The sequence below is a fragment of the Mercenaria mercenaria genome, unplaced genomic scaffold (assembly GCF_021730395.1).
Source record: "Mercenaria mercenaria strain notata unplaced genomic scaffold, MADL_Memer_1 contig_1196, whole genome shotgun sequence".
NCBI lineage: Eukaryota > Metazoa > Mollusca > Bivalvia > Venerida > Veneridae > Mercenaria > Mercenaria mercenaria.
This window is the reverse complement of record NW_026459177.1, coordinates 1-69,610: the sequence shown is the minus strand read 5'-3', so window position 1 is coordinate 69,610 and position 69,610 is coordinate 1. Positions and strand designations below refer to the sequence as shown.

At 33.6% G+C, this 69,610-nt stretch overlaps 1 protein-coding gene across 1 annotated transcript; it reads left to right on the top strand.

Annotated features, from left to right (window-relative positions):
• Positions 1-37,365: 37,365 nt before the first annotated feature.
• LOC128551512 (uncharacterized) lies at positions 37,366-57,789 on the top strand (the record flags this gene model as incomplete). The annotated part of the gene is made up of 2 exons (XM_053532401.1): positions 37,366-37,501; positions 57,132-57,789. Coding segments are annotated over exons 1-2 (766 nt in total), but the record flags the coding sequence as incomplete, so codon positions are not given.
• Between the last annotated feature and the right edge of the window lie 11,821 nt (positions 57,790-69,610).

The following is a 69,610-nucleotide window of genomic DNA, read 5'->3' as shown; positions in this document are numbered from 1 at the left end:
TTCTTTATACAAATCGAAAGAATGACGTATTTTCTGTGACAAGTTCTGCTTTTTACGGCGATAATGATACCAACATATCAGATATCGATTTGTTAAATGATTTCAACCAAAACAATGCATCAAAAGAAAGGAATGTATTTCTACAGAGCCAAAACTGCGAACTATTTGAATCCGTTATTTTGTACCATTTTTTTTCGCCCCATTTTCCTGTTTGATATTGTCTGTATACCTACTGAGTTGCAATTCTGCACGTTTGAAACAAATTGTTTTACAATGCAGAATTTCATTTAACCCTGTTTTTTTTTTTAACCGAAGAAATTCAGTTATTAAAAAGATAAGATCGTGTGCTTGATTCATTGTACGACCGATTTGGCCTTAATTTCTTTTTAAAGTGCCACTTAGAAAGATTCGAAAATTTCCAATGGTATGGTAATCAGTAGATTGATCAACTTCTCAAGAAAAATGGTGTAATGTCTTTGACATTGATAATGCTGAATGGAAACATATTTATAGCTGGGTTTACATGACGTGTAATGATACATATTTACAATGGTTACAAACTAGAATTTCTCATAGAATATTAGGTACCAATGTTTTGTTATTCAAAATGAACAAGACTAGAGAGCTCCAGACAGTGATTTATTCAGCGACAAATCACCGATGAGATATATTATTTCTTAAACAATGTTTAGTTCCGGTTTTGTTTTATCAGTTGCAGCGTAACGTTATGGATTTTGGATAAAACAACGTGATTTGAATCGAGAAATATACTATCAGGAACTAATAGGAACTGTCAAGGTATTGAATTTTTATTCCGTTTTATAAATAAAATATAAATTACTACATAAATCTTCTACATTTATGTAGTTCGTAATACGTCATTTACAGCACGAGAGTCATCTTAAGAAGCTGTTCTGGTTTTATTTTACTTGTTACTGTGTTCTGTACCGATATAATATATTTGACCCGCGCCATGAGAACATCAACATAGTGGGTTTGCGACCAGCATGGATCCAGACCAGCCTGCGCATCCGCGCAGTCTGTTCAGGATCCATGCTGTTCGCTTTCAAAGCCTATAGCAATTAGAGAAACTGTTAGCGAATAGCATGGACCCTGACCAGACTGCGCGTATGCGCAGGCTGGTCTGGATCCATGCTGGTCGCAAACCCACTATGTTGGTTTTCCCATGGCACGGCTCATTTTATGATACCAATAAAGTTGAATATTTCATGTTGAGATATCGCGTTGTCTGTCTGTCTATTTAACCTTCTGCCACATTTTTGATGCCTAAGTAAAAATCCTAATGGTACAGCCGACATTTCATTGAAACTTAAAATGCATATAGATATCGCTGAGATGAAGTGCATCGTACAAGAACCTGACTTATATGTTGCAGTATTCAAATTATTTTCATTTAAACCAATATTTTTGTTCAAAAGTACTAAGAACATCTCTGACAATGTAACTTATATGAGACAGAGAGCAGTATAGGACAGTAACTACGTTGGATGCATTTAAAATATCTCCCGTCTGTACTTAATTCTTCCCGGTCCAATGCGTATTTAAAAAAAAAATGCCAGGAAGTTGAAAATCATAATGTACATTGTATAGCAAGGAGAGAAGTAAATTTCATGAGAATCTTTACTCAGTTAAGGACATTTCACAATAGTTTCCTTTTATCCTCTGCCAAAAGCGGAAGCATATTGTTTTTGCGTTGCCCGTCCAGCTGTCCATCTGGGTGCTTATAATGCGGAGTGTATTTAAGCTTAAATCGTCACATTTAACAGTTAAAATTTGCACACATATCACGTATTATCCCCCTAACTCGGTAAATGGAGAGTTTTTGCCTTTGATTTGTTTAATAAACATGAAAACACTTAAATTGCAAATAGTCGCCAGACGTCATATAATGATAATTTAGCATAGTGCAACTACGCATTTGCGGATCCATGATGTGTGTACAGGGAGGGTTGTCGCTGACGTAGAATCAATTGCCCCTCCCCGACGTCGGTTCGAGCTTCACTCGGGGCGTTGAATAACTCATGCTAGGAAGTCATCGAGCTTGCTGCGGTTCTACCAGATACCCGCCCAAAATGAAATATTGCACAGAGGTAAAACTGGGGTCTTCCTCAACCGTCAAAGCTGAAAAGTCGCCATATGACCTAAAATTGTGTCGCGCGGCGTTAAACCCAACAAAAAATGATGTCTGTGCTAAGTTGGGAGTCACGATTTCTAGGTTCTTCCTGGGGTACGTCCCTTCGGAAAGAAATAATTATATCTCAAGTGGTGCAACCCGACGTACATGTTTATGATGTAGCTTTCTATTTTGTCACAGTATCATCTTTGAAGTCTGAAAATTTTAATCAAAGCTCAAAGGAAAATAAAAGATTATTAGGTTATTTAACATTGTACTGTACAATACGAGATATATTTGGACTCGTACCCAGCTGAGAAAACCATATTGAACTCGCCCAGCGGCTCGTCCAATATGGTTTTCTCAGCTGGGTACGAGTCCAAATATATCTCGTATTGTACAGTACAATGTTAAATAACCTTTTTATTCTATATCTATTTTATCTTACTATAATAATAGTTTAAATTAAGAATATTTCACTGAATATGTTCTATTCCTGCCTTTTCTAGTTTTTCCCAGCTTGGTATGAGTGCAAATATATATTATACAGAACAATGTTAGACCTTAAATGATCTTTTTATTCTATATTTATTTCAAACATAATATACGTAATTCATTGAATGATTTTTTTGCGTATCGTCATTAAAAAAAACGGATATGGTGCAACCTCCCTACAACAGCCATTTGGCGATCTGGGTGGTAATAATACCTGGCTGAGATATTATGCCCACAAACATTGTGAGCAAGTTTGGTGAAGATCAGATGAAAACTGTTCGACTTAAAAAAGCGGACAAAGCTAAATTCCCCGTTTTTCGAGTAATTCAAGGACTAGAATCAAAGAGTGCCTGGTACAATTTGGCTGGTTATCGAAACTGGCCGAGATGTAATGCCCACAAACATTGTCAGCAAGTTTGGTGAAGATCCGACGAAACCTGAATTATAGAGCAGACATGTTTTGGATGCTGACCGCCCGTCCGCTGCCATTCATAATCTTCTCCATTTTGTTTCTTAACCGTTAAATAAAAACTGCTGAGTTAGCTATTCAGACAGTCATGGCTGATAACAATTTCTAGGTTTCGTTCGGAACGGCTTCTTTTAGCGACTTTTCAAATATTCCAACATCTGATGATCCTTTTTACTGTATTTTTAAGTTTTTGATTATTAAGGAACGTGTTAATATCTAAATCAGATTTCATTGTTATCCCTTGAATCGTTCTTGTGTGTTGTAAACAAAATAAACCTCAAATAAAATCCAGATTTCAAGACGCATAATCAAACTCTGTACATAGAGCGCCTACTTCATCCGATTTACATTCGGAACATTTTCACGCGTTCCGGGCTTTATGTATGTTTAACATGGGACTGTTGAACCGTCCTAATACAGAAAATACAGGATTTTTTGTACGCTCGTGCGTCCAAATACAGAAAATACAGGATTTTTGTACGCACGTGCATCCAAATACCGTAATATATTGTACGGTCACGTGTTGCAAATGAACGTTCGCGATTGGATAGATAAAATAGGTATAGAATAAATACTATTTAACTTCCTTCACTGGAGAAATTCCCCAGGTTCTGCAGCCAAAAAGTATAGAAAACTGAATAAATAGATCGAACGTACTAAAACAAACATTTTGATGTAAGGTTAACTTTATACACTTATTGAATGTCTTTTTCCGACCTCGGGTAATATTTTTTTCACAATTTACCGGCAAGCGATCTATTAAGTTTCTAATTGCATGCGGTCAGAAATAAATGTTCATTGATATGTTTCTTGAAGTTACTACTTCAGTACGGAAAAATATACGTTATATTTTAGACCAGTCAATAGCATAAACTATGGACCGACGACTTAAATATGTGTTATAAAATGAAAAGGACCCCCGTAATATAATGATACGAATAGGCAAAATATGTTTGGTCCGATTTTACAGTTTACGTCAAAAATCTGTCTGCCTATCTGTATGAGTTTGCGTAAAGTTCAGAATGATGTGACAGTGAATTACTATGTACGTAAAGCTAATCTCAAGCACGCACTAAAAGAAAAGAAAAACCTTACGCATAATTATAATAATAATATTAGTGATAATAATATTCATGAATAAATGCGATATTTTCTTTACACTACATAAAAAGATAAAAACTTTTTGAGCTGTTAAAGAGCAACAGGAAAACATTCGTATTTTCCTATGTTCCGAAAATGTTGGTGCAACAGACATCATGTTTTGTAGATTTTTTTTCTATGATGAGATAAACGCTTGTTTTAACATTTAACATATATTAAATCCGAACCTACTTAGTTCTTAATGACTGGCTGGCTCGAGGGCAAATAGGTCATACTTCCATCACTTAATAAAAGGCGCTGGTGTTGGCTATATACCAATAAAAGAAATTGTTCTTTGTTTCATATTAAATTCAGCTACTTAAAGTTTCTAGATTTTCACTCCTTCGTACAGCTATCCATAAATTTGCCCCAAGAAAAGAAAAAGAAAAAGGGGTATTGAATTCTAGTAGTATGCAGTACAATGCAAGTAAGCTGAAGTCAGGTACCTTCATAATGCCGCTTTTTAGAAAGCGGTCCGCAGAATAAACACCTTACTATCGTTTTAAAGTAAACAACTCAAAAACATGCGAATGTTTGCATGGAAAGTATCTTAATGTATGTAAGATACATTCCAGAGTGAAATAATGACCATTTGGCCCCCGTTTTACGTGCAAATGCGCGAAAAATGGAAAAAAGATGATCTATTTCTTAGGGACTTCTTTTTCTACACCACTACACCACGGAAGCACATTTTTGACCGAATTACTATATAACCTACAGAGATATCGTATACATTGACCCTATTAGGAAATTCTGTATGCGTCATTAAGTGGGAAAAAAATGATAGTAAAGAGCGTTTGTGGACCTCTGTGGTCATGGCATATCTGGTAACTAATTATGTTCGAATTCAATCTAAGCTATAGAAGATCCGAATTATTATTGCAAAAGAATAAACGTCAAAAGTTAATTCAAATTTACTATCTGGACTTTGATGTAAAACGAAAGATTTTCATTGCAGATGTATCGTATCCAAGCACCGACTTACAGATTCAAATTCAACAGGAACCTCAGTTACGTTGCTAAAACAGTGATACTGATTAAGCGCGACTGATAAAAAAATCATCTTAGATATAGTTTAAACATACATTGTATTTATTTTCACGAGGTCATAACATAACTTTGTATAATTACAACAACAAGTTAACATATTAAGGAAAGGGTAAGAATGATTTAGACACGACATATTCTATATAAAATTACTAGTATTACCATACGTAATATGTAGATAATGTTATATTACTGAAAAAAAGGAACATGTATAATTTTTCTGATTGCTACAAAAACTTGATTGAGCCTGTTCATGGACAGTAGTGAAAATGGATGCTACCGTTCACGCCCTCTAGTTAAACTCGCTCATACACTATTTCTTCATATGGCGTCAAAATGCTGACTTCCAGCTTTTCCCTCCTATGGAAACGTTAAGGCGATCTACTACCTGCATAATATTTTTACCCACTAAGTAGGAAATATTTAGTCACTTTGTGACTTGACTATTCCTTTCATTTCATTTCAGTCTGATAGTCCAGCTTGTGACATAATTATCACCTTCGTTTTATTTCAGTCTGGCGTTACGTCCAACTCTAGGCGGACCGGCGGTCTAGTGGTAAAACGCTTGACTGTCAATCCAGAGGTCTGAGGTTCGAGTCCAGGTCCAGGCACTGAAAAGTTTTGAGATGCTCTTGAGTTTCTCCCACCTAACTAAAAGGCCTGTATAGGTTCTTCCCAGGAAAGACGGCTTCGAGTGTATTGGTGCTATACACCGGGCACGTTAAAGAACCAGAATGTATATTCGCAAAGAGCTAGGTTAATTAAGTTAGCCGTACAGACCTTCATTAAATCTGTTCTCTCTGTTCTTGGGGCTTTATCTTATTGTGTCCTCTGGTCAGATCACTCTGAGTCTGTATTAGTAGAGGATGAAATTTGCGCCCTCTGTGGCTGCGTTTTTATATGTAAAGCGCCTTTGAACCTGTTTATCCTGATAATAATAATAATAATGATAATAACTCGGCCATGTCTAGAAACCGGCTTAATCATTATTCTAATATGGCTAACAATGCTTTAATCATCACAACGATGTTATGTTGACGTCACGTCAACGTGATATTTAGCGCCATGTACGCATCAAGAAATAGCGCTTTCAGATTTCATAAAATATTTTACTTAATAACATGTTTTAAACGAAATGACACATTGCACAAATGTTTTGATTAATTTATACACGTACTGAATTAGTTATTCGCTTTGCTGAATAATTCGCAATAATTTTCGCTCGAACTGAATTCTGCCGCAAGACGTATTACCGTTTCCGGTCCTGGCGCGTTTTAACAAATACTTACTATTGGCGCCATGCTTGCGCGAAGAAACAGTTCCATCATATTTGATATAACTGTTACAATAAAGAACATATTAGAATCGAAATAATTTATAGCAAAACAGTGATTTATCACTATTTATACACTCGGGCGGTTATACGTCGACCGAAATAATTTCACTCGGGCTGCGCCCTCGTGAAATTATTACGTCCGACATATATCCGCCCATCGTGTATAAATAGTGATAAAGCACTGTTTTACTATAAATTATTTCTTAAGTGATTCCCAGCCGAATGTGTAGGGTATTGCTCGATTTGTCAACTATAGGTTACGCAGCCGTTCGTAAAAACAAAAACGTAAGAGCTCTATCTCTCAGCAGAATAGTTTCTGTGTTTAATTTATATTGTCATTTAATAATAATAGTTTGCAACTGGGCTTTGACGTAAGATTTTCCTGAAAGAGTATTCACTTGCCCAAAAGACAACCGTTTGTAAAGAAATATTTGTTTGAAAAAAAAGTACCGACCTGGAAGCAATGTACATGTCAAACTGTTCATATCTACCTTTCCCGTGGCTCATTGTCACAGTGGCAATGAAATTCAAAATCACTTTTTGACCTTTTTTTCTTAGAAAACATAATAATTGTACTATATCTATTATCTAAGTTTATAGGCTGAACACCACTAAATCCAGCTGTTCTTTATTTCATATAAAATTCACTCACTTCATAACGGTTTTTCGACATTTTCTAGCATATCAGATTTTCAGAGACTTATATTGCCATAAAGAACTAGATCGCTACTTTAGAAAAACAAAGAGAAAAGCGGGTGTTAAGTTTTATATAAGAAAACTACAGTTCGTTAAATACAACCCGCTGAATTTACTACTTTTCGCTTCTTTCAATTTCTCTTTTCGTGACATTAAATTCTTACGCCGCCATTTTTATCTAGCATGCGATAGAAACATGCCGATTTCAATAGAATGCAAAGTGATACATACTGAAACGCGGTAGGGTAAAAGTAAGCACGTTGCTGCCGAGAAAATGCACTAGGAAAGGAAAAAAAAGATTAGTACTATTTATATTTGGACTACTTGTGACTAGACCAGCGGAGGCTTACATTCTATTTGGTAGTGATCAGCCTGTAATATATAGCTCATAGACCTATAGTGTATCCTAGGTACGCCTCTGCCACCTCTGCTTTACTAGACAAGGAAGTACACTTCGCACTTTCAAACACGAATAAAGCATTTAGTGATTACTAGGTGAAAGGTATTTCGATTTTTCATGGAAGAAAACAAATATCCTCCATTTGTTTACGGTTTCCAACAATTACAATATGTGGTTCATTTTTTGACTGACTTCTGCTATGTTGAATTACCGTGACACAACAACACGACATAAAGAGAACGACAAACACACCGAGTGTTTTGTTATGTTATCATGTCGATGGCGCTAACCCACAACAGTATCATAGGTGGAACAACAATGTTATTATACTCAACGACTCGAGATCTCGAAAAACAAATCTGTGAAAGTACCAAACTTTATCCTTTATGTGTCGTTTTTTATCGTGCAAAAGTGTGCTAAGCTGTCGTGTTATCGTGCATTCGACACGCCAACAGTACAACGCGACAAAAAATGTCGTACTGTCAAGGCAGCGGGACGATAACACAGTAATAAGACATTCCTTTTAAAAAGTAGTTTCAGGAAGGAGGTTACAACTTGAGTTGAAAGGTAAAATATGACATTTCATGTCAGAAGCATAAAGGTTAGCATAACTTTCAAAAATATTGAAGTTGTCGATTTAAAACTTGGTATATATGCAAATGGTGATGAATTAACGAGTACAGCGCAAAAACCGGTCGGTAGATTAATGTCACAAATTGAGTTTGTCAAAGTGAATCACTTGCATTGTGTTCGAAGAATACTTCAAACTATCAAGTGTTTTGACATAAGATAGTGGACCCGTAATGATAATCAGCAAACAACATATTCTCCGTATACGATTCTTACGGAAAGCATTTATGTCAATTCTTATTTCTATAAAGGTCATTAATATCCATAATAATAACTATTATTGTTCAAACCTATAAATCAACACAAAAGTGGCAGAATCTATGTAACAAGATGCTCTGTACACAGTAAATAAATTAGAAAGTGTGCTGTTTATTTCATCCAATAATAATTACTTTTCTAAAAGTTACTGTGTTGAAGACGTTTGATAATGTAAGCTATTTTAAATTGAATATTTATGGACTGTAATAAGCTATAAGCAATTACGTATAAATGAATACTCATTTCATTTATTAAAAAAGGAAGTACAAAACTACTCCTTGCCACTGAAAATCAATAAGCAATCTATGTAGCAAGATTTTGCGCTTGACAATTTAAAAGTGCCATCATCAGAAACTTTAAATCATTTCTGTTCCTGTTAGTATTGTATTTCTTAATCACTAAAATTAAAAAGCTTCCTTTAAAAAATTCGAAAAAGAAAATTGCCATGGCAAAATTGCGATAGCAGAATCTTGCCATGGCAAAATTGCCATGGCCGAATCTTGCCATGGCCAAACTAGGAAATTAATATGGAACATCATATTTCTATCTATACTTACGTTTGGAAAGAGTTAAAATCATTTTTTTAGAAAAATGAAAAAAAAAATTGTCATGGCAACGCATTTTGCCATGGCAAATGCAATTTTCTCCTACTTATTTACAAAAAATTAGTAATGATATTATATCAAAACATACTAACTTTAAAATAGATGGGTTAATGTAACAATTTAAGGCAATTTTCATTTTTGTAAAGCGCGTATAAATATGGGCTGAATTTGCTACTGTCTTGAGTTGTTCTTTTATAGTATTATTATCGTCCTGTGCCAAGCTATCTTCAGTAATATATTTTTTAAATTAATTTTTTTCCAATTCACTAAATGGTAGCCAGCTATTAAATTTTTCACTATAACTTTTTCACTTTACTAAAGCTTGTTTTTACTTATAGTCTCGTCTAATAACTTTTTCTATTCTAAAAACCTCTTGTTTAATAGGTAAAAGTTCTTGCTCATAAAATGAACCCTGAATTATTTCATTATTCAGATCTTTAATAGTGTATGTTCTGGGAGTTGTGTTATTAATTCCATCAATTATAAATATTTCCTCTGTCCAGTTTGGTGTATATCCTTTTTCAAAATGCCGTTTAAGTTTGCTTAAGCGAACTCGATCACCAATTTTAAACTTTGGTTTACTCGTTGATATCTTTAAATTACCATATAAATGAAAGTAAACAGTACCTTTATTTAAATTTTTACTGGCTTCAGTTGGTGTCATTTTTATACTAGAATGTTTTCTTTTGTTATATTTGTCAACCATATCCTGTAAATTACCTAAATAAGTATAAGTATGATTTGCTGTAAAATATTTCCACATTATTCTTTTTAAACTTCTATTAAATCTTTCAATTACTACAGCTTTTCCTTCATTAAATGTATGATACATGTTAATCTTATTTTTATTCAAAAATGATTCAAACTTTTTATTATAAAATTCTTTCCTTCGCCTACCCGTAAATTTGTAGGTGTTCTACCTTCAGAAATTATTTTTTCAAATGCTTCAGTAACAGATTCTCCAGTTTTATTTTTTAATGGAATAACCCAAGCATATTTGCTGGATATATCAATAACGGTAAACAAGTACTTTATACCTTTATTATATTTTGAAAAAGCATGCATATCAATTAAATCAGCAGACCAAGTATCATCAATATCATTAACTATCACTCTTCGTTTAATAAATTTTCGTTTAATTGGTTTATGTAATTCTTCTGCTAATTCATCACTCCATGTTATTTCGGGGGTCTTTTTGAGTAAGCTTTTAGCTCCCAAGGACTTACGTCCAAGTAAATACTCTACCCCCTTTTCCCGTTTTTTGACTTTTGTCCAAGTGAGCCTCCAGCTCCCGCGGACTTACGTCCGAGCCCAAGTTTGTATTTCGTTTTAATTTCTGGTTTTACAACTAAATGTTTTGCAATCTTTTCTCCAAATGTTTTTTAATTAGTGTTATTTAAGTTGGAAAGCATTTACTTGTCACATGCACCTTTTTTTACACCGCTGTCGTAGCAAAAGTCATGGGTCTTGCATACTGCGTCTAATTAATTAACAGGAGATCAATTATCTAAAGGATTTCCTGGCCCACAATAGTTATATCATGGGAGTGTTAAACCTTTCTTAGGTAATAAATGTAACATTGCTTTATGAATATCTAAATTACCCCCTGTACTTTTAACAAACTTTGATTTCATTCTTCCACAAGATGAACAGGTAGTCATTATCATTTTTCTCCCGTTTTTTGCTGTAACATAATGAGGATTTATATTATCAGTAAATCTTCTTTCTTTCAAACAATCTAATTATTATAGTCTGTAAACTCATCTATATCATATGTATTTAGATTTAATAAAACACTTATATTAAATCAACTGTAAAGCGTAAAGTGCAAACGTATCGGATTTAAATCAAACAGAACAAACAGGGAAGTTTAAACGGGAGTGGTATTTATTTTCATTCATACTGTTAACCGATAAATTTTCTTTGTAAACACACCATGTGTCACTTCAATTACAATAACTGATATGAAAAATATGAAGGTAGTAAAGGGTGTGCATTGAACCCGGATTCATCAAGGTGCGATTAAAAAACAATCCTACGTCAAAATTTTAATAGGGGCCTTTTTTTATCGATGTAAATGCAGGTATTGAAATATTTTTAAAAAATTTTTTGGTTATTGAGGTAAAGTCAGATTTACGCATAAAATACCCTCATTTTTTTTCTGTATTTCATAATTTAAAATTTCCATGTAAATTTCTTTAAATTCGTTCAGTAATAAAAATTTATTTTTTATAAACTTCATTTAATTCTTTTTTTTTACCCCCCAAAACTACTAAAATGGGCCTAAAATTTGTAAATTTTAAATCGCCCAATGTAGCTAGTTTTCCCCGGCTATTCGTAACCCCGGGAAAAATCAAATAGTCATACTCACGCAAAAACCGTGAACCCATAAATTTAGTATTTGGGGGGGACATTACCCTTTAAAAGACGGGGATAGATCCCTTCGCCACCCCCCTTTCCCCGACATTATAGACGAAGTATGTCTGTTAAATTTTTTCTTGAAGAAATTTATGTTCATCAGGTAAGAAATTTATTTTTAGTTTTTTGTATGTTTTTGCATTACGATTTTTATTTGGTAAGTTTTTTTTTATTTTGCAAATTCTGTAACATTTACTTTTCGGCATATGATTTTTAGCTATTTGGGTTTATATCGGAAATTTTTTAAAATTTTTCAAATTTTTTAAAATTATTCAAAAAGGGGAATCTAAAATTTTTCGTTTATATAAGAAGAAATTTAACTGAAATTTGTAAATGATAATTGTAAACCCCTGTTTCAAAAACATATGTAAAATTTTTCGTTGTTTGGAACCCCATTACTGCTTGTATTTTTATGATAAATCTATTGGCAAGTCTAGTACCAGTATGTAATATATTATTGTAATTTAAATTGGTCCCGTCTTTGCAATACATACAATGTCCGTTTTGTTGTGGGGCTTAGTATTTATGATGCCAACTATGATATAACGTTTGATTTACATTAAATTTTTGTTAATTTTTTGGTTGTAAATAACGGCTGCTTTTACATTTCCTTTACATATGTTTTCATCATATCTTTTCATTCTTTTTCATACTTTAACTTTGTTTTTTAAAGTAATAATTTTTTTGTAATAATGGAGTAATTAGTGACGTTTTTTAACACGTGACGTTAAAACTTAGTAGCACATTTTTTGTAAAGTGCACGTTTTATTTATGGGGCCTCGGAGGTAGGGTTACCCAAAGGGCATTTTTATGCCCGATTATTTTTTTTATTTGGTGTTTACCAATTTTTAATAATTTTAGCTTCTTCCGCCAGACGATTTTACCTGGTGTTCAAAAACCCCGGAAGTACAATCCCGAGTTCATTTGTTTTCACTCGCCTGGATTAATTCCCAGCGCAAGCTTTCGTCCATGGTTTCCCGAAAACCGCAAAGACGTGTTTTTGTTATCCCTGAACAGCTCAGGGATAAAATCCCTACCCCAAAGGGAGCCAAAACGGAATCAACGTATTCAGGGTTTTAAAAGGGGACTTGTTTTACAGATACTTTTTATATTTGTATGGTACTAAATTTTCGCAATTAAATTAAAGAACTGGTCACGCACTTTAAAAGGAAACTGAAAACGTTGTTCTATGTATTTAAATTTTGATTTTTTTTTTCTTTAATCATTTTTTTTTTCATTCTCTATTCATTGCAAAAATTCATCTTATGTTAAATTTTAAAAAATTGTAAAGGGTTTTGATTTGTTCTAGGTTACTTCGGGGTACGGCCTTTTCCTTCACAATGGTGTCAAAGTGGGTTGCTCGACCAACACAGAGCATTCGAACAATAACACCCATTTAACTGCAGAATCAAAAATTTTTGTAAAGATTCCTCTTTTTTTGTTCTATTGTTACACATATAATAGTTTTTTATTCTTTTTTTCAGAGTACTCTTCCCTCAAAAGAAAAGACAATCCATAGCTTCACTAACCAGTTTTGGTCACATCTAGACATTGCTACGACATTTGGTTTTGGGGTGTTTTCGCCCTTTTTATTTTTCTTTTGGGGTTTTATTTGTGTCACTATGTTAAGCCACCATATTCGGCTAGATGACCGCCCGTGACAAGGAAGTTATCCACTCACTCTTATTGTGCGTCGCCCTACTTCTCCCAATCCAAATATGTATTGTAAAATGTAAACTACAAAATACAGTATTTTTTTTAAAATTTGTGTGTGTTGCAAGCTTTTTACTTGCACTACTTTTACCATTTTTAATTTTTTAGTGTACACATTTGTGTTATACCATATTTTATCTTGGGAAAAAGTTTTGGGTTTACTTTTTTTTTTTATTTGTTAAAAAAAGGTTTAAACTAGTTACGTTGGTTGAATTTGATAAGGCGGGGAATTTTTACACCCGTACGTCACGTACTTTGTTGATTGTTGACATGAAACCTTGATTGACACATAGTACGTTCGCAACTTAGTGTATTATTATTTTTGAGAACGTTTTTGTAGTATATAGTAGAGGTTTTTTTTGACCTATTAAACTGAAATTAGTTTTAAAAGGGGGGGGGGGGGGTTTTTCACGATTTTTATTTATGTCTCGATTTTAAGTAGCTGTTGTACTTAGTGTTATATAGTGTTAACGAGTGACCCCATTTAATCATGACTAGTGTAGTAGAGTAACAAAGGTGGGAAAAGGAGTTGGGTTTATAAAGGAGGCATTAGAACTTTCTTAAGAAAGAGCAAGTAGGGAACGTGAGAAAGACTAGTAATTAGAAGCAGAAAAGATAGGTTAGAGTTAAAAAACAGTTTGCAGAAGGAAAAGTAGAAATGAACGACGTAGTGTTAGACGCTGAAAGGAAAGTTAGAGTTCGAACGTAAGTTAAAACTAGAAAAGTTGAAATGGAAAAGGAAAAAATTAATGTTAGCTAGGAGTTAAAAAGAGAAGGAAAGCAAAATGGGAAATTAGAAACGAGCATAATTTTAAGACAGACTTAGAAAAAGATAAGAAGAAAAAGGAAAGGTTAATGTTCCCTTTGATGAGAAAATTATTCCATGATGCGACTTAAATTGTACGAAACGACGCTGTTGGCGGGTTTGGGATAAAGAGGGGTCACTAAACTTACCGTTCCTTCAAAGGGTACGGCAAGAAATTTTTTGATGGGCTTCCTTTGGGAAGATAAAGGATTATGATAACTAAAAACCGTTTTTGTACGTAGTTCAAAACTCACTGATGAGGGCTAAAAGAAAAAATTTTAAACTAAAAGGCCTCGTGAAGGGGAACATTTGTATGTTTTACCAGAAAAGAGATATTTAGAGGGGTTGGCTTAGATTGATAAGGTAAGAAAACGTACAAGGTTGTTAATTTTATACTTGGGACCAATTTTTAATGTATAAAATAGAGAACTATACCAAATTTGGTAGTAAAGGTTAGTAAAAGCTAAGGATGTAGCAAAGAGGATTTGTTGCAAGACCGTGGAGTTCCCAAGTATCGTAAATCGAACCAAAAAGGACCGAACCTAAACCGTATGAAATACCCAGAGGCAGTATCCTAAGTCGTAATGTAGGCATAGTAATGAGGTAGTAGCAATGTTGCAAATAGAGGTAGGGGTTTTTAACCCTTTGGGCTGAAGTGTACTAATTGTGGCGTATAGGGCTAGCTCATTTTACTGTAGGAGGGGAAAAGTTCGGTAATATGCTAATGCAGCGCAGAGGTAGGGGAAAGCGGAAAAGGGAAAGGTATTAAAGGGGAAAAGATATAGAAGGGAAAAATAGAAATAGAGGAAAGGGGCCCGCGAGAGGGGAAATTTTATTATGAATCAGTGTTTTAAGAATTGGGTATGCTTGTGTAATAATGCCCCTAAAAAACCCGGGTACTTGTAAGGTAGGATTTAAACGCTATGGAGATAAGGTTGTACAGTGTGATAGTGAAAGGGGCTTAGTAAAGCAAGTAGTTTTTAGAGAAAAACCCTAGATGAAAGTACATAGGGGAAAGTAAACCAAGGCTAGATGTAGCTAGAAAAATTTTAAATTGCCCGTTTTCAAGGGACATAGAGGCGTTGGTTGTAGATAATCCTCCCAATGATGTTAAAATTTGGGTAATGTAGAGGGAGTTTTAAAAACCTCTTTTTATAGTTAGCGCAGCATTAAAAAAGGGGCGCAAGCCAAAGTTAAGAACAGAAAAGCTTAAAGTTCCGTCTAAATTTTAGATATACAGAGGGGAATTCTTAAAAAGCAACAGAAAGATAGCATTTTAGATTTGTGTGAAAGAAGGCTGGGGGAAGGGTACGTTTTAAGCTGTGGGGTAAAGGTTCGTTGGGTTTGAGATTAGGAATAGTTTGTTAATAGAATATACCCCCCCAGAATTTAACAAAAGTAACATTTTATTGTACCTAAATTTCTTAGAAAAAATGATGAAAGTTGCCATGATTCGTTACTGGGGGCCATTTGGTGTAAGGAAAACTATGATAGGGTATTGGGCGAATTTTACGGGCCGGGAGAAATGGCAAGGTTAGAAGGTACTGTCAGTCATGTAGTTTGTTTCGTAATAGCAAAGGGTAGAAAAGTAAATTTCCGTTAGAAAAAGCCTTTTGATGATACCCGTTTAAGAATTGCTGGACACGTTGGTCCGACGAACCTAGACTGATAGGAAAAACAGTACATTTTGACTATGGTAGATTATGTTACGATATCCGAAGCCATAGCACTTAATTAAAACTGAAAAGGTAGCAGGGGTTTAGTAGTATGTATAGTAATTGGTTCCCAAGGAAATGCTTCCGTTTTTTGATCGCATTTACGTCAGCCCTTTAGGCAAAGTTAGTGGGTTATTGTCTTAAGGAGTTAACTACAACCCCGTACACCCTAGTGTAAGGGTTTAGTAGAGAATTTAACGTTTTTTAAAGCAAATGTTGAAGGTATGGTAGGAAGCCTAGAATGGGATAGGTTTTTGAATGCTAGTTTTTGCATCCCGTGAAGTTCCGAAAGAAAGTTTGGGATTTTCCCCCTTTGATATTTTTAGGGAGAAAAATCCGGGGGACCGATAACTGTGCAAGGGAATTAGGGGCGGGTAAACAAATGAAGGTTAAAACCATTTTCCAGTAGTTAGGGATTTGCAAAAAAGTTGGAGGATACGTGTAAGATAGCCCGCAAAAGTAGCAAAAAAGTAGGCTAGATACAAGAAGTATTTCAAAGAAGGCTAAGATAGGGGGTTTAAGGGGGGGAGGAGTAAGGGATTGTTTTTTTACCTACAAAAATAATAAGTTGTTGTTACATTGAAGGGTCCTTACGTAGTATTAGAGTAGTAAATAGACCAGTTACGGATAGATGTAGCGGAAAGTTTAAAACTTTTTACGAAAAATGCTGAAACATATGTGAAAGGGGGATGATATAATCTATACCCAAAAAGGGTATATTTTAAATAAGGTTGGGCAGTATTGTAAGGGGGATCAGGAGATTTGACAGATTAATCCGAAGAAAGTATGATGATTTTTCGATGAGTAAAAAGGAAATTTTGTGCCTATAAAACGGGGACAGAAACGTACAAGTGTAGAGGTAAATCCAAAATTCCAGATTGTAAACGGAAGTATAATTTGTTAGAAATTTCTCAATGGGACGCGTTTTTCCTGGAAACTAACTTAGTTGAACGATATTCATTTTAAAATACGTCCGAAAGAGTAAGGGTTATCCATTTCCTTTTTATTCACAGCCAGTGTGAAAAGGGAATAGAAAAAAAGTTGGGGTTGGGGGTAAACGAACCACAAATGCTCCATTTTCCTCCCCTTTGCCCCTAGGAAAAAAGAAACAGTATTAGGTTCTGTATAGATTTTCGCCCGGCGACAAACTGACGGTTTTTCGATCTGAACCCATGCCAAACAGAGGAGAGTTTTTTAAAGTATCTAAGTTGTTTTTTTAAACTAATTAGCAAAGGGTTTCTGGCAGGTTTTTCCCTTTTCTGAAAAGGAAAACCCAAGATGCTTTTGAAACCCCCAAAGGTTTGTTTCAATTCCAAGTGCCCTTTTGATTATTAACCACCTGCAACGTTTTGTAACTGATGCGGGAAATTTTGAAAGGGCCTAGGGCACTCAGGCTTCATTAAAGAACCTGGTGTATACAACCATGGCCAGAACATGTAGTAGCCTTTCTGAGTTGTTAACCAGACAAGAGAGGCAAGTTAACCCCAAAACGACTAAGTGTTTTATATTTTCCAGAATTAGAATGTTTAGGGGACATGAAAGGGGATGTCCAGACCCTTGAACAGTTCCAAAAAAAGGACAGGCCATACAGAATGCGAGGACCGGGAAAACCCAAAAGGCAATACGTTCATTCTTAGGGTTTGTTATTTTACAGAAAGTTTATCCCAAATTTTGCCGCCATTGCAGTTTTATCACAGATTTTTCAAAAAGGGGCAGCCAAATCTTTTAAGGGGGTAAAGTCAAGAAAAAACTTTTTCCCGACTTTAAGGCTAGCTTAAGGGGCCGCCCATTTTGAAGTTCCGATTTAGATCAGACTTTTAATTGAATAATGCTTCAGATGTGGTTTGGGGGGGGGGGTTTACTTTGGAAATGATGGAGAGAAATTACATTGCGTAGCTATGGAAAATTGCTACCTAGGGGGCAGAAGTACCAGTGAAGCAAGGGGTGTTTAGGGAAGTAGGGGAGAGCTAATTTTAACGGTATTTTTCGGTAAAAACTTTTATTAGGACGATCCACGCTTCCCTTTTTTGAATAAACGAAAATTACACTCCCGGCTGATGAATGGATTTGGGAATTTAAACCAAAAGGATCATATAAACAATTCCGGGAGAAAATGTAGGGGAGATTTTTGAGAAAATTGACAGGGAGCTAAAAATTTTATGGGGGTGCAGTAAAGACAGTGTGTGTTTTTTTTTTTTGTGTTTTCATTTTCATATTCATTTCGTTTTCATTTAAAAAAATTATAAATTTTTTTTTTTAAGCGGGGGCGTGTGCACAAATTGACATACGGGCCTTATTTTATCTGTAGTGAAATGCAGATTGCACCTTTTTTTAAATTTTTGATTATTTAGGGAAATGTCAGATTTCAGCATAAAATACCCCCTTTTTTCTTATTTCATAACTTAATTTCCCTGTAAATTTTAAAATTGGTTCAGTAATAAAAAAAGTTGTATTTTATAAAATTCAGAATTATTTTTTATCCCCAAAACCACTAAGGCCTCAAATTGTCAATTTCAATCCGCGCCCAAGTGTTTTGATTTTCCCGGGTGTATCCGTGAATACCGTGGGAAAAACAAATACATAGCCCCCAAAGCCGTGAACCCATGAAAATTTTGTATTTTGGCGGGACATTACCCTTTAAATGACTGGACTAGATTGCCCTTTCCCCCACCTTCGACATTATAGACAAAAATATTCTGATTAATTTTTTCTTTCTAAAATTTATGTTCGATCGAAAAAATTTATTTGTTAATTTTTTTTGATTTTTTCTTATAAAAATTTTTTAAATTTTTTAATTATTTCGAAAAAGGAAACTAAAATGTTTGTTTTAAAAATATAAGATTTATACTGAAATTTTTAACAGATAATTTTTAAAACACTGTTTCAAAAATATTCAAAAATTTCGTTGTTATGGAACCCATTACTGCATTGATTTTTATGTATAAATTATGGGCAAATCTAGTACCATGTATGAAAAATTATTGTAAAATTTTAAATTGGGTTTCCATCTATTGCATATACATCAAAATCCGTTTTGTTGTATGGGATTAGATATATAGGATGCCAACTATGAATAACGTTTTTTACATTGAATTTTTTAATTTGTAGTTGTAAATAAAAGGGGTCATTTATCATTTTTCCCTACTATATGTTTTCATCAATACTTTTCATATCTTTTTCATACTTTAAAATTTAGTCTTTTAAGTAATAATTTTGTAATAATGGGAAATAATTAGTGAGTATTTTAATCCGGACGCTGAACTTATAGCCCCAAGTTTTGTATAAGCACACGTATTATTTATGGGGCCCACGGAGGATGGGTACCCAAAAAAGCAGTTTTAGCCCTGACTTATTTTTTTTACTATGGTGCTTCCAAATTTTTAATATTTTAGCTTTTGCCAGACGTTTTTCCTGGGATGTCATAACCCGGAATACAATGCCCGAGGGTTTACTTGTCTTCACTCGCCTGGATGTGAATTTCCCCGCGAGGCTTTCTCCCAGGTTGGCCGAAAAACCCCAAAAACGATGTTTTTTTTATCCTCTGAAGTCGCTCGGGGGTGCAATCACCTACCACCATGGGACCAAAAAAGGAAACAAAAGTATTCACTTTTTAAGGGGCTTGATTTACAGTACGTTTATAATTTATGTGCTACTTAAAGTTCCATTAAAATTAAAAAACTGTGTCACGTCACTTTAAAATGGAACTGTAAAACGTTGTATCTGGGGATACAAAATTTAATTTTTTTTTTCTTTCTTATAATCAGTTTTTTTTTTTTTATATATTATTCTTGTAATAATCATCTTATGTAAAAAATTTGTAAAAATTTTAAAAGGGTTTTTTATTTTTTGTGATGGTTACTGTCGCCGGTAGGCCTTTCCTGTCACACCTACGTTGAAATTTCTAACAACATGAAAGTATTTTATGGGGGGTTTATCATGCGTGTGATTGCAGAAAAACCTACGGTTTAGTAATTTTAACAAAATGAAAATAATATGTTCAGTCATGCGTGGATTGTAGAAAGTCCTACGGTAGAGTAATTTTAACAACATGAAAATATTATGATGTTCATCATGCGTTTTGATTGTAAACAACCTACGGTTGAGGTTTGGTTGTTTGTACAATTCTCAGTCCTCGTTTGTTAAACTCTCGTTAAACCAGAGGTTTTCACAGTAAGTTGTTAAAACCTGTGGGTTTTTTAATTGGTCGGCATTGGTTGGTTTGGACCAAGGGTAAGCGGTCAAATAAGGTCAAATCGGGCTGGCAGCGCTATAATCTAACCTACTCTTATCGGTTGGCGTGTGCGTGCGGGAGGGGGATGCAAAATAACCTGTGTGTTGCTAGATTTTCACCATATTTGACAAAAACTCAACCAAAATCCCGGATAAGCCAATGAAAATTTAACCCAAACCCAAAAAAAAAATTCACAGTATTTTTTTCTTCATCTATACATGTATAGCTGCCTATGTGTACCCTTTCAAACATTTATTAGTATTGAGTTACAAACAAAGTAAAAATTGTTTTTATCAATTTTTAAAAACAAATAAAAAAAATTTTTTTGTTTACACTTGGGAACACCCTGTAGTTACTACCCGTTAAGAAGATCTTTCCCGTTTGACGATTTGCCCTCGTTTCACTTTGAACAACTTCAAACAAACAAAAAACCGCCCAATTTTTTTTACGTCACAGTCCCAGCTTGTTTCCTCTTGCATGACAACGTAAAGGCCAATTAAAAATTAGTTTGTTTTTTAATTTATGTGTTGGGTTTTTAATTTAAATTACTGTTCAAACTTTCTATTTTTTTCGTAAATATTGACCGGCACCATGAATACCGTTGTTTTCGTAAATTTAATTTTTACTGTCCCAACTAAAAAAGGGTAACAATTGAAAACTAATTTTTATACAAAAATTTTTTTATATGCAAAATTAACCGAACTTAAAAAAACGTTTTTGGCACAATCTTAGGCTTTGGTTTGAGTCCTCTATCTGCCAAATTTTTGTTGTTTTTTTTTTCTGAAAATTAACAGACGGAAAAAATTTCCACATTTCGTGGTCTATCAAAAGAATACCTTCGTCCAACAACTTTTTTAACGTACATACAACGCAAATTGTTTTTTTAAATCTTCAGAACCGGGGAAGTATTCATTTATTCAACGAACATTCAAGAGCTGTTGTTAACGATACAAAAAAGAAATGTTTCAAAAACGATGAAAAAAAGATACAAATACATTCCACGAAATTATAAAAAAAAGAATGTTAAAAAATGAATTCGAAACCCATGGGAAAGTTCAATGGGGGAGTTTTCCCCCTACACCACTGTGCCGTCGGTTATCTAAGTTGATTATTTTGTTTAATATAGTTATTTTTAGGACACAAATGTCGCATAAAATAACTAAAACGCCCAAGTATTAGGTCAATACTTACGGACAATACACGTAACTAGATTCTATAACGCCAACATATAACAATATGTATGTATACGCAGTATACTGAGGGCACATCATGGAAAGCAGGTGCAACGTTTCCGCCAAAATACGTATAAACTAATTTCTGCTATACTCAGATATTCAGAAATCAAAAATGTGTCAATCTTAATAATAATAAACGGAATGGGGTCATTGTAGATAATGTATATCGCAAAGTTTCAAAAAAATAAAATTTTGAAAGTATTACTTACAGCCAAGGACGGCTTAACTTTAACAAAATGTAAATCATGACTGATGACTCCTCGAATTTAAGTTCCGATTTCGTTCATAAATGAAATTTAAGCGATTCAAGAACACTAAAGGATAAGGATATTGTGTCGTGTATGTCTTTGCAAAACATTTTTAAAACAATTACCACTTTACGGTAGATTTTGGATGCACAATTTTTATGAATAATAAGAATAAGACAAAAACTGTTTGTAAAAGAACCTGAGGTATTTCGCAAGTCTAAAAATAGTTTTACTTTTGTTTTAATTAAATTATGAATCGAATTAGCGTTAAATGAAAATATTCTTAATGATTAAAATAACAGTTCGATATGAGTCTGGCTTTGCCGACGGGGAGATTCAACTGTAAAATAAGTACACTTCACAGTGGACAACTTTTTTTTCTCTCTTTTTTTAAAGAAAACATGTGGCGCCAGTGTAGAAATTGTAGACAATGAATAAAATATATATTCAGTTTTGAGCCAACGCAGTCCTCATAAAACACGTTTCGCTGCGCATGTGACACTTGAAAGAATAAGACACTGATACCTTCCTGTCAATGTCTTAACAAATGACATAATTAATTTCGCTGCTGCATATCTTCAATAATAATGCATCTATTTATGTCCCTGATATCTTCGAAAATGACCAGTAACGTCGTCTTTTCAAAACAGCGCAAAATGATATACCTGATTTAAATCAATTCAAATTCAGTTTTGCTTCTATTGCTGGATATAATGATATGATTGAAAGAAGTTGTTATTGTTTTTGATAAAGTATCCTCCTATACATTATATACGCAATATAGTATGCAGCTCAAATACACGGGGCCTCCATGGCCGAGTTGTTAAGGTGACTGATTTTGAATCACTTGCCCCTCACCGATGTATGTTCGAGCCTCACTCAGAGAGATGAATTCTTCATGTTAGGAAGCCATTCAGCTGGCTTATGGAAGGTCGGTGGTTCTACGCAGGTGCCCGTCCGTGATGACATAGCTAGTGCACGTAGGAGCACCTGGGGGTCATCTTCCACCATCAAAGCTGGAACCAACAAACGCTATTATACGGACTGAGTCGACTAATCCATTAGTGCATAACACGGTAAAAAAACGATGACACGATTCTATTACATCTTTTTTTCAGAAACTGTACTGAGAAACAGAAGTCACGTAAAACTTTTGCCAATTAGGGAGACATTTTATGAGTTTTAAAGCGATAGCAAGACAACAAATTCGAGTCAAACATATTTTAATGAACATAAATAAAAACGAGTAAAGCGGTAAACAAACAAAATTTTTGTTTTGTCCAAACCGTGTGTTTTGCAACATGCTTATCGATAAATTCCTCCCATAGTGAAATGTACACGCACAACTCTCGATGACATGCCGGTAAGCTTCAAAGACCTGTACCGAGGTCATGGAGGGCAAACAAGTGTTTGAGTGATGCACAAGTAAATGACAGGAAACTGGCAAAAGGGAAACGTCTTCTTAATGGGAAGTATATTTTTGTTTAAAAGTACTGTTCCACCCCTTGCATCAACACAATAGTCACAGAAAATGTGTATAATTAATATCTACATATGCTGGCAAAATATGGTTTTGATGCAAGGGGGCGGGGAACAATGTTGTATAAAGCAAAATAGTTTTTATATGTATATAACAGGGAAACTAATTCCGTTTAGAGCAAAAATCACCGTTCTATGAAAAAATATTGAAAAGGACGGGATATGATGAAGACCAAAAATGGCCCCCACTAAATATGAATGTAAAACAACACCATTCCATTGGTAATTAACTATATTTTTCAAAATCCACCAAGATCCAAGATATAATGGTCAGACGTCGGTAATGAACCAAAAATAATTGATTATTACATCTATCTAAGACTTCCGCTGAAAAGATATTTGATCGTTTAGAATGGGGGTATAGAAAACTATTTTGCAATATATTTTAGTTTATATTGCTGAACCCTGTAATTTGTATGTCGTCACAATACACAATGATCCAACTTCTTGAAACGAATTTTTATTTTGTATTCTAAGACAGAATGATCGTGCAGAAACAAGGGAGATAACTCTTTCATGTAAGGACGACCGAAAACTCTTTTAAGAAATAAGATTTTTTTTTTTATTTTATACATCTACATTGGCTTATTCTCTAACTATTATGCCTGTTTCGTTTTATTTCGTATCAAGAAAATTTCTAGGGAATTTGACAATTACTGGCGGAGAACAGGTTATTACTGGTACGGAATCAACCTACAATAAATTATTAAAAACAATAACAAAAAGACGCGTGTTTTGATATTTTAGATATTCTTTAAACACAAATATAGCTTAGCTATTTTATTTTTTAAAATGGTTATAGAATAGAATCTATATTCATAAAATAAAATATTTCACACCGGAAATGACATGTCAGTGACATTAATTGACTCAACATACATTTATTTATGAAACTTCGTACGGCGATGGAACTGAGTTGATGAAACAATTCTGAGTTGTTGACTTACTATTTTTCATACGTCATAAAAACACATGTTTATAACTTTATCACAGACATACAGTAAAAGAATAATTGACTAATTATAGAAATAACGCGGTTAAATGGTTTAAAATGTTTTAACTAGTGGCTAAAAATATAAAATCTAAACATGGTTTGCAATTATCAAAGAATGGTACTTTCTGTCGTTTTTGCCAGGAAAAAAGTTTTACAGGATTTGTTGGGAATCGATCTCGCATACCACTGACACCAGGCATAAAATTTCATTTCAGCCGCCGTGCGTCACAGAGACTTATGTACAAACTACGCCATATTTTTTACATAAAAGAACTACATGTGTCTACTAGTTGCGCTGTGCATGAGTTATCTTTCTTGTCTCTATAACATTTATGTAAACAATAACAATTTTCTTTTTAAACAACTTTAATTACACTTTATTTTTTCTTTAAAAATGCCGCATAAACAAAATCAACTTGAATATAATCCTGAAATACAGTTCACGTAGATCTGAAACACGTAACTGATCATTAAAATGTCTAGATCTACTTTCAGTTTCACTTTTGTATTAAACTCGGATCTAAACATTTAATTTTCTTATAACTTTAAAAAACAACTTCTTTTTATCAGTTTCATGATTAGAACAAAACTCCCGCGAATCTGTTTGATGCTCGGTTGCCTAGAGATGAGCAAGTTATCCTGTTTCCTTCAAAGAAAAGTTAGGCTAAAAATTGCGAAAAAAGTGGAAATTCAATATGAGCCGGAACGTGTGTCAAGCTGATTTTTTCTGAAAATGTATATTTTAATAACCTTATTTTCTCAGCAAAACTTTAGCTTGACACCAGGTCCGGCTGACAATGAAAATCGAGCATGTAGTGTGTAAATCGCGTGTAAAAACGGTAAAAGTTACGGACCTCGACTATTTTAAAGGTCTGAGTCGTACAAATAACTTGGTTTTGAAGTTTTTAAAAGTCATAGTTTTAACGATTATGATCTTCTTTTGTCTTCAATTATGGAGTTTTATGGAGTTAATACATATTTGAAATTATAGGCCTGACCAGACATAATGTCATGTACTGCCTTCAGTTCCATCAGTTTTTTCAATCGTTCGCAAATGGTTCTAGGACAACTAAATTGATTAGCCACTGTCATTGGCCTCTTTCAAGTCAGCACAGAGCTCAAACCTGACCTCTGTATTAGCTGAGGTTCTTCATCAGCAGGCTGTGGTGGAGACTGACATGATACACATTTCATATCTTTTTTTCTGTTTAGACATTACATATTCTATAAGTAGGAATATTAATAAGAAACATGATTTTGACAATATAGAAAAGCTTAAGATTTAATAAATGCACACTTCCTTGTAAGTTTGAGCCTAATTTATACATGATGACGGAAGTTATTGAGTGCATGTACATAAAGTTATTATTCATAGCTACAAAATTTTGATTATCTGCAAGAAACTTGATAAAATTTGTGTGAGTGTATAAACCAAGCATATGCATTAAAACAAACAATCAAAACCATTATTTTAATCACATTTCGGGGATGCCTTACAATTAATATACTACTCAAAATTTGATAAGGGCCACTTTTGTAATCTGTAACTAGCATTGTTTGGGTTTACACACTGAACAGGTTATGATATATTAAGTTTTATTTGTATTGTTTATTTGACTAAATCGATTAATTAGTCATCGGAGTTAAAAATATTGAACTGGAACTTTAGTGTAAAGTTATCTAAGCGAGAAAACTTGAAAATTCGTAAGTAGGCGGAAATTTGTAAAAAAAGTGTTAATTTTTCCCAAAAGCTGCATCGAATAATTTTCAATATCTTGTATGGTGTCCACTAGCATTAATTACAGCCTGACAGCGCCTTGGCAGGCTGTGAATCAGCCGGTTGATCTTTATTTGTGGAATTCTGTTCCACTCCATTTGTAAGGCAGCACGAAATTCTGCGAAGGTGACCGCTGCACAGGGCGACAAGATATGGCACTCTGAAGCATGTCCTAGACACGTTCAATTGGATTGAAGTCCGGGGATCTGGCAGGCCAAGGCAAGAGCTCCTTTGTTTCACGTCCAAGGTATTGGTTAGTGAGGCGGGCAGTGTGTGGACGAGCATTTTCCTGCATTAGAATTAATTCTGGACCCACTGCACCTGCATATGGGCGTACATGTACGTCAGGAATCTCGCGACAATATCTTTTTGCTGTTAAAAACAATATGGAGGTCAGTTTTGCCATTGACACCTATTCCTCGCCATACCATAACAGACCCTCTCCCGCCGCTACATGACTGAAATACTGTTGAAAAACGGCGTTAAACCCAAAACAAACAAACAGACCCTCCACCATATCGGTCGCGTTCAGAGATGTAAGCAGGTGCAAAACGTTCATTTGATCTTCTCCACACTCTGGGACGTCTATCTGTGAAGTCTAGACAAAATCTAGACTCATCAGTTAACAAAACTGGGGTCCAATTGCGGGGTCTCCATTGCACATGGTCACGGGCCTAACGTTCTCTGACGTGGTTATTGGTCAAAGGAACACGAATGGCAGGACGTCTGGCATTCCTACCAGCATCATGCAATATATTCCTTATTGTTTGGGTAGATACCCATATATTTGTTGCATTCTGCAAGCTGTTTTGTAAAGAAGCAGCGTTATGAAAACGATTGCGCCTGAATAACAATATAGCGGTCTTGTGCATGAGTTGAACACCTAGTACACCACGTAAATGTGCAACATTTCCTTTAATTTTGAAACGATTCTACATGCGTTGAACAACGCTGTGGGACACATTCAATGTGCGGGAATCCTGCCTCTGGGACACGCCTGCCTACAACATACTGACCCGCCCTCCATTCATCTCGTCAGGCGTAAGCCGCCTTCTTAGGTTTTGATTCATTATATTGAATGTCACACAAAAAACATTGAATTGCAGAGTTTTAACAAGAACACAGAAATTCATACATGTACACTCAGTATACATGCCGTGAAAATCTTGATTTTTGAGGTTTAAGTAGTCCCCTTGCTTCATGTGTCGCCATACGTGTACACACCAACAATTCCCCTGTATGGCAATAAGGCCAACACTGTAAATTTATTTTCGGTTAAATTTATGTCCATGAACATCATATTGACGACGTTATCATCGGAGGAAACAGTGGCCCTTATCAAATTTTGAGTAGTATATTTTAAGCTTACTTTGATTTTTTTACTTTCATGTTGACTTTCCCAAGCATTTTGTTGAGGAACTCCATAGACTATTTCTATTACAATTTACAAAAGTGTTCAGAAAAAGAAGGAAAAGCTTTAATATATGAAAATATTGAAAATTGCCTAACATTTATTTAAAAAGAAATATATATATATTGTTACTATGCTTGCATCAAAATTATTTTTGTTGAAATTATTATAGTCCTTTCTCATGTTATGATATATTAAAAACCTGCAACATTTAAGACCTCATTTAAAAACATCTTTTGTTTGCTGTTTCCCAACCCTGCTTTTTTCAATTAGGGTATGTAGGTAGAAAATTCGTTTTCCTTTTTGGTTCAATTTAAACTTTCTTACTTATTAATATTACTTTGCTTACTAGAAATATATACGGCACTTGTCATATCACAATAAAAATGACCATCATTGCCCAATAAATATTTTTTGGACGCAGCATTTTAAGCGTGTAGGTAGGAAAGCAGCAAACAAACATATTTTCAATTTTGGCCTAAAGGAATAAGGCCTATATTGGACACCTATAGTTTGCATCTCAAGTGAGACTAATGTTTATACTATTGTCTAATATATCATATTGATTATACAGGTAGTCTTGTGGTTGAAAGTGTTGCACAATATGTAAATTTTAAAAACAAATGAAGCACTTTTAAACTGAAAGAAAATGTAGAACTGAAAAGTACAACTGTCAAAAATTACAAACTCCTGAAAAAAAAGCCTTTGAGACCGCCCCTCGGGTAAATTTTCATTTAGGAAATAATATCTGACACACCCGTAATCGTCATAGCACATATATACACTGAATAGTTCAGAAGAAGCAGAGACTTCCTATAAAGGTCACCTTGTTCGGTAATATGTATTTTGTCTAAAAACATATGTACTCCAACTGTCCACAAATTATATTTTATTAGAAAATATCAAACTTCAATTTCAAACACATTTCTTCCCGTAAACTTATGTATATCTTTAAACATTGCATTTTTGACAGATTTACGTTCACTTTCATTTTACATTGTTTGCATGTTTTTCAATGCACATGGTTTGTAACACTTTCAACTCCAGGAGTACATGGAAAATATGTTAAAATATGTTAGGCACACAATAATAATAAAAAGAAATGACAAAATACACGCTTCGTATAACAAAAAGTGTTAATCAAAAGAAAATATGTATATATTTGTGTCCCTGCAATGATTGATATGAACACATTGTTTGCAGTAATATGTGACTCGCAAAACAATATTAACTAACGGCTGAAATTCTAATTTCCATAGACATATGCCTCATAAAAGCTGTGTTTACCTTATCCCATATTTGGTAAAAAAACACATGCAATGAGACGTAGTAACACTAACTGTGTGTTTGACTGGTTCAGAAGTGACAGAGAAAGATCATTCATAAAACGTCTAATTGAAGCTGATAAGTTGTAATATCAAAAAATACACTGCCGTACCTTTGTAAAAACATACAAATGCGAGAGTCCATTCGGTTATCCCGAAACAATACATGTTGTTAATGTTCAGCTATCAGAGAACATTTCTCAGTGCTTCATTTCGTCTTTATAAAGGCAAAAAATCAATACCTCTAACTGCACACGAGTATTCGTGGGAAAGTTCAAACGGCTCCTTGAATGTTTTGCCACTTATAACTACGGCTCAGTATAGAACAATCTAAAGACTTGAAAAAGGTTTAGTGAAAGTCAACTTGAAGAATTTTCAGCTAAGACAATTTTCAAACATTTCTCTCTGATCAATTACGCATCAAAGTTAAAGATTTTACAATAATCTCAAAGACAAGAAATTATTGAAGAATATTACTCAATGTTTATTTCTAGGTAATTATGTTCAAATGACATACAAAAACACTTGAACTGGAGATAGAAAACACTGTCAGTGTATAATAGTGATACATCTTTCAATTACCAATGTGTGAGCATAGTGAAGGAGAAAAGAAATTGTACTCACCAAGAAAAAGAACTGACCAAAATACCTATGTTTGGGTGTTTTATCTATTCTCTCTTAATTTGATATAGATTGTTATGCCCACTTCGAAGAAGGAGAGGTATATTGTTTCGCAGACGTCAGTCGGTCTGTCGTTTGGTTGGTATAATGGTCTGGTGCTATAATGGTCCGAGAGCTCATGGACTTTTATTGCAACAATTGAGGCCAAAAGAAGTTTATACCTTTTTGGAAACAATATTTCATTACCTCCTTGAAAACTCATTTATTAAGTGTCAAATCCGTGTCTATCTATATTTTATTCACTTATGTTTGTGATAGGAGAGGAAAAACTCACTTGTTAAAATTTAGGGGGTAGGGTAAAGTTTACGTCTACCATCTTTTTCACTGTTTAATTACAGTAATTATCTGATTGTCAGTAAATGTATACATGTCAACCAATATCAGCAAAAAGAAATTCATCAAAAAGAAATGAAGGGCAAACTTGATATTTAAGGTCAAAAGTCAGTTTTGTGTACAAATCACAAATATTGGCATATTTGAAATTTAATTTTATTCTTAAAATTTAGTTTGTTATCATAAGTTACTCAGTTTTAATGTGTATATATCAGATAAAGTCAGAAATGCAAATCTTATTGCAAAACGTCAAACTCAACCCTAATAATTGAAGGTCAAAGTTCATTTTCATGCAAAAATGTGAAAAAATGTTACTTTTTCATTTTTAGTCTGTTTAATATGTATTCACATTATTAGTCACTGAAGTTAATTCGTTTGAATGTCTGTATGTCAGGCAAAGTCAGCAGTGCAGATGTAACCCCGAATCTGCCAAAGATAAAGCTTATATCAAAGGTCAAAGGTCAAATTTTTGTGAAAAATTGCATGAATAGCTTCCTGTATGAAATATAAATGCTATTTCTAATCATTATTAGTAATTGCTCCTGATTTATTTTCATATATATATGTCCCACAATGTCAGTAATAAAGATATCGTCTGAACTCAGTATCGTCTGAACTCAGACAAGTTCAAATGTGATATTGAGGGTCAAGGGTCATTTTCAAGGAAAGAATGAAAAAAATAGCTCTTTAACTTTTCTTCTTGTTGATTATATCTTGTCGATATTAGTCAACGATATCTGTTAATTTTAATGTATAAATGTTAGGCGATGTCCAGTATGCACATATAATTTCATAATATTCAAGGTCAAACATAATATCAAAGGTCAAAGGTAAAAAAAAGTGAGTAAAATGTTACAATGATATCACTTGTTTGTAATACTGTTTACTGTTTAAAAGTATTTGCTTTGTCATTTTAGTAACTGATCGCTGTTCATTTCACTGTATATATGTCAAACGATGTCATTGAAGAGAAAAAAAGTCAAGTTCAAACCTGGTTTTGGAAGTCATGGGTCACTTTTGTATAAAAATCACAAAATGTAGCATACATACACATTACTTTGTTCAAAAATAGTTTGTTGATATAATTCACTGTTTGCAATTTACTTTCATGTATACATGGCAAGCAAGGTCAGCAATGTAGGTCTTGTCCCCGTAAGTCAAAGGCAAACATATTATCAAAGGTCAAATTTGTGTAAGAATTCGCCAAAAAAAAAGCAATTTTGCAATTATTATTCTTTATTGTGTAGATTATTTTTGTCACTACTAGTAAAACTGATCATTATTCATTTTAAAGTGTATAATAACAGACAATATCACTGTTGAAATAATAATGAAAAATTAGTCAAGGTCAAACCTGATATTAAAGATCAAAGGTCATTTTCATGTAGAAATTCAAAATACAGCATTTTAAATTTTTTCTTCGTTAAAAATTATCTTGTCACTTTGTTCATTGAAAATAATTCTGTCCTATGTTTATTTGTAAGTCAATTTCAGCAATGCAGATCTAATTTTAAAAACAGTGATTGGTAAAACAGGTGGAATTTGCGAGAAAGACCGCAAAAATAGCATTTTTGAAATAATTTTCATTGTTAAAAAGTATTTTGTCATTATAAGTATCTTATGGTTATTCCTTGAAGTTTCATATATATATATATATATATATATATATGGGTTAATGTCAACAGTGAAAATATCACAACACGAGTCTAGGTCAGCCCTGATGTTATAGTTTAAAATTCATTTTCGGGCAATAAATTCAAAAGATAACACTATTAATGTATTTCTTTGTTCAAACATATCGTGTTATAACTTGATGTTTTCATTTTAATGTTAACCTTTACTTACTTACTTTATTACTGCTTTCCATCTTCTTACGGCCGTTTTATATCTTATGATTAGTTTATACTAATTTATTGTAGCTCGATTGTGCTGAAAGATTTAAACTTGTTTGAACCACTCTCGAGTCCGCTTCCTGGAAAAACCAGTACTGGTGCCATATGAATAGTCATGGTCGTGACCCCAGTGGGGCTCGAACCCACGACCCCTGGGTTGAGCGGCCGATACCTTAACCACTAGACCACCGCTCCCCTTTTATATCTTATGAATAGATGCAGCAATGAACTGCACTGTATTCTGCAGGTCGCTGGCATCTCTCCACAGCTTGGTCTCAAATGGGATGTATGTCGGCCAAACTTTCTGGCGTGCTTCTTCTAGATAGGAAGAGCTCTGCAAAATGTGAAACGGTGTTTGTTCCTCTGATCCGCACTGACATTTAGCTTTCTCTGCAACACTCAGCTTCTTCATATGTTTTCTCAGACCACAGTCTTCAGTGCGCAGACGGAAGACAATTATTGGTTGTGCCTGTTTATCTTGTGTAGACCATCCTAATTTGGCAGGTAACCTCCGTTTATGTTCTTCTAGTGTGTTCTTCCACTGAGTCGGAGCTTCTCTGTATTAAGTTGGAGGTTGGGGCTGTATTTGCCTGGTTGCTTCCTATGCAAGTTTGTGCGCAGCTTCACTTCAAGCTATGCCCACATGTGCAGGATTCTATCGAAATGCTACACTGTTGTTCTCAGACAGGAGATTGATGTATATAACAGCTGTCTGATTAAGTTGTCTGATTGACTGTTGAGAGAGCCTGAAGAGTTGCCTTGGAGTCTGTTAGGAATATATTGTCCATTTTCTCCTCGCTCATACAGTTCGAGTGTCGCCGATGTGAGGGCTTGCATCTGGATCTGTAGTTGGAGCATCTCTTGCCGACTTGATTAGAGAGTGTGAGAGAGGAGCTGTCTGAAAATTTGATATAAGCACCACTCTCAGCATTCTGAACTGCATTTTCCACTGATCCATCGGTATATGCTTGGATCCAAGAGTGTGCTGGATAGCGGTTATTGATCATTTCTAGTGTAAGAGATTGTTGGTAAGCCGGATGTCGCTTTCCCTTTTCTTCTATTCCTGGTATCTCCAAATTGATCTTGGGAGCAAATTGTCTGGGAACCCATTCATTATGCTCGAGCGGCTCTACTTCTCTGCCCAGTGCTGCTGCTTTACCTTTTTGCAGTTCTTTGACGATGTGGTTGAGACTCTGCCTTTTCAGTCTGTTCTTGGTTCTTGAGTTTTGAGTGGAGTGGGTTGGATGGTAGTCCCTTTGCCTTCTCTACATGCACAAAAGCTTTGTACTCTCGTCTAATGGCTCAGGGTTGGCTCTCTTTTCCATTTATTTTATTGGAGTTGTTTTCATTGCTCCGGGATTATCCTCAGACCTAAAAGTTAACCTTGTCCAGTTTATCTTTACTGATTTTGGAAGTAGGCACCAATGAGGTTGATGCGTACTCTGCTATGGGCCTTACGTTGCCTGTGTAGACTTGCAGAGGATCTTTGTATTTGCTCCCCAAGTTGTTCCAGCCAGTTTTTTTTTTCATAATGGCAAGTTTTTTGAAAGCCCTCTCCTTTGACCTTTAATGTCAGATTTGACATTGACTATTTTTTTCATTATTATGTCAAGAATGCTATCATCTGTTATATATACATGTATATACTTTAAAATGAATAACAATTAGATAATAGTTTCGAAATACCCTCAATAGATAAAGAAATATCATTGCAAAAATACTGCTTTTATTTTTTGCTAATTTTCACGCAAATTTGACCTTTGACCTTTGAAAGTATGTTTGGCTTTGCCTTATTTGGATTAGACCTACATTCCTAACCTTGCTTGACATAAATTGCTAACAGAAATTTATAACGAGAGCTATTATTTTTGAACAAAGTATGCTACAATTTGATTTTTTACACAAAAATGACCCCTGACCTTTAATACCAGATTCGACCCGCTTAGCTCATTAGGTAGAGCGACGGTCTACGGACTGCGGGGTCGTGAGTTCGATCCTCGGGCTGGGCGTATTTTTACCCGTGACTATTTGATAAACGACATTGTGTCTGAAATCATTAGTCCTCCACCTCTGATTCATGTGGGGAAGTTGACAGTTACTTGCGGAGAACAGGTTTGTACTGGTACAGAATCCAGGAACACTTGTTAGGTTAACTGCCCGCCGTTACATGACTGAAAAACTTTTGAAAAACGAAGTTAAACACAAACAAACAAAATCGACCTTGAATTATTTTCTCTTCCATGACATCGCCTGATATATATACAGTAAAATGAACAACGATCAGGTACTAAAATGACAAAACAAATACTTTTAAACAATAAACATTATTACATTTGACCTTTGATATAACGTTTGCCCTTGGCAGTTTTGGGGTTACAATTGGACTGAGGACTTTACCTGACATACAGACACTAAAACGAATTAACGTCAGTGACTAACGATGTTAATATATATTAAAAACCTTAGAAAAAGTAAAGGTAACATTTTTTACATTTTGCATGAAAATGAACTTTGACCTTCAATTATCAGGGTTGAGCTTGACGTTTTGTAATAAGATTTGCATTTCTGACATTGGCTGATATATACACATTTTATATATAAAACTGAGTGACTTATGATAACAAACTAATTTTTAAGAATAAAAATAAATTTCAAATATGCCAATTTTTATGTGTTGTACATAAATTTGACGTTTGACATTCAATATCAAGGTTGCCCTTCATTCCTTTTTTATGAGTTTTCTTTTGTTGACATTGGTTGACATATATACATTTACTGACAACCAGATAGTTACTGTAATTAAACAGTGAAAAAACTGAAACTTTACCCTACCCATAAATTTTAACAAGTGAGTTTTATCTCCCGTATCACAAACATAAGTGAACAAAATATAGATAGGCACAGCTTTGACACTTAAAAAATGGGTTTTCATAGAGGATAGTAAATATTGTTTCCAAAAAAGTATAAAATTCTTTTGGCCTCAATGGTTGCAATAAAAGTCAGTGAGCTCTCGGACCATAAAGACCAATCTGTTTCCGAATGATAAATCAAGAACGCTTGGGCCTTGGATGAAAGTTCATAGGGTGGTTGGTCATAAACAGTAGATGACCCCTATCGATTTTAAAATCAGTAGGTCAAAGGTCAAGTTCAGAGTGACCCAGAACAGTAGGTTAGACGGTCTCTGGATGATAACCAAAGAACACTTAGGTCTATGAGCATTAAAATTCGTAGGGTGGTTGGTTATGACCAGCAGATGACCCCTATTGATTTTGAAGTCAGTAAGGCAAAGGTTAAGGCCAAAGTGACCAGGAACTGTTTAACGGTTTCCGGTTGATAACTCAAGAACGCTTGTGCCTGGGATCACGAAAGTTGATAGGGAAGTTGAACATGACCAACAAATGACCCTTATTTTGAGGTTAATAAGCTAAAGGTTAAGGACACAGTGAGTTGGAACAGTTAAACCGTTTCTAGATCATAACTTGAAAATGCTTAAGCCTAGGATCATAACACATGATAGGGATGTTGGTCATGACCTGCAGAAGACCCCTTTTGATCTTGAGGTCTGTAGGTAAAAGTTCAGGGTCAAAGTCACCTAGAACATTTCAAATGCGTCCGGAGGATAACTTGAGAATACATGAGCCTAGGATTACGAAAATAAGTAAGGAGGATTATCATGACCAGCAGATGACCCTTATCGAATTTGAGGTCAATAAATCAAAAGTCAAGGTCACTTTGACCAAGAACAGTAGAATTTTTGTGCACCGTGACCAAATAGTTTCTGTTCCTTGTGCATTTATTGAATGCATCAAGAGGGTATTTCGTGTTATTCGAGCTTTTGATTCTTTTACATTGGGGACAGATTATTTAGTCAGTCTAAAGGTTGGACTATTTTGCAGTGCCAAGAACAACTGTTAGCGAAGTGTAGTAAATGATATCTACCACCACAAACAGGTAAATAAGAAAGAATAAATCACCAAGTCAGACACTGAGCTTGTTGAAAATGAGCCGTTTGATTATCATTGATTATGAATTGTGCTGTATATAGTTACATTGTGAACATAGTTGAAATGAGACGCACATCTTTGATTAGAAAAAGGGTGATTTTCGCTGCATTTTATATATAAGCAAAACTATACAACATTGAGACATTGAGATAAGAAACAGAAAGCTAAGCCATGGATAGTTCGTTATACTTTGAACTTATTGTTAAATTTCTTTTCTCGAATCGAAAGCCACGTTTAGCGTTCTTGACAGATTCGAGGTGAAACGGCTGCAGCAAAAAGGAACAAACAAATTGCTCAGTACATATGTGGTTACCTAGTAAGAAAGATCTGCAGACGTGCACACGTAATAGCTAATAAGTGATCGTGAAGGTAAGTTTTCCAACAAGCCGAGTGATACGTACGCAGAAGTTTTAAATACATGCGCAGATGTTTTTTATACTAATACGTGCATAGATAACATAATTCTTATCATGAGTCTAATTATTAGATATTACGTGGCAGTAACTAACATCCATGTCCCCTCTGTGACATATAAACTATAAACATTCCATGAATTTTTAAAAATCATTACTGCTATTATAAGAGAGAGAGAGAGAGAGAAAGAGAGAGAGAGAGAGAGAGAGAGAGAGAGAGAGATCACAACATCTACGAATTTATCATCATTCATATGCATGTGCCTTTATTTTCAGACAGATGATTTCATTTCAAAAACGTATTCTTTAACAGAACGGACAGCCGAGTCCGTGTCCGCTTCATAAGATATGTGACTGATCATAAACTTTCTTTTATAGGATAAAACAGAGATGTGTATATTATCAGTAGATTTCAGAGGATATGACTTGAGTGTTTCTGCATCCCCTGCTTACCTCTGATGTATTGTCCTAACTGATCAAGACAATAATGGCCATTTAACAACCGATTATCACAGTTTGGTTATTATTACACAGATCAACTGAAGCACAAACTTGGTTCTCCAGGCAACTTTTATCAGTTCCAGCTGTGACATTGAAATTGAATGGCCATTACGCCCAGCAACAATTGCAGGGTTGCAATGAATTAAGTTAATTTTCAGATAAAGATGTTTGTTATTACAAGAGATAAAGGTGTCTTTTATTACATGTAGAAACTTCACACCAACTAGATTATATATGTATAAAAATTTCTGACAGAAAACAAAAGTTAATTGATTTAATTTATTTAATATGTTAACATAACCAAAAATACATAAACTGTACGTTCAAACTACTACAGATTGGAGAGTATTGTGATTAAACAGGTGTCATGCATAAACCTGCCTCCCTAACTGACATAAGTTAGTTTCAAATAATAGCTTGCATACACTATACATCTTAATTTGGACCTTTTCCAGTTGCCAAACTCGCCAGTTTATATAAGATGTGTGATAATCATCAAATGTAATGCATATTATATAGCTTATACCAACTGTTTTCGCATGCCTTCGATTATTCTATGTTTCAGAAATAAAATGGACTTCCTACTTAATGCACAACATCATTAGATAAAGTGGTGTACCTCTAGCTCACTTCTTGTAGAAGGAGGAATGTTCCTCTTACAATAACACTACTAGCTAGAGCCAAATTTATTCTTAAATGTTCAACCCTTTTATTTTGATTTTATTATATTTTTTTTTTGGTGTGTAAGTGTTTATTTTTCAAGGTTTACGAACATTGGCTGTGTTTTTAACGCAAGGTTTTCTAATATATGCAGTAGTACTGATATACGAATTTCGTAAGTTCTAAATTTGTGTCATGATCAATCGAGCATTTTCCATAAATAATGCATGTTACTGTTGATTTTGTCTTGGCAGGAAGTACACATATAGCTTAAATACATAGCCAGAAATGAATTTCCGCTTTTTATTTCGCCGAAGTTTTTTATTATCATTTGTTTTAATTTATATTGGACTTTCAACATCATATATAGGATACCTCTTCCTCCGAACAGCAACGGTAAGTGCGCTAATGAAATAACCCTAACGTTCACTTTACCAGAATTTTTGCCATAATGTTCTGCCATTCATTATCAAATTGATGGAAGCTATTCGCCTGAAAATAGTTAACTGTTTACTATTTTTCGTCTAAGTTATTAGTTGTAAAATAATAATAATGAAAACATCATTATACATTTGAAAAAGTGTTTTATGATAAATTATAGTAAGCATTATACCCATTCAACCAGTTTCAGTATTAGGAAATACAGATAAATAAATATGAAATTTAAGTTCGATGTTGTGTTTACCAATTAAATATCAACTTTCCTTTAAAGGATGATATGTGACATAGCATTACTGCGTTTGTTACAATGTTTATTTTTGCTATCGTGAAACCATTAAGATAATATTTTAGTAACATATTATCTTGGAAGACATTAAATCTTTAATAGCCAATGTGTAAAAGTTGCTATTCAAATTTTCCCCATGCAATATCTCAAATATTTCAGCAGAATAAATTCCATATTGATAACATCAAACATTATTATAATAGATATTTAACGGATAAAACTACTTTCTATTTGCAAAACCTTTTGGTTATTTCTTCTTTAAATAGTAAACTGCATTCTATGATTGAACTTTATAAGTTTTCGCTAACATTGTGAGTACATTAAGAAACTATTTTCTAACAAAGTATGTTGATTCTTTGAATAGGTTTTAACCACCTTTTATATATTTTGCTCTTACGGCGATAAGTAATGACAAAAAAGGTGTTCTGATAGTCTTTATTAAATAACATAGAAATATAACTATGTTCAGAACATAAACAATTAAACCAAATAAAACTCTATTAACTTTGCCTAATGTCACACTGTCAATTAAAATACTTGTAAAATGTGTTTCAGTGGAAACGAGGTGATACTACGAGAACTGCGTATGTAACACGTCTGCCCAGTATGGGATCTTTTACATTAGCATGATCTTTATGACTTTGATTGTAGGGATATTTTTTTTCGTGTTATAACATCAGAAGAATACCGAGGGGTTTGTTGGCGACCGAGCCCGGTTGAGCGTTGGTACCTGTGAATCATGAAAGAATCTGTTGATGATGTAAAATTAAGCAGACGTTCGCTGACTCTATTCTGACATAAAACGTGTAAAAAATTAAAAACGGATTAAGTGACAATTAACGTCATTACATGCTTATGAAATGCGCGTAAACTTCATTTTTTTTATCACGTTGACGTCTTATTTATAATTCCTATACGTTCGGCCACAGAGTGTGAATCAACAGTAGGTGAGTGTAAGAATCTCTCTGTTAGCACACTTTAAAATCTATCCAGGTAAAACGCCATATGAAAACGAAACGACGAAAACAAAATTGCCTTTTTTCTGCAATTTGCTAAAATGAATGTTTAGGTATATATCAGAAATTGAACAAAATCTATATTAGTCCCTTTATATAACAAATGTGTGTCTACTGATTTTAATTGCAAACCCTTTGGTCCTAAAAAAAACTTGAAACAAAAACAAAACCAACTATACTAAAAGGCGAAACAAAAATAAAGTGATGGAATTTAAGAAAAGAAAATGAGACAAATGCTGCATAAATAGCTTAAATGAGTGCTTTAACTGTAATAACTGATTACAACATCATAAAATATGATGATTAGCATGATATCATTTTAGCTCATCTGAGCATAAAGTGCTTAGGTTGAGCTATTGTGATCGCTCACTCGCCGGCGTCTGTCCGTCCACACTTTTCTATAAACCTCTCATCCTAAACAACCGTGCCAATTTTGATGAAACTTCAAAGGGATGTTCCTCGGATAATATTCTTTAAATTGTTTAACGAATTGAATTCCATGTAGAAATCTTGTTGCCATGGCACTCGAAAGCAAAACTTTAAAAGTATTCTCGTCCAAAACCACAGGTCTTTGGGCTTTAATATCTAGTATGTAGCATTATCTAGTGGTCTTCTATCAAGATTGTTCAAATTATCCCCCAGGGTCAAATATGGCCCCGTCCTGGGGCCAATTGCTTAATAGAAACATATATAAGGAAAAACTTTGAAAATCAAAGGGCCCTGGGCTTTGATATTTAAAATGTAGCATCATCTAGTGGTTCTTAATAATATCAATATAGGATCAAATATGGCCCTGTGACGGTGATCAAATGGTTTATATTGACTTATATAGAGAACATTATGTCAATCTTCAAAAGTGTTCAAAAGCACAGGGCCTTGGGCTTTGATATTGTGTATGACGCAATGACAATGACAATGACAATGTATTTATTTGCTAATGGCCACCGGCCCATAGCAAGTTTAATTTACAATTTCACAATAAACACATAGACTGGTACCTATGATAATAAACATATACTTACTTATCACATTTAAGATGAACCTTTTGTATTTGTTCAAAGCTTATCTATATAAAAATGTAACTCAAACATTCTGCTGAGTCTCCAAAATTACCTTGCGTTCTTGCAAAGCATAATATGCATACATAGCTAAATTTGTTACCACATATTCAGAGTTGCAGCACATTAACATATTAAACTTATGCACATTTGCAATTTCAATATAGTTCTTAGGTATATACTTTTCTCTAATATATTGCAGCTTTTGACACTAAAATAAAGTGGTACTCGGTCTCTATACCAGAGTTACATAATTTACAAATTCTGTCTTCTTTCGGGGTATTGTGATATCTGCCTCTCTCTAATTCAAGATTGTGAGAAAAAGATCTTAGTTTAGCAAGAGAATGTCTAAATTTTCTTATATTAACGTACGTGAATAAAACGAAACTTATGTTGACAGAACGAGTACACTTTGGAGCTTTCTGTAATTGACTCTAACCATTCTTGATAATACTAATCCTTTAAACGTTGCACAAATTTGATTAAACCAAATATAACCAAAACCATTATTACATAATAATTTTATTACACCTGAAACCCAGTTGATCTGACCACAGTTATCCAAATGTTTCATTATCAAATAACATTTTTAACGAGCCTATCTTCATTCATTTTCAAATTTTTACACCAATATTTAATACTTCTTTTAGCCGCGTTTTTATACAATGGGAATCTTCCACAATCACATAAAACAGCTGCATTTACAGCATTTTGACTTACACACATATAACGTTTATAAGCGTAATTATGAATAAGTTCCGTTGAGTTTTGCCTCTGTATACCCAAAATTTCCGACCCGTATAGTAATATAGGGCTTATTTTTGTATCGAAAATATTGAAAAAGACATTTCGTGGTAACTGGCCGTACTCGTATTATTTGGATAATACTGATGCAAGGACTCCTTTAGCCTTTAAAGCCTGATCACTCGCCATTCTAACATGCGAGAATTGTCGTGTAAACGTTACACCTGCATAGCAGAAATTGTTAACTGTTTCAATAACTTCCCCATCATAAGTCCATTTTTCATATTTCGATAATATCCCGTTTTTTAAATACCATTATTTCTTGTGATGATTTTAACATCCTTTTCGGTACAAAATTTAAGTAATACATTTAACAATCGTTGTAGGCCTATGACTGTGTCTGCCGTTAGTGCAAGATCGTCGGCAAACACAGTCGATAATATTTCAGTTATATCGGGGAATAGTTGAATGCCTCTTACACTGCTTTCTTCTATATATTTAACTAATTCATCAATGAATATTAAAAATGAAATCGGTGAAGGCAAACAACCCTATTTTAAGCCTACCGGGCAGTTAAAATTTTCAGTAAGATCTTCACTTGTTCTAACGCAAGTTTGTACAATCTTATACATACCAATAAATGCTGTATATAATTTCCCTTTGATACCCTTCAGTCTTAACGCATTCCATAATTTGTTTCTATTTATCATATCAAAGCATTTCATAAAATCTATAAAAGCTGCATAAACTTTACCGCCTGGTTTTGATATTTGTTTGTTAATAATAGCTTCTAAAATAAATACATTGTCAATAGTCACGAGTAACCCTCGCGAAATCCCGCTTGCGCTCCATGTAAATTGGAAAAAATGCTAAGAAAGAATGTCAACCTCCTTGTCAATATACCAGTATATATTTTACCACATATGTCTAGAAGGGATATACCTCTATAATTTTCAGGTAGATTTATATCACCTTTTCTAAACAAGGTAACTGTAACTGCTTTGCTCCACTGTTCTGGGAAAGTCCCAGTATCATACAGTCTATCAAAAAGCTTATTAATTAAAGGCATTGAGATATCGATCCGTCTATAAAAAATTCTGGAATATTGTTATCTTCTCCTCTGCTAGTACCAGTTTTAAGACCCTTAACTGCTCTAAGTATTTCGTCGTCTGTTATTTCAGAATTAAAAATATGTTCCTCGATTTCATTTTCCGAATTTCCTGCATGTATGGTTGGGTCATTTAAATCCTCTTCAGTGTTTAAATCCAAAAGCTTTTCAAAATATATCTTTGATTCATCCGAAGATATCGAATTCTAGTTCGGCACTGTTTTCGAACAGATGTATTTGAGTTTCCTCCAGAATTTGCTCCGTCAATACACGATCAGTGAAAAATAAAACACTCTCCATATGTGACTTCATCCTTACAAATGAATTCGACATTTGTGCCATAACTGAAACATGTCTCGGTAGCTCTGTTGACAAAGCGTGCATCGGCGAACTCGTGCCCGACTGTTACAAAATAAAACATGTCCCTCGTAGTGGTAGGCGCGGCGGGGGCGTAGCGATTATTCACAAGAAAGCCATACAAGTGAACATTGTCTCATCAAGCAAAGACAACGAATTTTCCCAATTTGAGTATATGGATTGCAATGTAGTTACAGGCGGACACTCCATAGGCCTACGGCTTGCCATTATATACCGGCCACCCCCTTCCAATGAAAACGGTTTAAACACAAATATTTTCCTGGAGCAAGAATGGCCCAATTTCTTAACTAAATATGCTACAATTGACAAGACCACCATCATTGTAGGGGACCTTAACTTCCATCTTGATTTACCGGAAAATAGTGAAACAAAAAAGTTTACAAGCAGTCTAGATGAATGTGGCATGCGTCAACATGTACAAGAACCAACACATGTAGCTGGGCATACGTTGGATGTAGTGATAACCAGAGATAATGATGTCACGGTTTCAAATATCGAGGTCATAGATCCTGGACTCTCTGATTCAAATGGAAATGTGATTATTTTGCTGTGATATTTGACGCTAAAGCTTCCAAACCACCCCCAGTACGAAAAACTGTGTCGTACAGAAAATTACGTTCGATCGACATTGACTCATTTCGAGAAGACATACGAAGAATAGATTTCTTTAACACACAATGCACTCCATCTGATACTGATATCGATGAATTTGTGGAGGAATATTCAAATCAGTTAATTTCTATAGTAGACAAACACGCCGATTTGACTACCAAGACTATTGTGTTAAGACCTTCATGTCCTTGGTATACCGAGCAACCCACAAAGCAAAACATCAGAAACGAAAATTAGAACGGAAATGGCGTGAAAGTAAGCTCACAATCGATCACCAAATTTACCGAACACAGTGTGCTGAAGTGAATAAGATGCAATACTATACAGGCAAAATTGACTCATGTGGCAGTGATCATAAGAGTTTATCAAAGATTACCAAAAATCTTCTTGGCGATACAAATGAGGTGATTTTACCATCACATTCATCTCCACAGCATCTCGCACAAGATTTCAGTGATTTCTTTATTGGAAAGATCGAAACAATCAGAAACGATATAGCATCACAATCTGTATCTGATTTAGATGACATAGAAACTGAATACACAGGTGTCAATTATGTAAAGTTTACTCAAACCTCAGAAGACGAAGTGAAATCAATTATCAAAAAGTCAGCGAACAAATCATGTGAACTAGATCCTATCCCAACATGGTTATTAAAAGAATGTCTTGACGAACTAACACCAGTGATAACAAAAATTATGAATGCATCTCTAGATGCTGCGTATGTGCCCAAAGCGTTCAAACATTCACGAATAAGACCTCTTCTCAAAAAAGCCAAGCCTAGATTCTAATGTCCTAAAAAACTATAGACCTGTGTCAAACTTGCCGTTTCTGTCTAAAATCTTAGAAAAAGTGGTAGATGTTCGAATTGAAAATCATCTGAGGAAAAACGAACTCCATGAAGTTAACCAATCTGCTTATAAAAAATTCCACTCAACCGGAACCGCCCTATTAAAAGTCCAAAATGACATTCTTCAATCATTGGATAAGAACAATGTGACTATTCTTGTGATGCTTGATCTCTCTGCAGCATTTGACACTATTGACCACGGGACGTTGATTCATCGCCTTGAACGTCACTTTGGTGTTACAGGCAAGCCACTCGCATGGATGATGTCATACCTTAGTGACCGCTACCAGACCGTATGCATAGATGGCGAGCTATCACAACCAGTGCTAATGAAGTACAGTATACCCCAAGGGTCTGTCCTGGGGCCAAAGAACTACACAATGTACACAAAACCAGTCGGAGCTATCTGCAGAAAGCACGGACTGAACAATCATTTCTATGCGGACGATTTGCAGTTATATCAATCCTTCAAACCAATAAACAAAATGTCTATTGAAGAGACCATTAATCGCGTTGAAAAATGTTTAAAGGATATAGTAAGTTGGATGAATACTAACATGTTGAAACTCAATGCTGAAAAAACAGAATTAATCATATTTTCATCTGAACTCAAGACACAATCTGTTTCAAACATATCTGTGAAAGTGGACGGCTCTGAAATCAAACAATCAGGCAGTGTCAGGAACCTCGGTGCTTTCCTGGATTCGAACATGAGGATGGAGCAACATGTGAATAGTGTGTGTAGGAATTCCTACGCACAGTTGCGGCAAATTAGTCACATCAGACAATATATAACCGCAAACGCAACCAAATCTCTAATCAACTCTCTTTTCACATCACGTTTGGATTATGGCAACTCTCTTCTATATGGAATTCCAAAACAGTCAATGAACAAACTGCAATATGTCCAAAACACGGCAGCTAGAATCGTAACCAGAACACCCAGATACGACCATATAACGCCTGTTCTGCGTGAACTCCATTGGCTTCCTGTGCAATGTAGGGTAGAATACAAAATTATAACACATACATATAAGGCACTCAAAGATCAATCACCAGCTTATGTAGCGAACATGCTAGAAATATATACACCATCCAGAAATCTGAGATCGCAGAATAATGCATTAAAACTAGTGGTGCCCAAATGTCGAACAATACGATTTGGTGACAGGAGCTTTCAGACAGCTGCTGCGAGGTTATGGAATGCCCTCCCATCTGGCATAAGAGAGTGCAAGACCGTGCAAAGTTTCAAAAAAGCGCTAAAGACGCATTATTTCATACAATTCTTTGGCAACTAACATCTCACTGATTACCTGATTTATAATGTAGGTACTTTGCCGGCCAATTAATTACTTTAATTAAGAACTCCAGTGTGACAGAATAATGTTGGCGGTGTTTTTCTCTGTGGGATGTATCATGGATGTTCTCCGGACCGTTTAGGTGGGGATTGACCCAATCATCCGGGACGGTTTGCATGCTGTGATGCATTTCGCAGACATCATAACGTTTAATTCTGTCTGTTCAAAATGTAAGATATCTTCTGTTCTATTCTGCTCTGACCTGAGTCTTTGATAGGTCAGTTAATGTTAATGTTTTATGATATTGTATTTTTGTTTCATGTTTTGATCTGCCTACCTTCCAATTTAAAATGCTTGGTATCTTATTACCGTAATGTAATTTTAATTTCTTCTATAATAGTTCAATTGCCATTTTTTATTGAACATTATATAAATGTTTTTATGTAAAGCACTTTTGAACGTATTTTTATATGAAAAGAGCGCTATATAAATGTGGTATATAATAATAATAATAATAATAATAATAATAATAATGATTTCGGCCGATATATAAGCATTTAGGTATTCCCCACTTCTGGAGCGTCTAAAATGTGAATATACTTATACTTAAAATATTTTAGCTCTCTACATACGTTATCAAACCATTGTGGTCGAGACGTTGTTTAAGTTTTTGATTTTTTCAGACAGCATTTTCCGCTTGAATACAAAAGATCATTAAATTTATTTACAATATCAGATAAACGTCAGCGATTTCAAAGGTAAAGTTATTGATGAAAGATGCAGTCAAAGTTATATTAAGATTTTCTCGATATTTGTTAATACTATCTTCGTTAAATATGTATCTGTCTCTACTGACTCGCTCATATTTTGTGTTAATTTCATTGTTAACAGTTCTCACATAAGGTTAAATGTCAATGGTTAATTAGATGAATCGGTTCTACTTTCTACGTCGAAATCTTTTATAAAACCTATTATTCTCTCAGAATATAGCATATAAGCAATAACACTACAGCCGAGGTGACTTATATAAGTAAAACCACCCTTGCATTTGTCACCACATAATCGCCCATTTGCTATCCCAATAATATATGACTTACAAAATACTAATAAATCATTAACAAAACTATTTACATTTTTATCGCACGATACTCTCGGCGGTATTAAATCATCATCAAAAATATCATCATACGCTCCAATTTCATGTTTACTTTTATGAATTATTCTTTTAACATTTTACACCATTTAGATATTTAATATTATAGAACGGTGAAGAACAGGGCGGTAAATAAACATATCCGCAAAAAAAGATCTTTACCAGTATTCAAAAAGGACTGGTCTATCTTTAAAAAAACACACCAAAATCACATTCTGGTAACACACGTGAAACAAAAGTGCTAATATTACGCTTTACAAAAACAATTACGTCAGCCATTGCTCTATCGGCTACAGCATTTTTTTACTGCTGAAACAAAATAATAATCATATTCATGTAAAATCGAACAGATATCTATATCATTAGTTAGCCATGTTTCTAATAATGAAATAATTGTAAACTTATTAAAATATCGTATTAAGTCTAAATCACAAATTTTGTTTTCCAGCTTAGGCAATTTAAATTGTTAGTGTCGGTAGGGTCTCGGCCTAACTCCTATATATTCATATCCTGTACATCTGCCATCACCATTTCATTGCCGTCTAAATTCGGACCTGTATTATCTGGAGAATGAAGATCTGGACTGACTTCAACGGGTTCCATGTACATCAAATCACCGTTTTTACCACTACTCTGAACAGTTTTTCGTTTTGCTTACATTTTAACTCGTGAATCTGCTTTATTAGCTGATTCATAAACATTCCTTTGCAAAAGTAACCATTTTTACCCTGACTTTTCAAGCTAGATAGCTCGACTCTCTGCCTCCTAGTTAAATCGTCACTTACCCGAATTCCATTTTCTCTAAAAATATCTCTTCCGTTGTACACTTTAAATTTATCGTCGTAAAACCTCAGTGTTAACAAAACCATTCTCGCGTAATGGTTTCAGACTGTTCGCCTATTCTTGATACAAACTTAATATCGTCACTTTGCCTTTTTTCTGATGGGCAAGCCGCCATAAGAACTTCTTTCAGTACTTTAGATTTTAACTTTTGAATTGATTCATTGTCGTCATCTTATAGGCCATAAATTCTAATAGTACATTGTCGCATTTCACGTTCTAAGTAAACTATATCCTTCTCCATAGCCTCCATGTTGGTTTGTTTCAAATCAAACTGATCGCTTAAATATTCTAAGTCCAATTGTAGCCTTTCCTTGTACTCCCGCAACTCGTCCAGCTCGTTATGCATGGTAGACATTTCCGACGCTAATTTATGTTGGTCTTGCTTAATTTTATTCATTTTCTGTTTATTTTCGTAGCTTTCTAACTTTATGTTTGTTGTATCAGACGTCATGGTAGAAATATCTAGTTTTACATCTTTGATTTCTGACATCAGCCGGTGCTCGAGGGAGCTGATTGCTGCCAGAATTCTATTTTTACCATCCTCTGATACCGGACCTGGGTTTTCTTCAATATCGCCCGAGAGCAACAACAGTTTCTGTTGCAGAGCTGGTCAGTAACTCCAGTATGTAAAGGGACTGGAGGAAAAACCAAAAGTTATCATACCATCGTTTAAATTTTCAGATATCGGATCAGCTAATCGGGGTAAACCCACCATAATTTGATCATTACAAAGAACACAGTTTTCTCCTGTATGTAGGTTTGCCTTGAAGATGTAAAGCACTATATTCGTAACTAAAAGACAATACGCGATGATAACACAAGAAGCAAACACTCTGTAGTGAATATCATTTCCCTTGCAAGAAGTATAAGGAGTATAACGTTCACCCTTGTTGCTTATCTTTGCAGACCTATGTATAAACATTCCGATATGCATGCGATATAACATGTTATCTATACTCATTGTTGCTTGTAGAGTTGTTGTATATTATGTTTTATATCTAAGCGAAAAACAAACGAAGTAAATGCTCACAATTACAGTGTTGTCGCTAATTTGCTTCCGTACTTTTGAAAACTGGACATCACTTATTTATGTAATCCGCAGTCAACATATACACCTGTGATCTATACAAGGACAATGGACGCTGGTTACTGGAGCGTAAAGTTAGTGAACATATTATGTGTAAAACGATCAATTTTAGAGAGTTATAATGAATGTTTCACTCACAATTTCTCCTCAGTCCTATAATATTTTAGAAACTTAATTAGTCCATCAAATTCCCCACGATTCCAGCTTTCTAACAATATAAAACATGTCCATGCAAGAAAACTTATTATCCTATAATTTTCAATAATATTGGAGCACACAAAAATACATCTTCACAGGCTATCAGCCATTACTAGGTGTATGGATCATGCCAGATTGTTACAATTCATATTCATTCAGGAGTATGTTACTTCTTTGAAAGAATCAACTTTCTCATTTTTCATATATTTGAATATGCAGACATGTTTGTTACTTAAACAGAAGTAACCACGTCTTACAATTAAACTAAAAATTCCAATACAATATCGCCTATGAGTGTTTTTGGCATGCATTTTGTACAAATCTTCCATCAAAAGATTTTTAGCATCGCCCCATTTATATGCTTTCAGGCAGTATCTTACGAAATTTCCACACCACATATATTATCAAATATATATTTCAATCATTAGAAATGAGGACTGGTGTAGCATTTGCGCTAGCAGTGCACTAAATACAGACAAAGACATAAAATAGTGCAAAATATGCTTAAAACTGTAGCCTGCATCGTTTTGACAGTGATGCAGATGACTCAAAACATATTATGTCAGATTGTATCAGTCAACATTTGTTCAAATATATGTTGTTATTTTTGTAAAATGAACATACAAGAAGAGTTCTCATTTTACTAATTTTTACTTTTATTTCAATCTCGAATGTAAATACAGATAAATCAAGACAAACTTACATACATATTTAAAAGTAATTACTGTCCTACGATATTTTATGAAAAGAAAAATAATATATCGCTCAGTTAACGAAATGTTGTACAAAGAAGGTGTTTAGCAGGCTTTTGAAAGTAGCTGGCGTGAGAGCTTCCATAATCTTGTCTGGATTAGAGCTCCAAAGCTTTGGAGCAGTGAATGAAAGGTGCGATTGCCATACATCATGGTTTCAGTTTTTGGCATCACCAGTGACAGCATGTCTTTTGATAATAGGTTTCTGAGCGGTTTATACACTTCTATCATATCAGGGGATTGATTGTGTAAAGCCTTAAAAGTGTGAGTCAGAACCTTATATTGCACCCTGTATTTCACTGGCAACGAATGAAACTATAAAATACTGATGATAAAGTTTATGAAATTTCTGAACAAAAAAGAAAACACATTTGTAAAAATAATCTAGCAATTAAAAATAATAGGATTATTAAAGAAATGTATCTTAAACAGTATAATTTTGCATGCAATATCCTCCATATTTTATAAGAATATATTTCAATTTACTTTAAGATAGAATATATATTATGTTTCAATCTATTCTGCAACAGAAATTTGTATAAAAATAGGACCATGCCTATAAAATTGAAATATATTGTTAAGTCAGTTTGAATAATATGACTTTTAATTTTCGGAGGCTATATTGGCGGACATCTTGAATTTGAGCACTTCGCAAGCCACTTGGATTCAGGCATCAACTGGTTTTGGAAGCTTAAGACTGTCCAAAACATTTTGATGTATAGTTTGCGATGTGCACATTCGTGTGTGTGTGTTCGGGTTTAACGTCTTTCTCAACAGTTTTTCAGTCATATGATCGACGGGTGCACATTCGTAGACCCATGGAAGTGAACTCGTTTGCGACAGTTTATGAAGACAACAGGTCAAATTTATAAATTATTATTATTATTTTTTTTTTGATTTAAGGAATTCCTAGTTATACATCTGGATAGTTTCTTTTGCTGTTCAGTATATTATAAAACGTTTTCCAAGAAGTGTTGAAATCCGTTCTCTGCTGTAGAAGAACACTTTATAAGTAAACATTGCTCGTAAAGAAAGATGCATTTTCGAACAAAGTGTTTATTTCTGTCGTCACTTAATGTATACCGAAGAGAGAGAGAGAGAGAGAGAGAGTGTATCGTCTTGCGTTCATATCAATTCTTGGTAGCGTAGTGACCTTAACAGTTAATATGAGATCTCTTATATATGCATAAATGATTTCTCAAAACAAACATCATTATTTCCTTTCGAAAGACATTCTTAAAACACATTTCTATAAATCATCATTATTTTTCATCTATGCAAAGACTAAATTTAATATATATTGTTGTCTGAAATGTGGAATGCAAAAAATTCGTTTGCAGTGCTTTTTTTAGAATCAGAATATAAAATTCAACATTTTGCTCACGTCAATATGTAAGAAGTGCGTCTTCAAAATTTTTGTTTTGGCATTTAAATATGTTTGTGGTCTTGAAATGACCTTCTCAAATATTTCCGCCGCTGACCCATATATAAAACTTAGCTTTTGCGCGCTGTGCTAGCAACGGTCAATATTTCTAGATATATATATATATATATTATATATGTATGCTATAATATATACCTCAATAAGTAAAGAAATACATTCATTAAACATTTCTAAAAATTTAAAGGCATTGAGACACAATGTTTAAACCAGTTTAGGGTGGCAAAATAAAAAAGAAAAAAAGACATTAATGTACAGCACAGTTTATTTAAATTCTTCCCTTTGACCTTATGATACCGTAATGATAAACCTTAGAACGCGACAGTCTCTTTCAAATTCATGATTGGTCTAGGGGAACACTTTAGAACTAATATACCTGCATTAACAAAGAATACAATCACAATCCACATATTCCTCATACTAATATTTGATTTCTTAAGTATTATACTTCTAATGAAGACAACTGTATTTGCTGCAGAAATAGCAACTGCTATAAATAACCTGTAAATAACTTACATTCAGGTTAGACGAAAATGCAAATATTATGACAATTCCATCATGGAGGCTCAGAATCCATCATATATTTGTTAATAGAAATCATGCTGCAAATATGGCCAGATAAATAGCTTAAAACTGGTAGTAGGTGGTCTATGAATGTGCACACCAACTTCTGCATATCAAAATGTTCGTCAGAATCTGTAGTTTTCAGAACTGCTTGATGCCAGTTTCTAGTCACTGGGCAAAGTCCTCAAATTCAAGATGGCCGCCAAGATGGCCGCTGATACATGAAAATGACATCCAGTTTATAAAATTGCAAAAAAAGCATTTAAATGCTTTAAATTCATTTGGAATTATTATTACATTTTTAAAGTTATAAATATACAAATTAATATGCATAAATCGATATGAAATAAAACTTTTTGACACATTTTATACCAATTTTATATGGACTAAAATGTGATGAATACTATTTTCTTGAACTTACGGTCAATATACTTTGTTTGTGTGCTTCCATTTACTGTTTTGTACCTTACACTACGCAATCCCGAGTTGATCAAGTGATAATAAATTGTAATAGCATTATTATTTTGTTAAAGGGTACATCTAAATTATTGATAACATATATATTTTAGTGGGTGGGGTAAGTCAATATAAAATATATTTAATGATAGGTGAAATCAGAAACAAATTAATTATCATCTTTTGTAATGTGTACATCCTTATATATATCATCATTATCAACACAATGTAAAGTACGAAATATGTATTTAGACGAAAATGTAAAACTATCAAGTTTATCTTTAAAAAAATGGCCGCTAATATGGCTGCCACTATATTTTTGAAGTAACTAGTAATATATACTGGCAACAACTTTGAAGAATATGCTTCAGCTTGTTGATTTCTTTATGTTATACCAGTCGTACATAAGTTGATTATTCAAATGCATTGTGATTTACAGAAAAAAATGTAATATTTTTTGACATTTATAGAATAAATGAAACAGCATAATGGTGTATACATGCATACCAGATATAGGTTGTAAATGTAAATACTTATATACATATCTAATGAATAGTTAATTATTAACAGTATCATGTTATCATATTAGCTCATCTGAGCACACAGTGCTCAGGTTGAGCTATTTTGATCGCTCACTGGCCGGTGTCTGTCCATCCACACTTTCCTATAAACAGCATCTCCTCCTAAACCACCGTGCCGATTTTGATGAAACTTCATAGTGATGTTCCTTGGATAGTATTCTTTAAAATTGTTTGACGAATTGAATTCCATACAGAAGTCTTTCAACAATGGCAACCGAAAGGAAAAACTTTAAAAAACTTTTCGTACAAAACTACAGGTCTTAGGGTTTGGATATCTAGTATGTAGCATTATCTAGTGGTCTTCTACCAAAATTGTTCAAATTATCACCCTAGGGTCAAATATGGCCCCACCCTTGAGCCAATTGGTTAATAAAGACGTATATGGGAAAAACTTTTTCTTTTAAAAAATGTTCTTGTCCCTAACCAAAGGGCCCTGGGCTTTGATTTTTAATATGTAGCGTCATCTAGTGGTTCTCTACCAAGATTGTTCAAATTATATCACTAGGATCAAATATGGCCCAACCCTTGGGATCACATGGTTCATATAGACTTATATAGAGAAAACTATGTAAATCTTCGTGTACAAAACCACAGGGCCTTGGGCTTTGATATTTTGTATGAAGCATCATCTAGTGGTCTTCTAACAATATTGTTCAAATCATCTCCAGGGGTCAAATACAGCCCCGCCCTGGGTGTCACATCGTTAATATAGACTCGTTTAGGGAAAACTTTGAAATTATTTTGGTACAAAATCACATGGCCCAGGGCTTTTATATTTGGTATGTAGCATTATCTAGTGGTTCTCTACCAAGATTGTTCAAATTGTATCCATATGATCAAATATGGCCCCACCCTTGGGGTCACATGGTTTATATAGACCTATATAGAGGAAAAACTTTGAAAATCGTATAGTCCAAAACCACATGGATATTTGGTATGTAGTATCATCTAGTGAGCCTCTATCAATTATATCACTAGGGTCAAATATGTCCCCGGGGGTCACATGGTTCATATAGACTTATATAGAGAAAACTATGTAAATCTTCATGTACAAAACCACAGAGCCTTGGGCTTTGATATTTTGTATGAAACATCATCTAGTGGTCTTCTAACAATATTGTTCATATTATCTCCTAGGGTCAAATATGGCCCCGCCCTGGGTGTCACATGGTTTATATACAGACGTGTTTAGGGAAAACTTTGAAAATCTTTAGGTACAAAATCACATGGCCTAGGGCTTTGATATTAGTTATGTGGCATTGTGTAGTAGTCCTTTACCAGGATTGTTCAAATTATACACTTGGGTTAAAACTGGCCCCGCCCTGGGAGCACATGGTATAAAAAGACTTCTACGGTGAAAAACAACTTTAAAAAATATTCTCTTAAACTATACGGACTATAGAAAAGATATTTAGTATGTGGCATGCTCTTGTGGTTCTCTAACAAGATTGTTCAAATCATTACTCTGGGGTCAATATATGCAACTTCCAGCGGGTCCCTTGCTTTTCATTGATATTGGAAAAGTCTTCTTGTCCAAAACCATAAAGCCATTTGGTGTTTGGTATTGTCTACTATCAAGTTTTTTCAAATCATGACTCTGGGATCAAAATTGACTGCATTCCGGAGTCAACTGTTTTTACTTTGGCTTATATAGGCAAAAACCTTTAAAATCTTTTTTGAAGACATAAGTCCCAGAGCTTACATATTTGGTATCTGGCATACTCTAGTCGTTCTCTACCAAGACTGTTCAAATCGTGACCCTGGGGTCAATATAGGACACGTCCGGGTGGTCCCTTGTTTTACATAGACTTATTTGTTTTTGAAGCAATCGCATACAAATGTGGACCACAAGTATAATGTCTGATACAGATTTCAATACTCATCTTGAACAGGAAAGAAAGAACGAAGTCCGATTTCATGGCAAAGTTGGAAACCCTACAAGATAACCATGTTACGACTCTTAAAAGTGCCGATTGCATTTTATTGACAGTATGGCAGTTTTTTAAATGCTTGGGGCACCAACTTTGTAACCCATATTCTAGGATATGGCAAAGATATTCCTTGAACATATATTGGTAAAGTCAAGATGTGTAACTCGAATGAAGCAGATACATATCATTTTTGATAACTACAATTGCAAACACCAGAACGAAAAGAGGTGACATACACGCATCTAAAAATGTATATGTTGAAGGACTCTAACGAGTTCTAAAAGATTGGAAAAGTGTTTTCCTCTTAATGGACAACACAAAGAAAACCTTGCTCGTTCAATTAAACAGAGTATATACTGCAAAACTCAAGGAGCAGTCTCACTAACAATGGAGTATTCATTAAACCTTGGTGGGCAAGGTGATAAAGCAATCGAAGTTTCTGTTGACAGTATCCATGTCATAAATGACTTGGAATCTAATCATGAAGAAGCCCAAAAACCTTATACCAACAGAGAACAGTTTTTACCTGCATTTGCCACAATGTTGCTATCAGTTAATGGTATGGCGGAGTGCACTTCCACGAGCAAGAGACTTCGGTTATGATTACAATGGGGAGAATAAATACTTAAAACATAAATTGATGATACAGTCAGTAGCTGCTCCAGAGCTTTTGTGATGGCAATACAGGAGCATAGACCATGGTATTTGTACTGATGACTGAACTGATATTATGCCTGATTGTTACAGTTCACATTCATCCAGGTGTATGTTACTTCTTTGAAAGAATCATTTTTGATATATTTGAATATGCAGAAATGTTTGTTACTTAAACAGAAGTTACAACGTCTTACAAGTAAACTTAAAATGACTAATACAATATCGCCTATGTGTGTTCTTGGCATGCATTTTGTACAAATCCTCCATCAAAAGATTTTCAGCATCGCCCATTCATATGTTTTCAGGCAGTGTCTTATGAAATTTCCACATATTATATCAAACACATTTTTCAATCATAAGAAATGAGGACTGATATAGCATTACGCTGGCAGTGCAGAAGATACAGACAAAGGCATGACACTGTGTAAAAATATGCTTAAAATTTTAGCCTGCATCGTGTGTGGCAGTAATACAGATGTTCTCATTTTACTAATTTATTTTTCAATATTGAATGTAAAACATACAGATAAAACAAGACAAACATACATAATTATTTTAAAGTATTTAAATTACCTAAGGACAAAATACTGTTCTACGCTTTTTTATGAAAAGAAAAATAATGTATCGGTCAATTAACGAAATGTTATACAAAGAAGTAGGTGTTAAGCAAGCTTTTGAAAGCAGCTAGCGTGTGAGCTTCCCTGATCTTGACTGGATAAGAGTTCCAAAGCGTTGGAGCAGCGAATGAAAAGGTGCGATTGCCATACATCATGGTTTTAAGATTTGGCATAACCAGTGACAGCGTATCTTGTGATCTTAGGTTTCTGACATGTTTACACACTTCTATCATATTAGGGGACTGATTGTGTAAAGCCTTAAAAGTGTGGGTCAGAACCTTGAACTGCACCCTGTATTTCACTGGCAACGAATGGAACTCCTTCGGAATCGGTGTTATATGATTGTGACGGGGCGTCTTAGTGATGACGCGAGCTGCCGTGTTCTGGACATGTTGCAACTTGTTAATTTAGATATAAGTTAGAGTAGTACATGTATTTTATTTCTACAAAATCAACTTATGTTTTTACAAATATACTTTAAATTGCAAATACATATTATGCATGACTGTGTGTATTTGAAGTATACAAAGATACCCCGTTAAAAGGTTTCAAGATAGCTTCCTACATATGTTCTCAATGGCTTTTTTCAACCTAAGGATTTTCTACATTTTATACTGCTGTGCTTACCTCATACTTTTGTAGTATAAGGTAATTGTAGCAGTATATTATGTAGAAACAGGTTGCCTTAAACAACAAATAAATAAAATTAAAATTTTGGTTTTTCCGGTGTACAGGAGATAAGACACTGAAATTTGTAAAAATGTACACAAAACACACATCGTGTATGCTAGTTACTTAAATCATATTATGCCAGTTTATATCAATCAACATTTGTTCAATGTATGTTGTTCTGTAATTTAGAATTAACATTATAAAGGTTATTTATTTATATTTTAAAAAGATAGAATTGCAGAGCAGTATTCCATCTTTCATTGATGATCTCACAAGCTTACAAGTAAACTTAAAATGTTGAAGACATTATTACGTATGTTTATTTAAATCATTTTACACTCTCCTTTTTACAAGAAAATGGCCTGAGTAATTAAATCAGCATCTTATATGATTTCTACAAAATTTTCTATAAAATGTGGTTTTAACTTTCGAATAAACATTTCAGTCTGTTTTAACTACTTTATAAAAAGAGTTAATTGTCATAATGTGAAAATAATATACCGGTTTTCATCATTTGAAGATTAACCACCCCCATTATTTAACTTAGTTTTACTAATGTCGGTATAAACCAAATTTTAATCATGTCATAATTCTTTTTCTCGTGTTTGTTCTGTCCAAAAGAAACAGTTTGGACATTTAAAAAAAATACACCTTTACTTAAAATGAATTTTAAAGTATTACACTATAATCCTATGTTAGTGTACGTAGATTTACCCAACCCACTTAGCTGTTTACTTAGCCCTTGATTGTTGGATTAATAGATAATAAATAATTTAAAAGCTGTCATGTAAAATACTGATGACATAGTTTATGAAATTTCTGAACATAATAAAGCACAAAATTTGCAAAATATAATCAAGCAATTAAAAGTGGTATAATTATTAAAGGAATGTATCTAAAACGGTAATTTCTTATCATTTTGCATGCAATATCCTCCATATTTTGTAAGAATATATTTCAATTTACTTGAAGATAAAATATACTATGTTTTAATCTATTCTGCAACAGAAATTTGTATAGAATTAGGACCATGCCTATAAAATTGAAATATATTGTCAAGTCAGTTTATATAGTATGATTTTAAATTTTCGGTGGCCATATTGGCGGCCATCTTGAATTTGAGCACTTTACACACCACTTGGATTCTGGCATCAACTGGTTTTGGAAACTTCAGACTGTCACAAACATTTTGATATATAGTTTGCGATGTGCACATTCGTAGACCACCTACCCCCCATGAAAGTGAACTCGTTTGCGACAGTAAAAGTCATTTCTCATTTCAGAAAAAAGTGACATTGCAGGCTCCATCCATTTCTCCGTCTGGAAGCAAGCTTCAAGCAGATAAAAATAAAAATGCTGAAGGAAACCGAAACACTGTAGTGTATTCGGCATTTGTAGATATGATGGAATCGAGTGGCAAGGAGGAAGAAAATTATTATCCACATAAAAGAAAGGTTACTTTAATAGCATGGCAAAAAAGCAATGTGATCAATGACAATGTCAAATGCTGTGTTTTAAACAGTGCTCAAATTGCAGTTCCATCGCGAGCAATAAAGGCAACGCAATGTTGCTATAATATGGGTTTGATAAGGGCCAGGCGCGTCGAATGTGAAATACATGGAATCTACTTAGATATCCAAGGAGTATCACTTGCACATATAAATACAAACTGTTCAAATAATGAACAAGATTACGTCAAACCAACAGTTCTGTCTCCAAACCTAAAGCAAAACAAGTGGGCAATATGTATCAAATATATTTATGGTCGTGGCCCAAACAGCAGAAAATTAGTAGAATGGTTTGAAATTCATCGTTCTTTGGGAGTTGATAAGTTTCTGGTACACTTTGAATCGACCATTCAGTCGTCGACAAAATCAGTGTTACAATACTATCAAATGAATGGACTCGCTGAAGTTATGGAAATCAATGCTCCTTTTAAAGGTAAATAAAATGTTTGTATTTAAATGTATATATATTAAAGGACATTGGCCCAGTTGTTCAAAACTTTCCTTGAATTTTTACCGATGATATCTTCGTTAAATAGCTTATGGCTTGTTAATTTTTTTGTAATACTTTGCTGCTAAACAGATGTGTTGTTCAGAATTTATAACAATAAACATTTTGTTAAATTAGCGAAGCTACGTTAAATATTTCGTTAAATCTTTTTGTTGAAAAAAAGAAAAATAAATAATACTGTTGTTGGTGAAGAGTTAGTACAATAATTCTGTTAAACTATGCAGTTAACAATAAATTTAACGCAAATTTTAATTCACCTAAGGAGGTACTTTTAAATGGGTGTAAAGACTTAACGAAAAAAATCAAGATGTCAAGATGGCTAGGATGTTAAGATATACCCCAGTTTATGTCAAAAGTTGAGTATTTCACAATATTTCATTGAAACACTTGACTGAAACATGTTTTATGAGATTTTATCAACAGTTCTGATGGTTTCATGTCATTTTACTTTAGTTTTGAAGAACTGACAACGACAGACTCTTGAGGGTCAAGCATGCTATTTTCAATATAGTATATAAAATGAGACTGGAAAATAGGATTACTTAGTTCTGCAGTAGGGCCAAAAATAAATTTAAAATTTCATCGTTCTTCCTGACCGCGCTGAATATGGTTAAAATGCCAAATTATTTAGTAGAAAAGCAAGTAACTCAGAATAAGAAGAAAGTAGGATATACCCCTACTAATTAGTTCAGAAACAGATGTTGTTCTCCACTTCCTTTGTATTTATCCGCAAAAGATCTAGTAAACACGAACTCGGAAAAAACTTACAATACATTTTGAAGTTGCTTACAACAATGAATATATGACAATGGAAAATCAAAAGGCACACAGTGCCTAACAACCGACTGTCCTAATTTATTTAAAAAATTGTCTGTAAAGTTCAAGTGCATGATTTTCTTTATTTCCTGGATTTATTTTTTTCGACTTTCTCTGCTTATATAATATCAAAATTAAAAAAAAAGTGAATGGGGCGAGTAGTATAAGAACTACCGATTTTAAGCCGCTCTGACCTCATTTTGACCCTCACTCTTGGTTCAATGTGACCAATGCCGGCTAATAAAAAAACCAACAGGTTTTAAACCCAATAAAATATAAAAAGTTTTAAATACATATGATATAGATGAGTTTACAGAATAAAATATATTGTTTGAAAGAAAGAAAATTTACTGATAATATGTCATCATTATGTTACAGCAAAAAAAAAAAAAAAAACGGAGAAAAATGATAATGGCTACCTGTTCATCTTGTGGAAGAATGAAATCAAAGTTTGTTAAAAGTATAGGGGATAATTTAGATATTCATAAAGCAATGTTACCTTTATTACCTAAGAAAGGTTTAACACTCCCAGGATATAACTATTGTGGGCCACGGATTTGAAAGGTAAATAAAAAAGATGAGAAAAAAGTTATTCAAGATATTTTAACAATACTGTTAGAAATGCAGAAAGAAAAAAACTATTCAATGCCTCTTGAAACGTATATGAAGGAATTCAAACTTAACGGATATAGAAATAAAAAAGAAGAAGAGTTGTATTAAATTTAGATAGCTGAATTTATTTCTTTACGTGCTTTTTTAAAGATTTTTTCTATAAGTATATTATATCAATGGCTAATAGAAATATAGATAATAATATTTCAATAAAACTATCTTGTACTTTAGGAAGAATATGGTTGTTTATTAACAGAAAAGCAACATAATGAAATATTATGTGATTGTCCCAGACCAAATAATTATCGAAACAATTCTAAAATGATAATTGCAACCGATTGTGACACTATTGCAGAAAAATCATATAAAAGTGGTTTCGCAGCAGCATCTAAAGACCTTGATATTAATTCTGGGTTAATAAAAATGTGCTGTGAAGGGAAAAACAGAGTAAAATGTGGAATATCAAAAACTAATGGAAAAAGATATAAATTTAAATATTTTATTTCTTCTTAAACTTTATTTTTTTTTTTTTTTTTTTTTGCTTAAAGATTTTTTTCTAAATATAATATATAGATGGCTAGAGAAATAGAGCAAGTTATTAAGAAAATTGAAATTAAAATTACATATAGACAAGATCGAAAAAATCAATTATATTTAACTATAGAAGACTCATTTGATAATCTTAAATCTGAACTTAAAACTTTAAAAGGTATAAAAATAAATGTTGTTTTATAAATTTTTACGAAAATGGATAAAACAGATACAATATATAAACAAGCTTCTTTTATATCAAAGGCTTTAAAATTATTAATACAAACGAAATAAAAAAACACTTTACGTCAAGCTTTTGATGAAATAATAAATAGGATTGGTAATTGAATGTCAGAAGGAAGTGGCTGGAGAATATATTCAGTTGATACTCATTATATAAAAAGAGATAATTATGTACCGCTATCTGCTTCAGGGCTACCAGATTAAAATTTTGGTAGCCCAATGGGCTACCAATAAATTTGCAGATTTCTGAAACCCTGGCAAAACCATTACAACATCCAATGAAAGGATTAATAAATATAAAAAAATGATGATAATGAATGTTTTAGATGGTGTCATTTGGCTTACAAATTTCCTGTAACAAAACATTCTGAAAGAGTTTCAAAATATAAAAAGCATATAAACTCAATTATCAAGGAATAAAATTTCCTGTAACATTAAATCAAATACCTAAGATAGAAACTCAGAATGATATTTCATTTAATATATTTGGTTATGAAGATAATAATATTTATCCACTGTACATCTCAAAATACCAATATGAAGAACACTGTGATATGTTGTTAATTAATAATAATAATAAGAAGAAAAGAAAAAAAACATTATGTCTGGATAAATACTTTAATACATTAATGTGTAACAAAACCAAAGATCAGCGTAAAGAAAACATTTTTGAAAATCATGATTACAAAATTTTTCACAAGAAAGACCATTAAATGAACATATTCCAAATGGTTTAGCTATTTTGGCGTTCAAGCTGTAAAACTGCCAAAAGAGGGAAGTAAAATACATTTTAAAAATTATCATAAAGGTTTAGCAGTACCTTTTGTAATTTAAACTGATTTTGAATCAATAACTGAGAAAAATATCAACTGCCTTACCATCACCTGAATCTTCATTTACTGAATCATATCAAAAACATATAAATTGTGGTTACGGTTATAAAGTTGTTTGTTATGATTATAAATATACTAAACCAACATAAGTTTACAGAGATCCTAATGCAGTTTATAAGTTTATTGAAAAAATGCTTGAGGAACATGAGTATTTTAAGGAAATATTTAATGAAAACTTTAACCAAGAATTAAGAATGTCTAAAAAGATGAAGCTTTATTTAAAAAACAGAAGTTTTGTCATATCTGTGGGAAAGAATATAAGAAAACTGACATTCCGGTACGAGACCATTGCCATATAACAGGAAAGTTTAGAGGACACGCTCATCAAGACTGTAATATTAATTTTCGACTAACACAAAACATTCCTGTTATTTCTCATAATTTAAGAGGTTATGATGGTCATTTTATAATGCAAGAACTTGGTAAGTTCAAAAAAGAAATTAATATTATTCCTAATAATATGGAAAGATATATGACATTTATGGTAAGTGATTTGGTTCTTATAGATAGTTTTCAATTTATGTTTCAATCATTGGATAACTTAGTAAAAATATTCCAGAATTTAAGTACACATCTCAAGAATTTAAAAAAGAAAAAAAAAATGATTTATTAAAAACAAAATGTATTTATCCATATGATTATATAGATTCATTTGAAAAATTCAAAGAAACATAATTACCTCCTAAAAAAGAGTTTTGTTCAATTTTAAACGAAACCCACATATCTGGCAATGAATATGAGCCTGTTAAAAATGTTTGGAATAAATTTAAAATAAAAGCAATGGGAGAATATCATGATCTCTATTAAAAAACTGACGTATTACTTTTAGCTGATGTTTTTGAAAACTATGTTTGGAATATTATAAACTTGACCCTTGTCATTACTTTAGTAGTCTTGGGTTAGCTTGGGATGCAATGTTAAAAATGACTGGAATAAATCTGGATTTAATAACTGATATTGATATGTATCTTTTTACTGAAAAGGGACTGAGAGGAGGAATAAGTTATATAGCTAATCGTTACAGCAAAGCAAACAATAAATATTTGAAAGATTATGATCCTGAATTAGAAACTAATACATTATGTACTTAGATGCTAATAACCTCTACGGTTGGGGTATGTGTCGAACTTTACCCTCTGGAAATTTTAAATGGGTCACTGAAAAACACTATAAGAAATTAATTGCAAAAGGTAAAACTAACTTTATAATTGAATGTGATCCTGAATATCCAAAAGAAGTGCATGATCTTCACAATGATTATCCCTTAGCTCCTGAAAAAATTAAAATACCAGATCAATGGCTTTCAAATTATAGTAAAAATATTAAAACAAAATTTGAAATAGGAAAAAGTAATGTAAACAAATTAGTTCCAACTTTAATGAAAAAACAAAACTATGTTCTTTATTTTAAAAATCTTGAACTATGTGTACAATTAGGATTAAAAATAACAAAAATACACAGAATATTAACTTTTGACGAAAGTCCTTGGTTTAAAGGATATATTGATTTTAATACTCAAAAAAGATCTAAAGCAGAAAATTCATTTGAAAAAGACATTTTTAGACTGATGTACAACTTTACTAAAAGAATCAATATTAAATTAGCACATGATGAAAATCTTTTATTAAAATAAATAGCAAAACCTTCATTTGTTAGTTCAACAATGTTTAATAAGAATGTCTTTGGTATTCATAAAATAAAAGAAAGATTATTATTATTAAATAGACCTTGTTCTGTTGGAATGTGCATTCTACATTTATCAAAGTATTTAATGTACGATTTTCATTATAATTACATTAAGGAAAAGTAAAAAGGTTCAACAAAGCTTTTATTTACTGACACTGATGCATTATGTTATGAAATAAAGACGGAAGATGCATATGAGGATTTTTATAAGGACAAAGATTTATTTGATAATAGTGATTATGATAGTAATTCAGAGCTTTATTACAACAAAAAAGTGATTGGAAAGTTCAAAGATGAAGCTGCTGGCATTCCCATTGTTGAATTTGTCGGATTAAGAAGTAAAATGTATTCATATTTATTAGAAAATGAAGTTAACATTAAAACATGTAAAGGAATTAAAAAACATGTTGTGTAAAGAAAACAATAGTTCATAAAAATTACAAAGATACCTTATTTAATTCAACCCAAAGTAATCACACCTTTAAAGCTATTCGTTCTGAAAAGCACAATCTTTCCAGTTATGTTATAAATAAAACGTCTTTATCATGTTATGACGATTAAAGATATATTCTTGATAATGGTATTAATACATTAGCTTATCGTTAAATTACAGAACCATAAATTGTTAATTGAATATTCTTAACGTTTAAACCATCTATCACTGAGGAAAAAGGGTCAATATACGGGATTATACGGTCCCGTATATTTCGAAAATACGGGAGTATACGGGATGTTTATTACAAATATACGGACCTAATATACGATCCGTATATATGTCATGCATATACGGGATCCCGTATACGCCGAATATACATAAATGTATATTTCCCGTATATATGAAATATACGAACTTTAAAAAAAAAAATCCATAGAAATGGTGTTTATTCGTGTCCTGCTTTAACATAAGTTTCATTTTCATGTATTCTAAGGGTCTTGAGACTTTTTTCCCGTATACTTTCCGTATTTTAGAATATACGGAACACGTATACGAGCCTGCATACTCCGGATATACGTAGTATACGGATCCCGTATTTTGTCATATACGGACCGTGAGTGCATTTAATATACGGGGCATATACGGACCTGTATTTTCTAATATACGGGCTTCGGATTTTTTCCGTATACGCATGATATACTTGGTATACGGATCCCGTACTTTTGTCATATACGGGGAATATACGAAACTGTATTTTTTGATATACGGGCTACGGACTAGTCCCGTATATGCATGGTATACACAATAAACGGATCCCGTACTTGTGTTATATACGGAATGTATTTGATTCTGATATACGGGGATATATGGACCTGCAGTTTTTGATATAAGGGCCAGGTGTTTTCCCGTTTATGCAAGATATTCGTAGTATACAGATCCCATATATGTGTCACATTCAGACTGAATTTGTTTTTCGTATTCGGGGAATTCACGGACCAGTATTTCTAAAAGAAACTTTTACCAGACTTTTCCCGTATATGCACTATGTGTAGTATACGAATCCCGTATTTTTCTTTTATGTGAACTGATTTCGTATATGGGCACACACTGAAAGATGATATAAAATGAAGGTCAGTCATACCTACAGCAGAATACGGTATGTTAGAAAAAAGCAAGACAAAGAGAGGGTATGAGAAATAAATGTCATATTGTTATTAATTGGAGACATGTCAGATTAAATTAACATTTTATTCAACTTAAATACTTTTTAAAACAGTTTTCCAAACGATTATGAATCATTTTCATTTCTTGTCTAAATGAAATAAACAGAAAATGTGAGTAATTAATAACATCAAGCATTTTTTATGTTCATTTCTAATTGAAAAACTAGCAATTTGCACATTTAATTCTACGCCGTGACTCAACAAATCAGTTGAGTATCACTTCTTTTACTACTGTCTGTACATATTTTTGTTATTCCCATGAATGTTGATTACCGCTATAGGCTTTTCGATTTGCCGTCTGCTAAGAAGAGCAGTACACCCCTTCTAATGTTCGAAAATGTATTCAAAACGAGTGCTTTAAAAAGACGCATGTTGGTTCTGTGCTGGAACTCGATATGTAAGCAGGTTACAAATGATGCACCTCATGGAAATATTCCGTTTCCTGATCTAAATAAGTATAAGCTTTTCTCTGTTGTTACGAATGTCACTGAGAACGAATGGCTCATCCGGGCTGTCTGTCTGCATCTGTTGATCAAACTAGTAGAAACTTCTCACATAAGCATATTCTCTATCGTGAAAATAAATAGTCGTCCCGTTTTCTGATTCCAGTTGGAGTTAACTAAAAACAACTCTTGTGTCAACCTGGAATAATAAAAAATGCACGCATTAAAAGTTATAAAAATGGACTCTTGCAATTGATAGATGCTGATAAATATATCTATTAAATGATGTGAAAATTATGACGAATAAAATGACATGTGGGCAGGGATTATATTGTAGGGATAATGAATGTTAAAGGGCTCGGGCACAACCAATCCCTCGGGATTCTGCAAATATTATAACACGAAATGAACATTAAGTCATTAAATGTCCACGAAATTCGCGGGAATGTCTGAGTTGTTTTTTTTATCTTGAAATCATTTCGTTTTGAATTATCCGTTTTGGGGCCGAATGACGTTTACGCTTTGCCACGGAACGCGCATATATAAAAAGGTATTATAACAGCACGCGAGCGCGAGAATCTCTCTGTTAACACACGTTTTCTCTCCTGTTAAAACATCCCCGAAAAGTGACAAGAACAGCAGTTTTATGCTAGAATACGTTAAAATCTATCTCCTAAATTATATCTATTATAAAATGCATGGTGTTCATAGTGCCGTCACACGTTGTCCGGCCAATCCTCACCTCATTTTGAAGGATTGTCTTCAAACTGACATACAGTAATGACATAAGTACGGGAGAGACTTTTTTCAAGAGATATTTTACCTGTCACAAAGCTTCAAAAGCACATAAAGTGCGGTAATGGGATCTAAATAACACTTCCCCATTTTATTTCTATCAAAATCTTCGCGTGAGTGGAACGATGCTCTATCTATCATTTTTTAAACGTGGCGAAAATCGCTTCCAAAGTTTAACTCTCGTCTAGTTTCTTTATTTCTGGGCGAAAAAGATGACAAATATATCTTCTTGTTCCCTGCATTTAGTTCTTTCAGACTGTAAATGCTTTCAAATACATTTCGTTTTTGCTTTTCTGCAATTATACATTTTTCACTTTGGAGATAGATCAAATTTGAAAAAAAAAATGTTAAAGGTGTATTGCTCTGTCGGGAGATTGAGCACTGTAAATTTACAAAATTGGACATAGAGCAAGATAATATTTATTACAATTGTATTTGAAAATAGGACAAGAGCTCTTAAACAGTAATTACAGTCGCTGTACTCATTTTGAAATTAAAGCAGGATTGGTTTTGGATTAAGTATCGTCAAACTGACACAATATTATAGGCTATATTGCAACTTTCATTGTGGAGGAGAACGCTAGGTGCATTATTTTTCGGCACGGGCGGATACCTGGGTATATGACTTCCTTCGTGTCAGCTGGATGGCTTCCTCGCATGCAAAAGCAAGGTTTCAAACAGAGGTTAGGGGCAGGTGTTCAAAAATCTGAATTTTTTGACTGATTTGCCGATTTTTTACCTTGCTGTCCAAATTGTTCAGAGTTAACTGAACTACTACGCTACAGACATAATTGACTATTAAACTAGGCATACTGGTCGACATTATTTGCAGATGGGTATTCGTAAAACCCTATCGTAGTATTGTGTTAAACAACAACAAAAAGATTTTGAAGTTTAATTACTCAGTGACCGCAATAATTATTATCAACAATGAACAACAGATCTAAAATCTTTTTTAGTCGTAACTATTCTACATGTATTTGCCAAATACAGCTAGCTTTTCATTACGCTGAGTAAGATTTTCCATGTTTTGTTGTCAGTTGGCATTAAGTTTGGCATAATACTAAGCATTATAACAATACCTAATAACATTGTCTTTGCAATTAAATATTCTCAGTAATAACTGTATTCTTTCACAAAACAACAGTTTTTATATTATGTTCAATTTTTGCATGTAACACAATGTGTTATCCATGTCTCTTTTTAGCTATTAGTATAGGTGGATTGTACGGCGTCCGTCGTCCGTCTTCCTGCGTCAACAATGTATCTAAAATTTCTACTCTGAGACTCCTGATTATATTTATACCAAAACTTGGTCAGTAGAATTTTGAGATAGATCTTTATCAAGTTTGATCAAATGGTTAATCTTGGCCCCTTTAAGGGCCACCAGAGCAGAAAAAATAGGAAAAACATTTAAAGAACTTCTCATGAACCGCTTGGTGGATCTTCATCAAACATAGTTTGTAGCATCATTTTAATATCCTCTCCCAATTTTTTTCAAATGGGAACGATTGACCCCTTTGAGGGGTTTCCAGAGCTAGAAATGCCTTTAAATGATTTCTTCTCATGAACCACTCGATTGATCTTCTTCAAACTTGATTTGTAGCATCATTATAAGAATCTTCACCAAAATTGTTCTGTTGGGGGCATTTGGTCCCTTTCAGGGGCTGTTAGATTTCAAAATAGAAATACCTTTAAACGACTTCCCATGAACCACTTGATGGATATTCACCAAACTTGGTCTAGAGATCAGTGTAAATTCCTTTCTCAAATTTGTTTGATTAAAGGCACTTTGTTCCTCTTAGGGGCAACTAGAGCTCCAAGTAGAAATACTTTGTCATGAAACCGCTTGACGGATCTTCATCAGAGATTACCAGTGGCATCATTGGAGGGCTGCTCTCTTCCAACTGTATTCAAACGGAGGCTGTTTGCTTATTCTAGGGCTAAAATTAAAAATACCTTTAATGACTACTTTAATGAACCACTCTGGATTGTTATCATTCTTGGTCCGTAGCATCATTATAAGGTCCCTCCATTTTTTTAAATTGTGGGTTGGGGTGGGGGCGCTTGGCCCTCTAAAGCTACAATTGCCCTTAAATGACTACTTATTAACTGCTTGATGGATCTTTATCAAACTTTTATTAGGTCCTTTAACAAATTTATTCAATTAGTGTGGCCTCTTTTATGCTGCCAGAGTTAAAAATAGAGATATATTTTACTAAGTTCCTCTCTAACTCCTGAACGGGTCTTCATAAAGCCTTGTCTGAAGCATCATTATAAGGTCCTTTACCATGTTATGTCTTATAGTCAAATAGGGACACTTTGGCCCTTTTAGGGACCCCTAGAGTTGAAAAAGAAATAACTTTAAATGATTTCTTCCGATGGTTATGTGTTTTGGTGTGTGACAGCAAAATGATGATAAAAATAATGACCAGCTTAAAAGATTTTCACCAACTCTAGTCAGATGGTTCAGGTTTTCTTCAGTTGAAGGATTTAGGCCCATTTAGGCCTCTTGTTAACTTTTCACATAATTCTGATAACTAAATCAAGGCTCAAAGGTATTACATTGCAAATAATATGTCCCAATTATACCTTTCACAATAATCTTATTGTATATATTCATTTTAGTTCCTATATGTCGTACTCAAAACTGGTGGCATACATTTCAACTTAATACTTAGTATCATAACAAGAATTCATAGCATTAATTTTACAACTAACCATTTGCAGTCACAGCACATATGTTTCATATTCGGTACAGTTACATCATGTGATACTTTAATAGCTTTGTTGCATTGATTTTGATTCACACTAACCAGTATTGACTACTTGAAATTCTAAGAAACATCTATTCTCTCTCACAAACACAATCGTTATTTATATTCCTCGCAGTTTCTTCATGTATGTACTTTCATTTAGCCTCCGTTTGAATTTCACCATTGCATTCCATGTTTGATATTTGTATTTGTTTTTGAAGTACATTTAATTGCAAGTTTAGTTGCAAGTTTAACGACAGGATTTTTGCGTCTAGTAGTAGGGATATTGTACTGCCAGTTCTTGTTGTCCTACAAATGCTGCATTCAGCAAAATTTCCATAGCTAAATAGCTAAAAAGTGATCAACAACAAAATTAGTTGGCGCCTTATTGTAACTTTGTAAAGTAATGTATGTTCTGTTTTGGTTTTATTTCTACTGCTCTTAATAGACAGTAACTTACTATCACAAATTTGCTTCACGGAAAAACGTTTGCAAATACCGCTGTTATATTAAGTGGTATTTCTTAAGATACAGCTTCAGAATGACGAAAATAGTTTCTATCCGAAATACACATCACTAAAGGTTTGTTGCAAATCTTGCATGTATTTTCTTGCCTATTGCTTGACAAAGCTATGTGTTTGTATAAGTAATAAAATGATAAAATAATTAATCTATGTAAGCAATCTCACCTATGCATGTCGTGTAGATAGGCATTCTAAGTATAATTCAAACATGCTACAACTATGCCTATCTGCCATATTTTGTTGTGATTACATACATGTAACTGTGCATTCTATTGGTTAAAATGGAGTTAGAGCAACAGTCGCGTTGTTAAGCTTTTTTAAATTTAATTTCAAACATCTCTTTTAACTTTGTGACTGAACAAGTTCTGAACGATATATATGCCACTAAACGTTTTAAGTTTTTGGTTAAACAATCCGAAGAGGTTCCAGAATTTCCAATCTCGCGGTCAGTATAATATTCTTAGACAAGTAAAATATTCATCATAAACGTCTCATCTCTTCATGCTAAAATAAATATAATGCATCTCGGTTTTTAATTCAGTAGTCCTGTATTAAAATATGAAAAAAGAAAACTAACTGTAAATCTGGATTTAAAATTATCCAAATCTCATAGATTAACCTAACTGAAATATAACAAATAATATCAGAGTATCAATATAATTTACATTATTTCGTATTAGAGTTGCCGAATATTCGATAATAATTATGTAGCAGTGTATACATGTCTAATCTGTGGTAAAATGAAAGAAATGGTACTAGTTTGATTGAATGTTTGTAGATCGAATTTA